The sequence below is a fragment of the Gossypium raimondii genome, chromosome 10, assembly GCF_025698545.1.
Source record: "Gossypium raimondii isolate GPD5lz chromosome 10, ASM2569854v1, whole genome shotgun sequence".
Lineage (NCBI taxonomy): Eukaryota > Viridiplantae > Streptophyta > Magnoliopsida > Malvales > Malvaceae > Gossypium > Gossypium raimondii.
The window spans coordinates 18,721,519-18,793,607 of record NC_068574.1 but is presented as its reverse complement, the minus strand read 5'-3'; the positions used below and the strand labels follow the sequence as shown (position 1 = coordinate 18,793,607).

The following is a 72,089-nucleotide window of genomic DNA, read 5'->3' as shown; positions in this document are numbered from 1 at the left end:
CATGTACTTTTTATTTCATCATGTAATGGGCAACTTCCTTTATTTTGCACACCCACAATATATAATTAGGTTAGTTTTAGGCATAATTGTTCTTTTTTCTTCTTCCTTTTTTGGGTAAAACATATATGTATTTGTATTCATTTGGGTAAAATAAATATACAACTTCAGTTGTTATTGAGCAAATCAAAGATTTTCTTTTTTCAGAATTTTATTTTGGTATAAGCAAGCAAATTACATTACAATGGAAAAGGGGAATAAATTCACAAATACAGAGATTAAACCCTGGACCTTATGCTAATCAGCTTAAAACCCAAGCAAGTTTGCTACTAAACCATGTCACCCAAGCAAGTTTTGCCACTAACCCAGTGACACAGTTGACTAACCATGTCACAGTTGGTGTTAGGAAGAATAACCAAGTTATAGTGGTTTTTACTATGATTTAAAGAGTCCTTTTACTACCTTATCTAAAAGACAATAAAGGGTACTAATTAATTAGATATGTTTTTTACTACTGACCATTTTATGAAAGATTTAACTATATACTTGATTATAACATAAATAACGAAGGTAAATGCAACGCGAACCCTTAGTTGAAGTTAAAAAAAGGGAAAGAGAAGAGACTTGCCTCGAGTTGATGTCCAAAGGTGAGAATAAGGGTGTCAGGAGCAACATCAAAAGTTAAAAGTCGAGGCCCAGTTTTGAGAGAAAATTGGCAGTGCTTGGTTGGAAGGTGGAGGCTTAATGTATAATCACAACAATGGCCGTTTTCTTCTTCGTTTACGTTTGGATCTTGGTCAGCCAACTTATCCTCATTACTATTATTATTGTACTTGTATATGCTCACAACCGACTCTCCTCTTCGAAATCCCTTCCTGCCAACCTGCCTTGCATTTTCTACCAATATCTTCCCCAATTCTTCCGCTACTTCCTCCAGTTTACTTGCTACTTTCTCTACTTTTTCACTATTTCAAACCAAACAACCCACTTTTCACCATATTTACATACATACAGTAATACTGTATCAACTCACATTGCTATAATGTATATCTATTTTCACACATTTTTATCTCTATCAATATTTAACAATTCCACTTCTAAATCAAATAATTTAGTCATGTTATCATGCATGTAAGGTTTCGAAGTAAAATTTATATAAAGTAAATGAATTATTCCATGGAAGATCAAGTTTCATGATGGCCAACAAGCTACTGGTCTAGTGACAACTTGTATGTGTGGATTCAAGTGTTAGCAGGCTATCTAGGGTTCTTTCCTCATGAAACTCCCTCCCTATCCCTTAGGTTTTTCTGTACTGCATGTAAATTTTTTTATATAAAATTAATGAATTATTCCATAGAAGATCAACTCTCATAATTGTGACATTTTCCCCTATTATTTGGCTTATTTTGATGTTTTATAAACCAAAGAAAAAAAACACTTAATCAATATATATAGATAATAAGCATATCAAATTAGTTTAAATTAGATACAGATAAATCTAAAATTTACACCAAAACTTGGATTTTATACATGCAATTCAAATTTCATTTACCTACCACATCTACATATCATTATTTTGTATGTATATAACGGACACAACTATTTATATTTACCTAACATAAACACTTATAGATTTATGTGGCTTTTTTTTTTAAATGTATCAATGTTTTCGAAGGCTAAATTTTTATAGTAATGCTTCATCTTGTTTTAAAATAAAATTTTAATTTACAAAATAAAAACATTTAGTCATAATTGTATTTTAATTCACTTAAGTGTTTAATATGCATACTAAGCATGTATAAACGTGCATGCACGTTACACATTAAGCTATAATTTCGAAATATATCTCAATTATATATACACAAGTGATCAAGTATATTGTTAAACTGGAGGGTTAACAAAAATATTATTTTACGTTAATTTCAATTTTAACCTCTGGCCCAAGCTAAAAGAGTATAAAACTAGGTACGCAAAAATCAAAATTAGGTAGTGAATAGGGCCCAAAAAGCCCAAGGAATTTAAAGAAATTTACTCATATTTCTGTGGAAGGTGGCGGGAGGGAAGGTTAGAATACCTGAAGCTGTGATACAAGTGAACGCCGATATATTGGCGAGCCCACTCCATCCTCTCGTCTTTGCAATCAACCCACACAATCTCCTCCCTCTTTCCCACCGAATTCCTCCTGTATCCCGTATCTCTCTCTTCCAACACCCCGAACACTCTCGCCGCCTCTTTCACCGTCGCCCTCACCTCCTCCCCCGCATCGATCCCATGCCGCCCTATCGCCACCACTCCATACTTCCGTGCCGATCGCATAAACCGCTCCACCGACCCCACCTCCCTTAAACCAAGGGATTGGAAATCGACCTTATCGGGTAGGCCGTGGTGGCGGAGTGTCTGGCACTCGGGTAGCGTTAGGTCGGGGATCTGTAACGACTTCTCGAGAAAGTCGGTTAAGATCTCGTTGGCAGCGGATCGTGAGCCGGTGGCGGTTGGGATGGGTGATGGAGGTGGGGCCTTGATGTTAAGCTTGCTCATACAGCGCATTACAGGTACAGCCATGGAGTCGTACAACAAGAAAGAAAGGAGAAAGGAGGGTTCGGTTGAGAGGGGTATTAAAAAAGGAGTAGACTTGATCATCTTCCTTTCGCTTTGCTTTCTCTTCTGCTCTTCTGTCCTATCGCCACCTGTAACTCTGTGACTTCAAACCCTGGATCCAAATGCACTAGATTTCGCCACGTCGTTCAATAAAAAGGCCCTACCTGGGCCCCAATATTAGTTGGGACTTGTAATCTGTGTTCTTTAGGAATTTAAAAAATAAAATAAAATAGCTATTAAAATGAAAAAAGGACAACAAATTGTTGAATGGATTTATAAACCAGAAAAAGGAAAAGCAAGAATTCCTTTTCCAGTAATAAAAATTAAAAGTCTAAGTCTATTTCCTAAGCAATTTTAAAAATTAATAAGTATTTTTAAAATATTTATTTTTTAATATTTTTTATATTTTAATAGGGTACTTGTCAACCTTATTTATACTAAAAACTTCACTAATAATATGTCAAGTAAATTTTCAAAATTTATTAGTCGAAAAATTACAAGGAAATTCTTGGTTGGTTTTCCTTTGTATGATTAATATTTTAATGGTTCTATCCTCATATTTCAATCATATAGATCATGCATGTCATATTTGATGGAAATTAAAATCTTTTAATTATTTTTTATATTAAAAAACTTTCAATCATTCAATAAATATTAATATATATACTTTATAAGATCAATATGATAGAGATATCGATAGGTTCAATTTATTGCAAGTACAATGATATCGATAAATTTAACGGTTGGATCTTTAACATTTTCAATCTCTCCTTATAATCTTTTATGAGTTAATTGCACTAAGCACCCTAAACTATGACTATCATTTTAAATCGGTTCACAAACTTCAAAACATTCTAATTACATCTCAAACTTCAAAGCATTCTAATTGCATCTCAAACTTAAAAGTTATATCGATCAAGTCTTTTCGTTATTATAAACATTAAATGACACGTCAAATCTTATGTAGCTAAATTTGAAATGAAAACTTTTTTGAAAAATAAAATGAAAACTTTTTAAAAATAAGATGTTGCAATATTACTTTTAAAAGTAAAAACTAAAAATAAAGTACAACTAAAAAGAAGAGATTGGACGATTAAACATACGTAAAAGCTTGAAAACATTAAAAAATTAAGAATTTTCAACATCCATTTAACAATATGATTTTTCTTCTTAAAATTTACATTTTGCTTATACCGTATAAGATTTGAGGTATCATTTAACATTAAATTAACGATTTCAGTAACAAAAGGACTAAATTAATACAACATATGTAATTTAAGGATGTAATGAGAATTATTTAAAGTTTAAGACTAATTTAAAATAAAGGTCATAGTATAAGGACGTTTGGTGCAATTAATCTTTTAATTTATAATTTAATTAGTCAAAATTCAAAAGAAAGACGAAAAGTTTGAGCTTTCTCTTTCATAAATTTCTTTTGGTCAAATAAATCAAAAGTATTATGAATAAAGCTAATTGGTTTTAGAAATGAAGGTGATTATGAATACCCTTATTTTTATTATTGATTAGTATGGTCCTCGGCTTATTTCGTGTTAGATCGATTATTTATTTGTATTTGGTTATAAAGTAAAACGTTGAATATTAAAATATATTCTAAGTATATATATTTCGTACATTTAGAATTTAGTTTATCTATATTTATTTTAGGAATTTAATCCTTACATTTATCGGATTTAAAATTGTTACCACCGTTAAATTTCTTCTATTAAAATTTTTAGTGTGACATTTTGAAATTAAAAAAATCAATTGGTAGTCATGTAACAATAAAAATAATGTTGAAATACTTATTAGGATTTTTTCTTAAAAACACCTATTTGAATTCTTCATGATAAAAATAACTTTTTATATTGAAATAGTGCTCTTAAGAAAATTTGACGCCAACATTTTGATTGAAATAGTTAACAATACTAACAATTTAAACTAACTAATGTCATTATATAAGTAGAGAGACCACGTTATGTTAAAATTTTAAAATAATAGATTTAAGCTCAATATTCAACATAGTTTAAGAGCCAAAATTGAAATTTGACCATTGTCTTATAATGTCAAAAAAAATGCAAACTTAAAAAGATATGTGACATGTCGATCTCTAATACTCATAAGGCATTCAAATTATATATAACCCGTAAATTTTAAATTGAAAAGTTAATGGTACTAACTATTTGGATTAATTAATAATATTATAAAAAATAGAAATTATATTATATTAAAATGAACTTAATTTTAGGTATAGTAGAAGTACTAAACTAATGTTCAACCACTTTTTAAATTGTAAAAAGGGCAAGTGTGCCCACGTGACAATAAAGGTAGGTCCTTTATATAGAGTTTATAGATAGGGTAAACTACATGAAGAGTAACTCAACTATTAGTAAATCTTTTGTTAGGTCATTCAATTTTAAAAATTACAAAATGATTACTTGAATTATCATTTTGTTTTATTTAGTTCATTTTCGTTAAATCACTTAGACCTTGCTGATGTGGCTGTTAAAATGATCACATGAATTTTGAAATTTAAAATTTTTTGACACATAAATTTTATGTCATTTTGGGAATACAAATTAAACAAAATAAAAAGCAACTGATTAATAAAAAAAGAAAATCTCACAGTTACTTTAAAACCTTAAACATAAATGCTAAATTTCATATTCTTACATTGAAAAGAAAAGATCATGAAGTGAAGAGAGAAAGAAGCGAAGGTGAAAAATTGAAGAAACAATAAATTGCAATCGAACAATGGAGGTTCCAAGTGTCATTCGTATATGCTATTGTAGATTCCCAACTGATCTAAAAACTTGATGGTGAAATGAAAATCCAGATGCCCTCTCTTTCGAAGCGTGCATGCATCCATCCCTAAACACTTCAAAATTCCAGTTGTAATGTGGGTGAAATCCCAAAAGTTTTCACTAAACTCAACTCAAATAAAACCCTAAAGCTATCCAAATCTCTTGCATCTATTTTCATGATAACCGATCAACTTTCACCAAACCCTTAACCCGATCGCACACTAATTCCCCTTTTCTCTCAATCACAAAAATTTAAAGTAAATAATTATTGTTTAATTAATTTATATTGATTAATTAAATTTTCATTAAAAAGTTAGAAACCCTAGCGTAAGTGTTACGGGCTAGACTTTCAGTCTCGCAATCCATGTGGCCTTAGGCGATTTCTTCGCTTCAAACACACCTAAGTTAGTCTAACTCTCGCAAAGTGAGGATTCTTGTAGAATTCCTCCAATGCACCAAATTATAGCGGAAGAAAACTCATAACAAAAGAAAGCACAAAAGAGCATAATAGCAATAGAAAAACAACGCATGATAGGTGTTTGAATAAATGTTCTCAATTTAGTATTCACTACTAAAGAATGGAATACAATAGGTGATTTACAACTGAGGGGGAGGCTCTCTATTTATAGTTGAGCTCCCCCAAAATCGACGGTATAGATCGAATTACATTGACAGATGAGATCGAAGTAAATCTACAATTAAAGGACTTATACAATCTCTAAGGTTACAAAATCAAATCTTATCAGATTACATATCTTCTAAGATTACTTTCCCTATTTACCAGGGTAGCCCTAATTTCCTATAATTGCCTCACTGGGCCACCAAGGCTTCAAAGAGATAAGCTTTATCCCTTGTTCGTCGAATCGAGCTACCTCTCGTAGGTTAAATGAGCCCCATTTAATATGTAAACCTTCATAGGACGCTTTTGTTGCAATGGTCATGGGCTTCGAACTGTGACCTGTGACATTCTACCCCACCCATTCTTGCAACACCCTTGTTGCATCCTCGGGATGACACTAGTTTGATTCGCCCCAAAACTTTCTTGATGTCTTGGCCCTTTCCCAACTAGTCTCACTATCGGGTAGTCCCACCCCATGAAACTTTTGCCTCGACTTCTGTCATCTCCTAACTCAAACTGTTTCACTCATTGGTACATCTCGTTCGCAAGAGCTCATCATTCTTACTTGCACCAATTCTAACTTGCCTCGGTCGAGATCCCCTTGATCTATTCACATCAGATTTGGCATACCCTCATTGAATACCGAATTAACCTTGAGTCTCGCTACTAACTCTAGTTTGTAAGCCCATTGGCTAACCTGCTTTAGAACTCTGAAAGGGCCCTTGTGTCTTTGCAAAGTCAAGTTAGTCAAAATGAAAAACACTACCAAAGTGGGTAAGATGTACCTTCCTCACAACATTTACTCATTCCAACTGTATATTTTGCATTACCACTTTACCCCAAAAGTCTGATGCACAACCTACCTCTCTCATGGGTCGTAATTCCACTAATATCTTGATAGGTTTCATATCAGTTTCATGCCCCACTAGCATTTTCAAAGGGGTTTCCTTGGCATTTCGGTCTACCAAGTCAATATTCCTCCTATATGGAACATCCTCGGCTAGCTAGATCGTCGACAACACCTTGGTCCCCACTTTCACATCTCGACTCACCGGTACAATGCATCGTGGTTGTCGAGGATCCAAAATATACATGCAATTGGAAAAAGAAGCCAAAACAACATTAATCTGATCAAGGAAGCTTAAGCCAAGCACAAAATCATAATCATCCAAATAGATTACCTTGAAATCTTCCTTGCCCTTCCACTCGCCAATTTGTAGCTCACCTCATTGTGCTACTCCTACAGTTGGGACCTCCTTAGAATTCACGTCTTAATTGTCTTGGTTAATTTCCTAACTGAAAGACCAAGCTTACCCATAGCTTTCTCCGATATGAACAATTATGATGCTCTAGTGTCAACAAGAGCACTCTTTCTTTGGGTTGCGATTTTGATGTCTACAAACATCAACCCTACCTGCTCGTGATTTCTCTTTGTAGGAATAAGTATCATTAATCCAAGCTTCAATAGTCTATCCACATTAGGCTTCACTCTATCTTTTCCATTTATCGCAACTAGCTTAGATCGCTTTGAATAGTTTCACAACCAATGCGGCCCACAACACAAGAAGCACCCCACTGGCTTATTCTCGCTCTCTTTAGCCCACTTGGCTTCGACTCCACTCACGATCAAACCAAGCTTCAAGGGCACTTCTTCTAGCTCATCTCTTTTGATAACCGAAAACAAATATATCTTTGGGCAGTTCCTTACTACATGTGGTCCTTTGCAAAGGAAGCATTTTATCTCACTCTCCTTCTATTTCAGGTTTTTAGGTCTCTGCTTCCATTTCGTGGTTTTCCATTGCTACTGTTGCCATCGTGGCTATGTCCCTCTTCATCCTCATCATAGTATCTCCCACCATTTCCCTTCCTATTGGGCTTGGAAGACTCGAACTTGTCTTTCCTCGGAACAAGTTTAATTAAGGACTCCGCTACTGTCAAGGCTTTGGTAAGCTTCTAGACTCCTCGATGTTGCAACTTTTGCTTTGCCCACGACTTCAACCCAATCATAAAGGAGAAAAACGCCTTTTTCCCGCTCAAATGGAAATCTAGAGCATGAGTTCATTAAACTCCTACACATACTCTTTAACTGTGCCTCATTGCGTAAACCGCCACTGTTGGAACGCTGGCACCCCTAAGGCGCAGTAAAAAAATAAAACACACGGCAATCCTAACCATGGATCCATGTATGAGAAACGAATCGGGGTGAAAAAGGGTTTCAAAATTACCGACTAGTGATTCTGAGTAGATAGCGACGCCTCGGTAATGAGTAATCTGATCTACTATCGAACCAAGCCGCAATCTTTGATGACTCCGACCTCTACGTAATCCACCCAATTCACTATGAACAGAAGGAATCCCCAAACAGTTTTGGAGAAGACTTTGCTTTGATGGTTGCTAGACTCACCAAACAAAGAAAAACGAGATTTTATATCTTATTTTCTTTAGGGTTTCTCAAAATTAAATAAATATAATAATATTTAAAAAAACCAAAAATTATAATTACATTAATTATAATAAAGATTTCGGTAAACTATATTTATTTATATACAAACCAAAATCATATTATCATTATGTGTACAACAACCTTGTACATATAATGTGTTCGATATTTGATTACCCAATTAAATTAATCATGCAACAGCCAAACAAAATATCAATTATGTTTTTATTCCGTTCATTTCAACTATAGGGTGTGACCCTGTAGGTTCTTGTAATGTTAACAGTAATGTTAGAATGATTCCAATGTTACAAACAATGAGTGGCACCTAGCAATGCATCATTGCTACCTAAGTCACAAGGAATCATGATTCGACATAACCTTTATATGATTAATCTTTTCATGCACTAATCCTTAAGTCCTTTATCTCTGGATTGAACACAAGTCATGGAATAGTCACACTTGTATAGTCCATTCCATGTTCCTTGATATCTTAAGTAGACTATGATATACAAATAAGTATGACATCTCATATCAGCTTATTTGAGCATGGCCATGCATTTCTAGTCTCACTCAATCAAGTGGCCTAAGATATTACTCCGATTATGTAGGAGGGACTTATCCTATATCAATCAACCATATCCCTTTACATAGATTGTGGTATATCTAACATCAGCCTTTATAGAACAACTAGTTACGGTGTACGTTTGACTGTATCAAAATATACAACTCACGATGTTGGGATTATGATGATCTCAAGTCTGAGGATCATATATATATTAATCACTATGAGTAATGTCGTGACAATTACATAATAATCCAAAAAACATACTCATAACGGGTCAGTCCAATATGTTGTTCTCTAACACACATATTCATGCATCGATTCTGACACTCCATATCAATGACAACTCTTTATCATCAATCAACTACATGTTAGTCTTAATGCATTATCGTTGTCCTATCCAACAATAATACTTGACTAATGACCTTTTAAGAATAATCATATTATTCTCAGGACATTATTATAAAACAGTTTATTTATACACATAGAAAAGAAACTGAAATAATAATGGTAACGCCTTATATTAATAAACATGATAAATCAAGTATGTTATTACAATCATCTCATGATTGATCTTTGGGCATACTCTAACAATCTCCCACTAGCACTAAGACCAATCACTTATATATCTAATACCAAACGACTTAGTGTGAGGATCATGCTTCTATTGTGTCAGAGGCTTGGTTAGGGGATCAGCAATGTTATCAAATTTAGGTACTCTGCATATCTCTACATCCCTTCGATCGATAATCTCTCGAATAAGATGGTAGCGCCTAAGTATATGTTTGGATCGCTGGTGAGATCTAGGTTCTTTAGCTTGTGCAATGGCTCCATTGTTATCACATCGAAGTCCTATAGCATCTGATATACTAGGCACAACCCCTAGTTCAGTAATGAACTTGATCTAAACCGCTTCTTTTGCTGCCTTACTGGCTGCAATATACTCGGCCTCTATTGTAGAATCAGCTACTGTACTTTGCTTTGAACTCTTTCAGCTCATAGCACCACCATTAAGGCAAAACACAAAAACTGATTGTGATCGATGATCATTCTTATTGGTTTGGAAGCCGGCATTAGTGTAACCTTTTACACTTAACTCTTCCTCACCTCCATATATTAGGAATGTATCATTAGTTCTTCTTAAGTACTTAAGGATATTCTTGACTGTGGTCCAGTGACCTTCACCAGGATCTACTTGGTATCTGCTCGTCATACTTAAGGCATATGAAACATCTGGACGGGCACATAACATGGCATACATGATAGATCCAATAGCGGAAGCATATGGAATTTTACTCATGCGTTCTCTCTCTTGTGGAGTTGAAAGACACATTTCCTTCGAGGGTGAAATACCACGTCTCATAGGTAGGAATCCTCTTTTAGATTCTTCCATATTGAACCTTTTTAGTACTTTATCTATGTATGTACTTTGGCTTAGACCTAGTAGCCGTCTTGATCTATCTCTATAGATCTTTACTACTAAGATGTAAGTGGCTTCGCCCAAGTCCTTCATAGAAAAACAACTTCCTAACCAAGTCTTAATAGACTGCAAGGTAGGTATGTCATTTCCTATGATAAGTATGTCATCCACATACAGTACCAAGAATGTTATAGTGCTCCCACTAACTTTCTTGTAAACACATGGCTCATCTTCATTTTTGATAAAACCAAACTCTTTGATTGCATGGTTAAAATGAAGATTCCAACTTTGAGAAGCTTGCTTTAATCTATAAATGGATCTTTGTAGCTTACATACCTTTCTAGCATCTTTTGGATTGACAAAACCTTTAGGTTGTGTCATGTACACATCCTCTTCATGTTTCCTGTTAAGGAAAGTTGTTTTGACGTCCATCTGCCAGATTTCATAGTCATGAAATGCAACTATAGCGAACAAGATCCTGATGGATTTAAACATAGCTACATGAGAAATGTTTCATCATAGTCAACACCATGACCTTGGTGAAAACCTTTAGCAACTAATCGCCTCTTGTATGTTTGTACATTACCATCCATGTCAATTTTTTTTTGAAAACCCACTTGCACCCTATGGGTTTAACCCCTTCGTGTGGATCAACCAAAGTCTATACTTGGTTTTCATACATGGAATCCATCTCAGATCTCATGGCCTCAAGCCATTTCTCAGAGTCTGGGCTCGTCACTGCTTCTTGATAAGTCCTAGGCTCATCTTAATCTATAAGTAGAACGTCACCAAGCATTGTAATGAGAAATCTATATCTCTCAGATGTTTGGCATTCTCTTAAAGATCTACGCGGTGGTTGTGTTTCTACAGCAGTTACTTGTTCCTCAATTCCTTGTGGAACTTGCTGTTGTTCTATCTCTGGTTCAATGGTATTTTGTGATTCTCGAAGTTCTTCAAGTTTAATCTTTTTCCCACGTCCTTTTCTAGAAACAAATTCTTTCTCTAAGAAGATACCAGTCCAAGCAACAAGTATTTTGTTCTCAGTGGGATTAAAGAAATAATATCATTTGGTTTCTTTTGGATACCCCACAAAAACACACTTTTCAAATTTAGGTTCAAGCTTAGTATACGTCTAACGTTTAACATAAGCTTCGCAACCCTAAATTTTCATAAAAGACATACTGGGACGTTTCCCAGTCCACATCTCATATGGCATCTTTTGAACCGATTTAGATGGAACACGATTTAGTGTAAAAGCAGCTGTCTCAAGTGCATGTCCCCAAAAGAAAGTCGATAGATCAGCATGACTCATCATGGATCGAACCATGTCTAACAAAGTTCGATTTCTTCTCTCAGAAACTCCATTCCATTGAGGAGTACCAGGAGGAGTAAGTTGTGAGATAATCCCACATTGCTTCAAAAGATCATCAAACTCTAAGCTTAAATACTCCCCACCTCGATCAGATCGAAGTGTCTTGATAGTTTTGCCTAGTTGATTTTGTACTTCATTTTTGAATTTCTTGAACTTTTGGATTCAGCCTTATGGTGCATGAGATGGACATACCCATATCTACTGAAATCATCAGTGAAAGTAATGAAGTAGTGAAATCCTTCTCTAGCCTGTGTATTTATTGGCCCACATACATCAGAATGTATTAGGCCCAATAAATCACTAGCTCATTCACTTTTACCAGTAAAAGGATATTTAGTCATTTTTCCCAATAAGCAAGATTCACAGACTTCAAATTGTTCAAAAATAAATGAATCCAAGAAACCATCTTTATGGAGCTTGGATATGCGTTCCTCACTTATGTAGCCCAAACTACAATGCCATAGATAAGTTTAATTTGAGTCATTTATTTTTGATCTTTTAGTATTTATGTTGTAAATGAGATTTATTTAATCTCAAATATAGAGGCCATTAATCAATTGTGCCTAACCATAGAAAACATTATTGAGATAAAAAAGAACAACAATTATTCTTAATAATTATCTCAAAACCAATTTTGTCTAAACAAGAAATTGAAATAATGTTTTTAGTCAAACTGGGCACATAATAACAATCCTTTAAACATAAACCAAGTCCACTAGGAAAAGATAAATTATATGTTCCCACAACTAATGCAGCAACTTTTGCTCCATTTCCAACTCGTAGGTCCACATCTCCTCTAGCCAAAGTCCTACTCCTTTGCAGTCCCTGTACAAAAGTACAAATGTGAGAACCACAACCAGTATCTAATACCCATGAAGTAGTAGTTGATAAATTAATATCAATAACATAAATACCTGAAACAGACATTTCGCTTATTTTGGCCTTCTTGACTTCCTCAAGATATTACTCCCATTATGTAAGAGGGACTTATCCTATATTAATCAACCATATCCCTCTACATAGATTGTGGTATATCCAACATCAGCCTTTATAGAACAACCAGTTACAGTGTACGTTTGACTGTATCAAAATATACAACTCACAATGTTAGGATTATGATGATCTCAAGTCTGAGGATCATATACATATTAATCACTATGAGTAATGTCGTGACAATTACATAATAATCTAAAAAACATACTCATAACGGGTCAGTCCAATATGTTGTTCTCTAACACACATATTCATGCATCGATTCTAACACTCCATATCAATGACAACTCTTTATCATCAATCAACTACATGTTAGTCTTAATGCATTATCGTTGTCCTATCCAACAATAATATTTGACTAACGACCTTTTAAGAATAATCATATTATTCTCAGGATATTATTATAAAACAGTTTATTTATACACACAAAAGAAACTGAAATAATAATGGTAACGTCTTATATTAATAAACATGATAAATCAAGTATGTTATTACAATCATCTCATGATTGATCTTTGGGCATACTCTAAAAGTCACAACTTTTCTCGAGCCCCATCCTTGGCATATTTTGGGTAAAACTATGCCTTGAATTCTTTTTGGATCTCCACTCAAGTTCCAAATTTAGTCCTACCATGTATCACATCTGTCCATGATGCCTTTGGCACGAAAGCATTGCTCCATTCTACACAAGAAATTTTCTACATCACTTATTGACCTTGTCCCCGCAAACTCTTTTGGTTTGGGAACATCTATTATTTATTGATTCAACCCCAAAGCCAACATCTCATTACTTAAAGAAACCTTGTAAATTGTGAGCTCCCCCTAAGCTATGTGATCTCTCCCTTCAAGACTGACACTATAGCCTCAAGAGTACCATCCCTTCTCGTCAGCTTGTTCTTAGTGGAACCGAGAGAATTCAACACATATTCCATGAGTTGCTCCTTCATTGATTTCAGCCCATCAATTAGTTCCTCCATTGACTTCCTCAAGTGTCTACCTCGCATCCCCCATGGGCTCCTCGAGATTGACCACTCGTCCTTTCAATGTCAACATGTCCCTTGATCGACTTGCTTTCCTAGCCCATTAACTAGTTTCTATTGGCTCAATCTGATCAACAACTTCTTTCGACATCTCGAATGGTACCTTCTCAATGCTAGCTTTGATACCAACTATCACGAGGCTAGAATTTCAGTCTCGCAATCCGTGTGACCTTAGATAATTTTTTTGCTCCAAATGTACCTAAGTCGATCTAACTCTCGCAAAGTGAAAATTCTCACAGAATTCTTTCGAGGCACCAAATTATAACAGAAGTAAAATCACAACAAAAGAAAGCACAAAAGAGCAGAATAACCACAGAAAAATAATGCACGAGAGGTGTTTGAGTAAATGCTCTCAATTTATTATTCATTACTAAAGAATGGAATACAATGAGCGATTTACAACTGAGGGAAGGGCTCTTTATTTATTGTTGAGCTCCTCGAAAACCGATCGTATAGATTGAATTACATCGATGAACGAGATCAAAGCATATCTACAATTAAGGGATTTACACAATCTCTAATATTACAAAATCAAATCTTATCAGATTACATGTCTTTAATATTACTTTCCCTATTTACCAAGGTAGCCTTAATTTCCTATAATTGTCTCACTGGGCCACCAAGGCTTCAAGTTTATAGGCTTCGTTGCTTGTTCTTCGAATCGGGTCAACTCTTGTGGGTCAAATGATCCCCATTTAATATGTAGATCTCCATAGGACACTTTTGTTGCAATAGTCACGAGCTTCGAACTGTGGCCCGTGACATAAGTAGGAATTTCATTCTATTAAAGTAGGTTGAATTTAGAGATGATAAGAACTAAAGTTGAAATATAAAAATACCATTGTTGCTTCCTCTAAAAAAGAAAAACAACATTTTTTTCCTAAACTCTTTTTCTCCCACAATTAATTAGTTGTGTTATTTGTTTTAAAACTAAAAGGATGTCGAGCCTTTGGGCTTTTCTACTATCTTGTCTCTAGCTCATTTGGGTGGCTAGTAGGCATGAGTCAGACCTGTTTTGACTTTTCCCCTTTCAATCTCACACCAATGTGTTAAGTTTCAACAACTGGAGCTGAAATTTTCAACCGCAACTTTTAAAGGCTCCTGGGTAGACTGATGGCAAAATGGACAAAGTTGACCTATTCCTCCTTCCATATACTTTTACACCATGTTTGGTTGGAGGAAACGGAATAGCATTCCCCCCTTATTCATTGAATGGTAAATCATTCATTTGTTTAGTTGAACGTAATATTAATTCAATGGAATAACTATTACTTCCCTATTACTTGTCCATCCATAATAGCTATTCTTTGGTATCACCAAAGAAGGACTATTCCATGCAACCTTAAATAACAAAACAAGATTAATTTTTCAGATTAGTTCTTTAAAACTTGATTCAGAAAATATAAAAATAATATATTTGAAATAATTTAATATAAAAATATTAATTTAATTTAATATAATATATTTTATTTCAAAATATATATTAAGAATGTTATTGAATTATATATTATTATTATTTTTAAATTATATTTAATAATAATCTTATTAAAATTTAATAATAATAACAATAATCATCTACAAAAAATTTCTACTAAGAGTACTCTCGTTAGTTTAGTTTTTTCTTCATGCTATTACAACATCTATTCCATTCAACCAAACACAAGAATACTATTACGTTCTATTCCATTTCATTCAACCAAACAATTGAATTACTGATTACAACTCTATTTCATTATAACTCTTTTCTATTACAAATGTATTTCATTATAACCCTATTCAATTCCAATAAACCAAACGTACTATTAAAGTTAAAAATAATCCTCATCCAAATACATACTTTAAAATTTTATCCAACTATGAAACAATATTTATAAAGAACTTAATTAATTATAAGAAATAATTAAAATTATTTATCATTTATTGTAATAAATAATTCAAAATATTTGTAAAACAAATTATAAAAATATTATCATACATATTATTATTTTATTAATTAAAATTATAATTTCACATCTTCTCAATATTTTTATACAAATAAAATAAGATAAAACTTCTATTATATATCACTTTTAATCTAATGTCGTTGATAGTCAATCTCATATCTCATCTTATCGCTACAGATACGTTTGAATTCAAAAAATACATCCATCGTTAATTTTAATTTCACTGCTTTAGTATTTAATCTCACCATTATAGTGGTTAGTTTTATCATCACCGTTATTTTTAATCTCAACCAAGAAAATCTCATCACCCATTTAAAGGAGCTTTAATTTCATACCCTTTTCATAGCCATGTGGTACAATGACAAATGTCTCCTTTTATTTATTTTCATTGTTTTTTTTATGTATTCTTTTCAACTATAAAATCATAATATTACTATTTAATTTTAAATGCGATAGAATCAAATTTTAATTTAAATATATTTTAAATATTTTAAATTTAACTAAATAAATATATCAGTTTATTTTATTGAAAATAAATAACTATTATATAAGAATCAATATATCAAATTACATGCTTGTTAATAATAACTTAGATTTTGTTAATAAAAAATATAACTGTAAAATTTTAAAAAATAAATTTTATTTTTTAAAGTTTAATTACAAAGTTGGCCCTAAATTATATCAATTTTCTCATTTAAGTACTTAAAGTTTTATTGTCAAAAATAGTACCTAAACTATCATAATCAATTTTGTCTTACTTTACCAAAAAGTATATAATGTTTAGGGTAAATTAAAACGATTTTTTTGTTCAAAGTCGAAATTAAATAATTCAGGTACCACTTTTGAAAAAAATAAAATTTAAGCATCAAAGTAGTAAAAGCAGCATAATTCAAGAACCAATTTTGCATTTAAACCTTTATTTAGTGGAGATAATTTTGAAATTTACCATCAAATTACTTTCTCACCATTTTAATTAATTTTTTTTTACATATACAAACATTAATATTCACTCTTAAAATCACATTGTATTGGAAATTGGAATCTTTTCAAGAGAAAGGACCTAATGCCACCATCCACCTTGAATGATAATTCCACCTTTAGCTTCTTTTTTCTTACAAAGTAGATTGTAGTAGTTTTGGCTAAAAGAAGAGGCTATAAATGTTGAAATTCAGATATCAAATCAATCTATTGACATAATACCACTTCAGGTGATCGCTTGAACCCTTTTTTTAGAGCAAAGAAAGAGGCAATTATAACTGATTTATGTAGCCAAAAACAAGGTTGAAAGCAATCTGTATATTTCATGTATCCAGTAAAAGATTCATATGCAGATTGCAGGCGCATCATATACATACAAGCATAGTAGTCCTACTACAACAACAATAAAGTTTTCTCAATCCATAAATGTGGTGATGTTTTAGGGAATACTTTGTTCATAGTCTTCAACATATCTGCAACCTGTGTTAGTTATTACACTATACCAGATTGAGGACTCAGATTTTGTACACCATCACAACTGAAAGTCTAAAAGCATATTAACACAGAGATTAATGGGACCTTTACCACCTAAATCTCCCGTGAAATCTTCGTCATGATCTTCAAATCCTTCCGTTTCCTACATATTCAAGATATCTTGCCTGAAACTTCTCCCAGCTCTTGATATCCAATGTTCTCCACTGCTCCAACGGTCTTGAATAAGCGCCTCTTGTTTATCTCTGCCATTACCATTTGGTGCAGCAATTTGCTGCGTACGTCCACAAGTGAACGAACCTTTGTTAGCTTCTGATGGCCATTTAAGTGAGAAGACCTCCATGAATCAAGTTGTGCATCGCACTGTTCGTAGCTGTGAGCAGTCATGCTCTCTGATGGACAAAATCGTGTAGATTTAAGAGCCTTTGGAATGCAGGGGTGCTCCCCTTGATATAGACTCGAATCAAAGTCTTCATAATTCATTGTAGAGTACTGGAAGGAGTTCATAGAGCAACTGGAACTTGCATCATCATTGCTGAATAAATCTGCAAAAATGAACAAATCTTGTCAAATGTAGGACAGCCTATAGATACATATATGCATGCAATATTTTCTAACAAAGATTATATGTACCTTGTGGCCAATTGCACTTAGAAGTCACACTTTTCCCGTGAGAAAATTGTGCTTCGTAGGAAGAATGGGAGAAGGTGGCATAGAAAGGGTGGCAGATTTCATTTTGGGCATTATCTTCGTCGTCATCTTTGTACTTAAAGCTGTGCTGATGGTGGACTTGAGAGGAGCCCCAGTCTTTCCAAGTTGGGACAAGAGAAGATATTTCCTCTTCTATCATATCAGCAATCTCCAATGGCTCCCAGTCATTGATATCCAGTTCTTTTACCATCTCCAAGGCAACATCAATTGCAGTGTCATTCACTATGTCAAAAGGAAAATAGATATTCCGAGCTTGACCTAGAAGAAGGGAAATTATTGATTAAGAATGTTGAAGGCACATTGAATATGAAATTTTGCAGGCTGTTACTGGAAATTGATCCATGTTTTAATGGAAGAAGGCTATTTTTCAATATTTCAGTCGCTTAGGATTGATGAACTTCTTCAGCGTCTATGCAATAGTACCCCAATATAATTACAAGAAGCTTAAGAAGTACCTTCCTTGTCTGTAATCTGTACTTTGAGAAAAATTGTGTCATCTTCAGGATCCATTGTGCCAGTTATTGACATATCAGTACTCCTTGTCAGATCAGCCTGCAAAGAAGGCGCTAGCTCTGCAACTGGGCCGTTTTGAGTTAGCTTTTGGCTCAGGACTCTAGGGACAGACAGCAGATTGCCTTCATTAGAGGCTAAAAATGGATCAAGCAAGAGTTCGTGAGCAGGCAACCTCTTGGAAACGTTCTCCAGGCACTTTCCGATAAACCTCCGGGCTTCCTCATCTTGAATCCTATAGAATGCCTCTGGCAACTTTCCCTAAAGAGTTAAGAAGGAACATAGAACAGACATGTCTTAGATTAATTCAACTGTTGACTGTTGGAATTAATGAACCTGGATATAACTCACGGAAGTCACTTTCTTGTAGATTTGAGCAGGATTGGAACACTCGCTATACGGGTATTCAGAGGTAAGCATCTCTAATACACACATTCCAAAGGAGTATATATCCACTAGCTCATTGTAATCCTCTTCATATAGTTCTGGTGCCATAAATTCAGGGGTCCCTAGTGTCGTGTGCAAGTTAGAAGAAATTAACATACAAAGATATAAATGGTTACCTAGACTATATAAAACTTGAGCAGATGATAGCAATTTAGAGCATACCTATGACACTATGGGCTTGTTGTGAGCCACGAAGGATGGCAGCTAGTCCAAGATCGCCGATCTTGACCTGTCCAAGGTGGCCATTGACAAAGATGTTGTCACACTTAAGATCTCTATGGATCACCGGAGGGTCATGACCATGTAGATAAGCTAGACCCTGCAGAATTTGGCGAGCCCAGCTCTTAACCGCTCGCATGTCGACGCGTGGGTACTTCTGTCTATACCTATATTACATCAAACATGTTAAAATTTACACCTAAAACAACAGGAATGTAACTTTTGCAATAGATAGTAAAGTCTTATATGGTTACTCTCGAAGTGTGCCAGATGTGAACATCTCAGTGATGAAGTTGAAAGTTCTACGATTGATATCAACCCAAGATGTGTAGAATCGAATAATGGAATCGTGTTTAAGATTCTTGAGAAGGTGGACCTCGGAATAAAGACGCTGCAATTCCTCCGGTGAACGGAAGACATCGTTAAGCTTCACTTGATTCCAGGCCACCTCCATTCCAAGGGCCTCATCGAATGCCCTATACACTGTCTTCATAGCTCCTTTACCAAGAATCTCTCTGAACTGCAGACAAAATTCCCATGTACAGTCATAGTTTCAATCATTTTAAAGCCTAAACAATGCATATAAATATTTGATATGATCATCAAAACCTATTTCCCAGATTTTCCAGGAAATTTGAAAGAATCTCCATATGACTATATTGAAAGGCCGTTGACCAAAGGAATGGATCAAACAAAGTTCCATTTTATAAATAATCTTATAGAATATCTTTAATCATATACTATATATACATACAGTATCAAATAAAATTCTGCGATCTCCGACTATTCATCCCAACATAACATCAAAGAATTACCAAAACCCCACATCTCAAAAAGAAAAGTCAACATGGCATGCAATTATCCATTATCATTGCAAAAGATATTAGAGTTATTCCTACTGAAAGTTTGATATTGGAATTCATGCATCAATGAAAAGGTAAAAAGGATTTTAAGGTGAATGAAGAAAAGCTTACACGTCCGTACCGACCAGAGGGATCGGTTTCAACGTATCCAAGCTGGGATTTAACTCCATCAACACATCCCCCTAGACGTGTTTGGTACATGGTCTGAGAAATCAGGTTCCGTCGAAACCTCTCGGGGGATTATACTAATATCTATATATATATATTGAGAACACAAATACTAAACTTTATCTAGCTACTATAGAATAACTCAAGAACAAGGCAGCAAATAGAATTAACGGGGAGTGGAAAAAAACAAAGAAAATTTATGGTGTGCTAGATGATCCGAGGCTTTCCTTCATGATTTTCGTAGGAGAAAACACCAAATAATAACCAAAAGAGCCTTGAGTAATCGACGCTAAGCATAATCCAAGCCATTTCCACAACTGCATGTGAGAAGTCGTAGTAGTCCTTGGAAACCATTTAGTCTTTTGGAGAGAGAAACACGAGATTCAATAATATATATAAGTCTAGAAATACTGTCGAAGAAGATTTTTAGAGCAAAAAGAAAAGAACCCAAAGCCAAAAACAATGGTTCGGATAGATAGAGAGGGGGAAAAGAGAGAATATTTGGAATCAGCCAATACAGTGAATTAAAAAAAGAAAGAAAGAAAGAAAGAAAAGGCTTTTGATTATGCAAATGGTGTCGAATCCTGAGTTAAGTGGATGAACAAAGATTCTAAAACCGGAGAAGATTTTGGTAAGTGGGAGTTAGATTTCGGGAAGAAACTAGACTTCTAAACTTGAAAAACCTATGGCTACGCTTTGACATCACCATTTGTGGTGGAGAAACCTATCCCAAGAATATAAATTAGGGGTTTAGATAAACTGAAAGATCAAAAGACAGAGTTGCAGAAGAAGAAGAAGAAGAAAACAAGTATGGTGATGAAGGAAGGGTTGGTGGCGAAACTGAAACAACACAAAAAAAGAGGATGAGAAGCTGATTTGATGACAGTTTGTATTTGGTACAGTGCCCTGCTGCCCTCTTAGCAAAGCACAGCTGACGCAATTTGACAAAGTCTAATTAATGACCCTTAATAATGCTTACATTATAATTAAACCAGACGTAACAAAATAAAAATAAAAATAGTTTCATTCTTGCATTGCTTAAATTTATTATATTTAAACAATGTTACACCGGTTCAAACAGTATAATCCTGTATAAAAAAATATTTAACAAATTTATAAATAATATAAAATTTTGAGAAATATTGCGTTCAAATATATATATGTTATATTAAAATAATTTTAAACAGTATTAAAATATCATTACAAAAAGATATCATCATATTTATTAAAAGTACACAGTAATTATATATTTGTTTCTTATATGATTTATATTTCATTTTAAAATTATTAATAAAGATAGGCTTTTTAATTTTGTTTTTAAAATAAATTTTAATTTTAATTTTTTAAAAGCAATGTTTTGATTTTAAAAATTTATATATAAAACAAAATGAAATAAAATCATTTTAATAGATGATGAATAGAGAACTTATTATTATTATTGAAAGCAATTATAGAAATATTTTTTTATTTTTATCTAAAACAATTATTAGTATTGTTAAATAGTTTTAATGTTATCGTAATTGGAAAATGTTGTAAATTTTAACAATTTCAATAAGGAATTTTAATATTTTAAAACAATTTTACAACTGAAACTATTTTTATAAAAATATGTATTTATCAAGTTTTTAAAGATTTTAATTTAATTATGACTTGAAATTTATTTTTAACAGTTTAAATTTTTTTAAAAATTGTTATCATATATATATAATAAGGTTATGAAGTTTTAATGTGTTTACAATATTCTATAAAAAAATGTGTTTACATTATAAAAATTTGACAAATAGCAAAGAAAGAAAGTAAGCATTAGTGGAGGAGAAAATTGCAACAAAACCTCTCCGCCCTGTTTTATATCATTTTTAATGGTGCTTTGTAAGTTGTGTTTTATAATAATTCCTTCCAATTTGCCTATATGCAATATTTCAATTTAAAACTATTTAAAAAAGTCATTTTAAATTTATAACTATTTTTACAAATTAGAACACTATTGAAATTGAAATAGATATTTAAAAATATAAACAATGTTACAATAAATTATTTAATGATCAAAATATTTAAATTAATAATAATCTATGCTAAATTAGAAACTATAAATAAAAATAAAATTTCACATAATTTACTATTACAATATTTATATTTTAAAAATAATTTCACAATATTTTTATTTAAATTCAATCTAATATTAATTATTATGTTTTTAAAATTAAACTAATATATTATTAAATTTTACTTGCTTAAACATATTATTAACGAATCATCACAAAATTTATGAGGAATTTTGAAAAATAATCAAATCCAATTTAATTAATACCAAGTAAAGAAAACTAATTTAAATATATTTTAAAATAAAAATAACATTATATTTTAAATATTTTAATAAATTGGGTCCGCATATTTTAGTAATAATAAAATGATGATTTTATGCTTTCACATAATATTTTTTATTAATTTATTTTTTATCATCATTGTTTTGTTGGGATAAACCCGTAAAAGCAACGAAAAAGTAAAATAACGAAGAAACTGAAAAGATTGAAGACAAATATTTTACGTCAAAAATTCCTCTGAAGAGGATAAAAAAATCACAAAAAAAATAATTTCACTAAAAGACCAAAATTAAGAGTACAAAATATGGAGATAAAACTAAACCCTGAAACCCGAAATAATAACCCTCAAAACATAAACACAAGATTCTCTGAAAGCTTGTAAAATCTAATACCTAAATGTGTAATGGGTTATTTTTCAAAAGGTCTATTTGTAGGCTAAATTTGTAGGTTAAAGAATATTAAAATAACCTATACCGATAAGAGTTTAAGTGAGAAACTAATATTAAAATAACTTACACTAATCAGAGTTTAAGTGGTAAACTAAAAATAGAGTTTAGCTAGGAGAAGAAAAGCTGAAAAATACGAGGCATAACTTCACAAATCTCCATCTTGACTCGTATTTTCATAACGCCTTCTTTGCCAAAGCCCACCACAAGCTTATCTCGAATATGCAGGATATTAACTGAGTTGAAGTTGTGCTTAGAAGCTAGAAGACTTCTAGTCTTAGACTTGTGCACTGCCAAATCAAAATTCACTCGATTCTGATTTCCACGAATATAATGCCCTATCTTTTCAAAACATACATCCAAAAGAGAATATTTCTTATACAAAATGGTTATACCTTTTTCCCTCTTATGACCAAGTGGCCTTCGCTTCAAACGAGTCGACTTCGACTCCTTAACGGACAAGGGACATCCGATTTCATCAGTTACCATTGATCCTTCTAGAGCATAAAGACTGCCAATAGTTTTACCTTTTATCAAAATGAGAACCCCAGGGGGATACATTAATGATGTTTGACTCGATGTTAATTCTACAACCCTTCGAGTCCAAAATTCCCAAGTAGATGAGATTTTTATTTAAGTCAGGCACATGCCTGATATCTGATAGTGTCCTAATTGTCCCGTCGTGAATCCTAATTTGAACAGTACCAATACCATTAACCTTACTAGGTGAACCAATTTGTAACATCCCAAAAACCGGGTTAAAAGAAATTGAGATGTGAAACCAAGAGTGATCGTCTCTCAATTTTGAGTTATGATTTTGAAAAGTTTGCAAGAAATTTATTTTGGTTCAGTGGTTAAATGTTGTGCTTATAGCTGTGAGGTTTTGGGTTTAAATCCTACCTCTTAAAATTTTGCCATTTGATAAAACCCCTATCTTGGGCAATTTGGGTTATAAGTTATTTTCAATCAATTGATGACAAGAATGAGCTTGTTGGTTCAATGGTTAAGCTTCTGTATACCTTTTGGTATTGTGTTTGAATCTCTATGAAAGTAATGGAAATGTGTTTTTCTTTTCTTTTTATCTGCCTTAAGAGGTAGTTTTATTTCCTTTTAAATTAACTAAACTCCCCTAGAAAACATCCTGAGTTCTTCACATTTTATTTTATTTTTTATTTTTTATTTCTATGCCTCTATTTTCTCTCTTTGTTTTGAATTCCTTCTCTTCAAATCGTCTTTCTGTTTGTTATTTTACGTTAAATTGGTTCTGTACGGGGTCTGACTTTTCCTTTTGGGTTTAATTTGTTTGCTGGTAAGTTTTGATTTGAGGTTTTTGGGTCGAAAGTTCTTCGACGGAACTTCAATTTTGGGGATGATGTTATTTTAACAATTTGATTGCAAAATAATCGTTGTTTGGACAATTGATTATTGTTTTAGGTTTTAGAATCATCTGTGTTGCTTCTGTTTCGAAATCGTATCAAGTGTGTAACGAAAACTCGATTTTCTGTGATTTTTGAACACCAAAAACCATGGTTGTCGATGTCACACGGCCTTGTGCCAAGTTGTATGGTGGGTCGTGTCAGCCACATAGTCATGTGTCAGGTCGTGTAACTTGCTGTTTTGGAAATAAGATCACACGGGCTAGAGACACCGGTGTGTGTTTAGGTCGTGTGAGAGATATTTTAGGTTTTGGGTCATACGAGCATATGTTAGGCCTGTGAGATGTTAAGAAGGCCACACAGGTGTGTGCTAGGCCATGTGGACCACATGGGCCAAACACTCAGGCCGTGTGAATCCAAACGGGCGTGTGGGCCAAAAATCTAAAATTTTTCCTAGGGCCGTATTCGTCTTTCGAATCGAACGCAGGCCTATCATAGGGTCCGTATAATCTTAATTAGGCTATTTAACTAGATATCTAATGATCTGGTAATGAATAACCTGTTATCTGTAGGTATGTCTGATGTGTTTTAACCCAAGTAAGTATGATCTGTTAGTGCGTAATGTACTCTTGTTTAAGGTAAGCGATTTATCCAGGTATGATCCGTATTCTATTAAGTTTGATGGTGCGCATCTACGTTATTCTATTGATTAAGAGTATGTGATATCTGAATATGTTGAATTGTTGGGTATTGATTTTGATTTATAACCATGCATGTGACTTCATGGAAAATCCAGTATGGTCTGTTGAGGTTTGATAAATCTGTAGTACAAAGCATGGACTCCCATGCCTTTTGATTATGTTATTGTATGATAGCATGATCTACATGTTTATCACTCTGGTTCTATATTTGCATGCCATGAAATATTGCATGGGGTTTGGGATAATGTGAAAGGAGGTAGTTTTGGCAGTTTAATGATGTATACTATCTGGTGGGTTATCCACAATATCTATTATGGCAGCTCGGCTGCAACATAGTGGCTTGACCACATTTGTATCTAATTTGGCAGTTTAACTACAATGTGATACACCATCGTTGCCAGGCAACCCAGGGTGGCAGGTCATCTTTGTCAGGCAACCTTGGGTGATCTATTTGGTGTGTTTTGGTTGGATGAGTTCAGGGGAAATTTTACTTTGGTGTTTAGAGGAGTTGAGTAGGATATTTTCTGAAAAATTTGTATTCTATTTTTCTGAAGAATACTATATTGGCATACTCATACATCATCTATTATTTTATACAATTGTTATGGAAATCTCTATAATCTTCTATTTTGTTTTACTCTGGTTATATGATCGTTATGAATTCCTTGCGTCACTCGGATTTGTATATTGTGTTTTGTTTGGTTTTCAATTAATTTGGGTTATTCATTGAGCGTTATAACTCACCCTTCTGTTTGTTCTCGATTGTTCAGGTAACCCTCTGACTTAGGTCCGGAGGCATGTGAGAGCTCAGATTTTTGTAGGTATGAAAATGCGATGATTTTCGTAATTATTTTGTTTTAAACTTTGGGTTTGTAATATGTTTCTGAACTTATTTTTGGGTTGTTATTAACTCACTGGTAACAAATACTCTCAACTATGAAACTGCAAAACCACTCAAGTCAACAAAATGGATTTTGGTTTTCAAAAATTAAACTCTAAAAAGATTTTCCGCTACTAATCAAGTAATCTTTTGAAGGTTTTCTAAATACTTACTGAAACCAGTTTTTCAATGTACTGGTGTAACACCTCTACATTCGGTCTCAACTTCTAGGCTAGGTTTAGGGTGTTACACATTCCCTATGCACACAACTCAACCTTCAATTGAACTATATATGGAAAACCAGTTATTGTTCGGACACATGTGGAAAGAATGCCTCGAATCTAAAATCCACTCGAACGTAAGCTTGGAGTTTTCACTTGTTGACATCTGTAACACCTTAAACCCGACCTAAACGTTATAGCTAAATCCGAGAGTGTTACGAAGAAGGATTTTGAAACTGATGATACTTCATAAATCATTTATATATTCATTACCAAAACTGTTACATGTTGTCCTTCAAAGTTAACCAAATATCTCGCAACGAAAGTTTGAAAATCATTTAAATCAAAACTACGCTCGTGTTTTCAAAAATATTTGTTCACGTAAAATCGAAATCTTGTCAAACATCATAGTTTTAAAAAAATCATAAATGCAACCAAACCAAAAATCTAAAATGAATAGTCCCAAAAGTCCGGAGAGTCCAAAAATTACAAAACTCTCTCAAAAACCAAAAATTAAATAAAACCGGTAAAAATGATAAAAAAATAACATTTTTTCGACAAGTAGACACCACTGAGCCTCCATCATACCAACCCCTCTATGTCTGAGGGTTACCTAAATAGAACAAACAAACAGATGTGAGCTTTCATAAACTTAGTGTATAACCCAACAGAGATACTCATGCAACATGCACAAAATCTCATATGCAGACAGATACAGATTTGGACCTAAGTCCTTAATAGATACATATATCATAATCAGATAAACAGAATAGATGTATAGAGTTTTACCCCTATCCTCTACACACCATCTCCGACCATCCCATCACACCATGTGGGGTTAAAAACACCCACCCATCCCTACACACCATATAATGTCGATGCGACACATAACAGAATAATGTGCAGTCAAGTTGCCAAAATATAGGCGAAAGGTCACTTTAAAGATCACTTTCTCCCCATATACAAATCCCACCCCAAGCACAAATTCAGAATATAGATATAGAAATAACATATTTAACATACTTAACATGCTCGTATACAGATAACAAACATACTTAAACAGTATAGTCAGACATACATATCAATTTTCTATTCAGATCAGGCTATCAGAATATCAGATCACATAAATAAGGGTTTGATTAGCCCTTACCGACCCTACGACAGTCCCACAGTCGATCAGAATGACCTGTGCGACCTTAAGGAAAATTTCAAAATTTTAGGCCCACAGCCCAAATTGGCCTTGCCTGTGTGGCCCACATGGCCTGGCCCAAAATCCACACACTCATGTGGTATGCCCATGTGGGCCCACACGCCCAATCTAATTTAGTCCGTGTGGCCCACACGGCCACACAATCACCGTTACACGGCCATGTCTCGTACACGGCCTCACCTTCGATAGTCACACAATCGTGTGGAGTCGACAGTCCCCTTTTTTGACTTTCACTGAACCTCGATTTCTCGTGTTATCTTTACACACCTCGTCAATTTTGATGCTACAACAATCCCGAGACCACAAGAACCTAAAAATAGAATTACCATAACTAATTATCAACCAATTAAAAATTTAACAACATAAAACTGAATCGTAAAAACACACTTACTACCGATAAATTGTGGTTTATGCTGTTAAAGTGAAATCCGTAAGTCCATCGACTACTCCTGCGCAATACATACACAAAGAATCAATCTTCCTTACTTCACACCCCTTTAGAAATTCAAACGGAAAGAACAAATCCAATAGCTTACAGAAATCGAAACCTACAGACAAGTGAAATCCTTACTTACCCAACTGCACGTAAAACACCGAAATTTTGGATTACAACGAGGAGAATACAAAAGAGGCGAACAAAATTGAAGGAGAAACAAAAAAAAATCAAAATCTGCATAGAAGGGGAAAAGAGGAAAAAGTCAAGCAGAGGAGGAAAACAGAATTGATGTCATAAAATATTAGGGAAGAGAGAGAAATTAAGATTAAATTTGTTAACTCCTCACTCCATCCACTAATAACATTATGCCCCCAAAGTCCTACCCACTAACTATATCCAACCACCACAGACTTCTAACTCTACCCAAACTCTCACTCTCTCTCAGACAACCGAAATAAAAATATCATCTACACTCACGGGGATTCAAACACGAGACCACAGGGTAAGCTAACACCTTACCAGTCGAACCAGTAGACTCATTCTGATATGAGTTTACTAAAAATAGAATATAACTCAACCCACAAAAGATAAGGCTAGAATCAAAATAATATAATTCTTCAAAGTGTGAGACTTGAACCCAAGACCTTAAGCACATATTCAAATAACTTAACCACTGAAGCAGATACTCATTTATGTTAGAACTCACAGAAATAAAGTTAAATTATTCAGGGCGTTACAACTCCACCTCCTAAAAGAAATTTTAACTTCGAAAATTACCTGATTCGAACAGATAAGGATACTTCTGATGTATTGAGTCCTCAAGTTCCCACGTGGCTTTCTCAATGCCATGATTCTGATACAGAACCTTTACCAACAGTGTGGACTTCTTTCTCAGAACCGTAATATCTCAATCCAAAATCTGAATCGACTCTTCCTCAAATGTCAAGTTCGGTTTAACCTCAATCACCTCATCGGAGATAATGTGAGATGGATCAGACCGATACCACCTCAACCTCGAGACTTGAAACGTATTATAGATATGGTCTAACTCTAGTGGTAGCTCTAACTAATAAGTAACTGGTCCCACATGCTTCAGAATCTGATACGGCCCAATAAATCTAGGGCTTAACTTGCTCTTACGACCGAACCGTAGAAATTTCTTCCACGGAGATACCTTAAGGAATAAGAAATCACCCATAAAGTACTTGATATCCCTCCTTTTCAGATTCACATAAGACTTCTGTCTATCAGAAGTCACCTTCAGACAATCCCAAATTAGTCTACCCTTATCTTCAGTCTTGAAAACCAACTCAGGACCCAAAACTCGTTGTTCACTTAACTCAGTCAAACATAGCTGAGTACGACACTTATGACCACACAGAGCCTCGTAAGGAGTCATCTGGATACTAGACTGGAAACTATTATTGTAGGCGAACTCAGCTAACGGTAGAAAATACTCTCAACTACCTTGAAAGTCAATCACACAGCTCTGAAGCATATCCTCCAATATCTGAATCACCCTATCAGGTTGACCATCTGTTTAAGGATAGAATGCAGTACTGAAGTCCAATCTCGAACTGAGAGCTTAGTGAAGTTTCTTCTAGAACCGAGAAGTAAAGCAAGAATCCCTATCAGAGACTATCGAAACTAAAACCCCATGCAGCCTTACAATCTTAAAAATGTAAAGCTTTACTAACTTTTGCAGAGAGTAGTCCGTCCGAACCAGAATAAAATGGGCAGACTTGGTTAATCGATCCACGATAACCCATACAAAATCTTTCTTAGTGGGTTTTAAAGGCAATCTGCTAACGAAGTCCATCGTCTCAAGTTTCTATTTCCATAAGAGAATTTTAACAGGTTGGAGCAAACCCGAAGGCAATTAGTACTCAGCCTTAACTTTCTGGCACGTCAGACAACGAGAAATGAAATCAGTTACCTCATGTTTCAAACTCAGCCATCAGTACAGTTCACGAAGATCTCGATACATCTTATTACCATCGGGATGCATAGCATAAGTGCTACTATGCACTTCCTTTAAAATAGACTGTCTCAAATCAGAATCGTTCGGTACACAAACCCGTCCTCAGAAACATAAAACTTCATTTTTATTCAATCCAAAATTAGATGTACTACCACTTTCAACCTGATGAAACCACAAACTCAGAGACTCATCTCCTAATTGCTTTTCCTGAATCTGTTCAATTCAAGTCAGCTTAACTTGCAACTCGGCTAACAAACCCCTATCTTCAAAAAAACTGAGACGAGCGAACATCGCCCTCAAATTAGACATTTCTCTTCAACTGAAAGCATCAGCCACCACATTGGCCTTACCGAGATGATATTCTATCATGCAGTCATAATCCTTTAGCAGCTCAATCCATTGACGCTGCTTAAGATTCAACTCCTTTTTGAGTAAGAAGGTACTTGAGGCTCTTGTTGTTGGTGTAGATGATAGACCTCTCACCATACAGATAGTGTTTTCAGATCTTTAAGGCAAAAACCACGACAGCTAACTCGAGATCCTGTATTGGATAAATTTTCTTGTGTGACTTAAGCTATTGGGAAGCATAAGCCACAACCTCACCATCTTGTATCGATACACATCCTAAACTAACGTGTGATGCATCACTATACAACACAAACTCCTTACCATATTCAGGATGTATAAGAATAGGAGCCAGAGTCAGAACAAACTTGAGCTTCTTGAAGCTCGATTGTTGCGCATCAGTCCAGACAAAAGGAATCTTCTTGCGTAGAAGCTTAGTTAGAAGAGCTGCAATCAATTAGAACCCCTCAACAAACCTTCGATAATAACCCGCAAGTCCTAGAAAACTACAAATCTCAGAAATGTTCTTGGGCTGTTTTCAATCATACACAGCCTCAATCTTCTTAGGATCAACTCGAATCCCCTCAGTAGAAACTATGTGCCCTAGAAATCGTACTTCCCGTAACTAGAATTCATATATTCTCAAATTAGCGTAAAGCTGCTTCTCTTAGAGTATCTAAAGCACTACTTTAAGATGTTCATCATGTTCATCCTCAGTCTTAGAGTACACCAAAACATCGTCGATGAAGACTGCAATGAACCGATCTAGATACGGCTGAAAAACTCAATTCATCAGATCTATGAATGTAGCCAGAGCATTCGTCAAACCAAAGGGCATAACTAGGAACTCGTACTGCCCATAACGAGTCCTAAAAGTTGTCCTATGAATATCAACTTCCTTAACCCTAAGTTGGTGATACCTAGAACGAAGATCTATTTTCGAGAATATTGAAGCCCCTCGAAACTGATCAAACAGGTCATCAATCTTCAGAAGTTGGTATTTGTTCTTCACAGTCAACTTATTCAGTTACCGATAGTCGATGCACATCCTCATGATACCATCCTTTTTTCTTTATAAACAAAATCAGTGCCTCCCACGGAGATACACTAGGACGGGTGAAACTACGATCCAGAAGCTCTTGCAGTTGAGCCTTAAGCTCTGTAAGCTCTTTCAGTGTCATACGGTATAGAGCGATGGACACCGAAGCTGTACCTAGTAGAAGCTCAATGCCGAACTCAACTTCTTGATTTAGAGGTAAACCCAGTAACTCCTTAGGAAAAATATCTGAAAATCCCCTCACTATTCTAATATCCCCGACAGAAGAGTCCCAAGAGACTGAAACACTAACGTAGGACAAATATGTCTCACATCCTTTCCGAACCAATTTCTCGACCACTAGAGTGGAGATCACATTAGATAGGTAATCTTGACATTCGCTAATCACAACAATTTCTTTATCGTCCTTAGTTCTCAAAACGACCCTCTTAGTTGTGCAGTCTAAACTAACTCGGTGATCTACTAACCAGCTCATGCCCAGAATTAAGTCGAACTCTTCAAACGGTAGCTCCATCAGATTTGTCGAAAATATAGCCCATTGTACTTCTAACGGACATTCCTATAAAGTCTATTTACCCGAACAGATTTCCCTAACAGACTCAGTACAATAATCTTACCAGAAGTACACTCAACAATAATCCCCAAGTTTTCAAAAACAGTACTAGTTACGTAGGAGTGTGTAGAACCTATGTCTATCGAAGCAGTATATGGGGCATCAAAATATAGAACATACCCGTGATCATACCAAGAGTGTCTTTGTCTTCGCGGCGTCTAGTATAAACCAGTGCAGGCTACCTCGTCTCAGTCTGATTAGCACCTCTATCCGGTGTTCCTGTCCTCAACCCATAGCATTACCACCCCTAGCCGGTCCATGGTCCCTAAGTGGCTGCTATACTGCCCTCTGAGACTGAACAAAACCCAGTCTCATAGCTTGTATCTTATCAGCACAATATGAACAATCTCTAGTCCAATGCTTTACTACCCACATCGCATACAAGCCCCTAATCTCCTCCAACACTCACCCGGTTAGCGTCTACCACAGTCACTGCACGGCTAAACTCTAGTAAGAGTAATTGGAACTCCCACTCTAGAAGGCCCGTCAAGTCTGACCCATTTTTATACCTCTGAATAAAAATAGAAGGCTGAATCCCTCTTATTCTTGCCTCTCTCTCGGTCTCTATTCTGGCGCTTCACTCGCTTAACCTCTTCGGTGATCTTTGCCTTATCGACCAGAATAGTAAATTCTTGCTCCCTCTGTGGAGCTATCAATACCCTCAAACTGTCCCTCAAGCCGTCCTTAAAGCGGACACATTTCTCATACTTGGATGCCACCATGCTTTGAGTGTAGCGACTCAGTCTAAGAAATTCGACCTCGTACTCGGCCACAGTCCTATCACCTTGCATGAGATTCATGAACTTACGCCTGCGACCATCAACATAGCTCGTACCTACATACTTTCTCTAAAAAGTAGTCTTAAAATAATCTCAATTTAGACGATCTGGTTATGTACCCTCCTCAACCGATAACCACCACTGATATGCCTCGTCGCGAAGCAAAGAAACTGCGACTCCAGTGACGCCTTTAAATTGCTCAGCTCCATTGGATCAGAGCGTTCAGTTACTGGCCCACAACCCTCAGATCTAGAATGAGGTCCAACGACCCTCTCTAAAACTCTTAACATGGCTTAAGATAGTACGTCGCCCCAAGCTGAGCGGCTTTAAGATCCAGTCTCAGTAGCAGGTGAAACCAGTGTCTTGTTGTTTCCAGATTCAGTATACTACCCAGAGAGGAAGACTCAGCTCGAGTCCCCCTACGACACCTGTCGTGCCCATGAGTACCTCGACCACATGTACCATGTGCGTTTATCGTAGTTTCAGTTTTATCTATATTATAAAATTTTATGCATCAGTTTCTGTGTTTATTAGCAGATGTCTTATGTTTCAAATATCAGAAGTTCAAAAATTTTAATCTCTAACTAACTCAGTACAGTTTTAGAGAATTCTATATATAATATTTTCTAAGTCCAAAAGTACTTACAGGATCGACGCTTAAGACTCATGAACCACTTACTTATCTTGAAAAGGAACAATATTTGTTTAAAGAAAATCATTCTTTTATAAATGAAAATTTGGAACCCAAATTTCACAGCCCCAGTTTTGTAACTTGGCTCCAATACCACTAAATGTAACAGTCTAAACTCGGCCTAGACGTTATAGCTGAATTAGGAAGCATTACGAAGAAAGGTTTTGAAACCAATGATACTTCATAAATCATTTATATATTCATTACCAAAAATGTTACATGTTGTCCTTTAAAGTTAACCAAATATCTCACAACAGAAGTTTTAAATCGTTTAAATCAAAACCGCGCTCATGTTTTCAAAAACATTTGTTCACATAAAATCAAAATCTTGTCAATCATCATAGTTTAAAAAAATCATAAACGCAACCAAAAAAAATCCAAAATGAATTGTCCTAAAAGTTTGGAGAGTCTAAAAATTACAAAACTCTCTCAAAAACCAAAAATTAAGTAAAACCGGTAAATAAGGATAAGAAAAATAACAGTTTTTCGACAAGTGGACATCGTTGAGCCTCTGTTGCACCGACCTGTCTATGTCTAAGGGTTACCTGAATAGAACAGACAAACAGATGTGAGCTTTCGTAAACTCAGTGTGTAACCCAACAGAGATAGTCATGCAACATACACAGAATCTCATATGCAGATAGATACAGATTTAGACCTAGGTCCTTAACAAATACAAATATCAAAATTAGATAAACAAAATCGATGTACAGAATTCTACCCCCATCCTCTACACACTATCTCTGACCTTCCCATCACACCATGTAGGGTTAAAAACACCCACCCATCCCTACACACCATATAATGTCGATGCAACACATAACAGAATAATGTGTAGTCAAGTTGCCAGAATATAGGCGAAAGGTCACCGTACAGATCACTTTCTTCGCATATACAAATCCCTCCCCAAGCACATATTTAGAATACAGATACAAAAATAACAGATTTAACATGCTCGTATATAGATAACATACATACTTAAACAGTACAGTCAGACATACATATTAATTTTCTATTTAGATCAGACTATCAAACTATCAGATCACATGAATAAGGGTTTGATTAGCCCTTACCCTCCCTACGACAGGCCCATAGTCGGTCAGATCGACCCTTGCGACCCTAGAAAAATTTTTAAAATTTTGGGCCCACACGCTCAAATTGGCCTTGCCCGTATGACCCGTACGGCCTGGCCCAAAATCCACACTCTTGTGTGGTATGCCCGTGTGGGCCTACACATCCATGTAGCTCACACACCCAATCTGGCCTAGCCTATGTGGCCCACATGGTAACATAACTGCCGTCACACGGCCTCACATTCGATAGTCACATGGCTGTGTGTCGCACATGGCTAGCCACACGACCGGTCACACGCTCGTGTGGAGTCGATAATCCCTTTTTTTAGCTTTCGTTGAACTTTGATTTCTCATGTTATCGTTACACACCTGGTTCATTTTTTATGCTACAACAATCCCGAGACCACCAGAACCTAGAAATGGCATTACCACAGCTATTTAACAACTAATTATGAATTTAACGTGAAACTGAATCACGCAAACACACTTACCACCGATAAGAACAACCCAAATTACGGTTTATGCTGTTGGAGCAAAATCCGTAAGTTCACCGACTACTCCTACACAATACATTCACAGAGAATCAATATCCCTTACTTCACACCCCTTTAGAAATTCAAACAGAAAGAATAAATCCAACAGCTTACAGAAATAGAAACCTACAGACAAGTGAAATCCTTACTTACCCAACTGCACGTAAAACACTAAAATTCCAGATTACAACGAGGAGAATACAAAAGAGGTGAACAAAATTGAAGGAGAAACGATAAAATCGAAAAAAAATAGAGAAGGAGAAAAGAGGAAAAATGTCAGACAGAGGAGGAAAATAGAATTGATGTCAGAAAATATTTAGGAAGAGAGAGAAATTAAGATTAATTTTGTTAACTCCCCACTCCATCCACTAACAACCTTATCCCCCAAAAATCCTACCCACTAAACACATCCAACTACCACAGACTTCTAACTCCATCCAAACTTTCTCTCTCAAACAACCGAAACAAGAATATCATCCACGCTCATGAGGATTCGAATACAAGACCACAGGGTAAGCTAATACCTTACCACTCAAACCAGCAGGCTCATTCTAATATGAGTTTACTAAAAATAAAATATAACCCAACCCACCAAAGATAAGGCTAGAATCAAAATAATAGAATACTCTAAAAAGTGGGACTTGAACCCAAGACCTCAGGCACACACTCAAATCACTTAACCACTGAAGCAAATACTCATTTATATCAGAACTCACAGAAACAAAGTTAAATTATTCAAGGCGTTACAACACTAACAAGAAATCATCACCCTTGTCATTGACCAAATTAGTAGCAGCTAAATCTTCCTCGTTGTTTTTAGCAGCCCTTGTATTTTGTAATTTGTAACAATCTACCTTGATGTGACCTAACTTTTTACAATAACGATATCTCTTGTCTTGCTTCCTTGATGCTACCAAAACTGAGGCTTGCCTATATGAATTGCTATTCGAACCAAACTCATTGTCGAGTTTGTCTTTACTTAACAAATGACCTTTCACATCCTCGAATGAGAGATTATCTTTGTCATAAATCAGGGTTTCTCTGCAAGAGTTGTATAAATGGGGTGAAGAGCACAATAATAGCATAGCCTAATCTTCATCGTTAATTCGAACCTCAACTTTCTTTAAATCATCCAAAAGAGTAATAAATTGACTGATGTGATCTCTAAGGTGCTCACCTTCGTTCATGCGGAACATGTATAATCGCTATTTTAGCATTAATCAGTTAGCCAGAGACTTTGTCGTGTAAAGGATTTCTAACCCTTTCTATAAGGTGAATGTCATTTTCTCCATCAAAACCTCCCGCAACACATTATTTGCTAGACATAATTGAATTGTGGATGAAACTTTTTTATTTAATCTATCCCATTTTGATTTATCCATGACTGCGGGCTTCTTCTCTGTATGGACCTTCTCAAGATCGTCCTGAATCAAAATTATCGTCATCTGAACTTGCCATAGATTGAAATTTGTGATGTCATCAAACTTATCGGTATTAAACCTTGTTGCTGCCATATCTGAACGGGTTAATTGCGAAAATCAAGCTAGCTCTTGATACTAGTTTGTTGGGGATAAACCCGGTTAAGTAACGAACAAGTAAATTAACGAAGAAATTGAAAGGATCAAACACAAATATTTTACGTGGAAAAACCCTTTTGAAAAAGATAAAAAACCACGGGAAAAAATAATTTCACTAAAACGGAAAAACGAAGAGTACAAAAGATGGAGATAAAACTAAACCTCGAAACCTGAAATAAGAACACCCAAAACATAAACACAAAATTATCTGAAAACTTGTGAAAGCTAATACCTAAATGTGTAATGAGTTATTTTTCTAGGATAGAAAAAGAGCCTATTTATAAGCTAAATTTGTAGGTCAAATAATATTAAAATAATCTACACTAATCAAAGTTGAGAAACTAAAAACAGAGTTTAACTGAGAGAAAAAAAAGCCGAAAGATACGAGACATAACTCCTCAATTTGGTACGTACCTTCCTATATATAATATACTAGTTGCTTTATCTGTCCATGTATTAATATAATTATATTTATTTGCTAAAAATTAGTACAAATTTTAAATATATTAAAAAATTAAAAGATAAATAATAATTGTATAAGTTAAGAATGTGTAAATTATATATATATATAAATTTATATATTAATTATGTCAAAAATATATATTAATTTTATTCAACAAAATATTTTTAATTAAAATTTACCTTTTAATACAAATTTAAATGTAAAAATTAAACATTAACTATAACTAAGACTATAAACAAGAAAAGACAGGATATAACAATTTTAAATATTTAAATTTAAAATATTTCAATAATTTTATAATAATTAAACTATTATTTCTTTAATATTCAAAATCAAACATTAACATATTTTAAAATTAAAAAAGTTAGTATTTTAAAATAATTTATTTGCTAAAATATTTAAATTTATTTAAGGTTTAAAAGAATGTCTTACATTTTATAATTAAAATGCGTATTGCATTTTATAATTAAAAATATCTATTACCAATTTCAAAAAAAGTATTACTTTTTTTTTCAATGTTGTTTAGTATTTAATCTCGTGTAATGTTTTTTCTATAAATATTATCATAAAATTATCAACGAATTTGATAAGAATTTTGTATGGTTCTAATATCAGTTAATAATTAAAAATTTGTTTATAACATTTATCATCATAAAAATAGTTTTATTCAAATTAGAGGTCCTATATTAGTTTAATACATAAACGTTAATGTGTCAAATAAATACAGTAGCCACTTTTCATCGTTTTAAATATGTCACTTAAGGTTATTTTTAAAGACATTGTAATATAATTTATATTTAAATAATATTTGATGCATTTGTCGATACATAAGTCTCATACACTATTAATAAATAATAGCATATTATTAAAGTAAATAAGAATATGGAAAACTTGTAAATAAATACTAATAAATTTATTTAAACATGATTAAACAATAATCATAACTATTATAAATAAATATTAATAACTCTCATATTTAGAATTTGAGTTTAGAGTTTTGACATTTATTTATAATTAATTATTATTTAATTATGCTTAAATAAATTTATTAGTGTTTATTATATGCGTTCACTATTTTTTATTTTGTTGAATGATAAGATATTATGCTATTATCTATCAATGATGTATAAAATTTATGCATTCACGATATATTAAATATTCTAGAATATGATATGATGTGAAATTGAAATTTAGAGTTTTTTTCATAAAACCGATCATTGAATCTTCTTAATATTATGCAATACAAGGTTGAGATGACCAATTTTTTTATTGGTTGCTTTCAATGTCTATACTTTTTTTAAAATTTTGATATTTAGTTCAATAGTTTAATTTATCTATTTTAAAAAATAAAATTAAAGTTTAATTAATAATATTGATAATTAGATTTTAATTTTAAGTTAAATCTTTGAATATTAGAATCACAAATATTTAAATTTTAAAATTCATTAATAAAATTTTAAGGATATTGATTGAATTTTAATTTTTACATCAAACCAATAAAATTACTAAAATTTTAAAATTAAAAGTATAATAATTAAATTTAAAAATTTTTAAAAGAGGGTAGAATTAAAGTTTTTATTTTGATATTATTATCAAATTAGATGCTGATAAAATAAAAGTAGGTAGGATTATTTTATTTTATTATTTAAAATATGGTTTTTTTTAAAAAAGAGGACTCAATTATTAAAGAGAATCTGGGTTTCTTTAAACTTAAAACCAGAAATCAGTACTTTTGATTAGGCAGTTCTGAGTAGGGACATTAGCTTTGTCATAGATGCTTTTATTAATGATGCCACTACATATAGGTTAAATTGAAATTTAAAGAGAAAAAATTATAATTGGTAAATTACTTTTAGTAATTATTAACCATAATTATCAGGAAACAATATAGACTTGAATAGGATGAAAAATTATTAAAGTAGGTGGATGATATTGCAATGGTTGACTTTCATATAAGTGGTCCAGAAAGGCATGCCAGGAACATCCACAATATACTTATCATGATGATCAAATCTTAAATAATTCATTAGTCTTTAGATACATGGCTTGAAACCTCATGAAATTAAAATAAAATAAATGCAGATATATGTTTTCTATCTAGGTAGAGATTTTGAATTTCTTTTCTATCATACATAATAAAGTGGTAAATCAATATATTTTGATTTGAATGGAGTTGTAGTTAAAACTCTTATTAAACACTAATTTAATACGGATTTATAATATATTACTCTAACTTATTTTTAATATTATATAAAATATGTTTAAATGTATATTCTTTTTAATTTAAGAATTTAAGAGTTATGAAAATTGATAAAATTAATATAAAGAAATCGAGTGAAGAGTTGACAAAATTACAACCTTCCTTTCCTTTTCATTTCGTTCATATTGTAAAGCTTTATCAAAAGAGTCCCATCGTCCCACCACCAATTTTTTACACTTTTATCTTTTGTATTTTTCAAATTATTCTTTTATAATAATAGTATAATAAGCATAACGTCCCAATATGTGCACAACTGTATTGTGGAGGGGTTGACCAAACGTGTGCCCATTAGGTGTCCTCTAAAGTTGTAATAATAAATTTGTGGAATTTCTTATTTATATAGTGTGGATGAAATTGACTACAATCTTGTTTTTCCTTTCAAATTTTCATGAATTTCTACAAAATTATAAATATAAACTTTGATATATTGATAATATTTAAGATATCATATATATATAAATATAAAATTTGATATATATAATTTTAATTTTGTTATAAATATTTTATTATTAAGTGGATGTCCATCAAGATCAAAATAAATTTGATATACATTAGGATTTTAATATTTATTAGAGGTAGAATTTCATGTTATGTATACTTCTTATATTTATAAATATAGATTATGAAAAATATTGTAAACATCCCATTGGTTAAAAGAAAAATACAAACTTCTCTTTGCTCTCCTATTTTTCTTGTTCTTTTACTTTCTTTATTCAACTTTTTTTTTCACATTTCTTTTTTAATCCTCGTCCTATTCCAAATTCCAAGCAAAAGGGCAAAAGGAAAAAAATGGGCTCAAACTCTAGCTACTTATATTAATAAATCTTCCTTACCTGTTTACCCAATAGTTTTGCATTTAGGATTCAAAAATGACATTGAGGAAAATAAGCTCCTAATGGGAGTCAAACCCACACCTTGATGCTTTAAGCATCCTTACCACTGAACCACCCACATACGCGTCAAGAAAACTATAAAAATAAGGGAAAAATATAAGATTGGTACTTGAACTTGTTCACTTCTCTCAGATTGGTACCTATAGTTTTTTTTGTCCCAGATTAATACCTAAACTTTTTTTCGCCCATTGGTTTAGTACCTGAGCCTAACGCCGTTTAAATTTTCCTGATGTGGCAGTGCTGGCCAATTGTGCGCCGCCACATGTCGTAATCTGGGAACCCTATTTGACCATTTTTTTTCATCTGTTGACCCGACCACTTTGAAAAAAAAATTAAAGACAACATTAATTAAAATTTGAAAAAAAAATAAGAAAGAATTAAAATTTTAGCATCAGGCTTTGAATCGTTTGGGAAAAAATCTATTGATTTTTCTTCTGAATGATTTTTCATTTGAAAGAAAACTATTAGGTTTTTTTGTTGAAGATCAAAAGCCAGATAATAGTTATTAACAATCACATATTTAACATTGATTTCTCATCTGAGAAATTGTTTCGATTCAATTTGTTTGAAACCTTCCACAATCTCAGATACCCTTTCGATTACCCACCCACCTGTCTAGAAAAAAACCCTTGTTTCATCATCGACTAGTCATCCCTTTTGATTACCCAACTATTTGTTGTAAGATTTAAATCGTAGGTATTTCACACAATTTTTGTGGGTTATTTTTCGTCATTGAATTAAGATTGTCATATTCTTAGCATACAAAGCTTTTAATCTTCAATGGGGTTTTTATTTTTATTTTTATTTTTTTTAAAATTAAACACTTTTGTCTAGACTCATTCTAACAAACTGATTCTTTTTGCACGTATTATGTGGTATATATTGTTATGTGTATGACAGTTTATTAATGTTTATGTATGTATATATGTATGTATGTATGTATGTATGTATGTATGTATGTATGTATGTATGTATGTATGTTTAGTACTGTTAAAAATTTGTATGTATATCATGTATGTATATTATAGTTTATATTATGCATGTGAAGTTTGTTATAATGTCTTGAGATAAATGTATGGTGCATATGCATTTGGGTGCAAATTTTGTTACAAACCCATGTGCATCCTATGTTGGAAGGGAAGTGCTGCAATGGGATTTTGACCCTGATTTTTTGTTTTATTACATGTGTGTAAGGTGGTAGTGGAAACTAGGTATAAAGCTATGAGAAAATTTGTATATTGTGAGAGTGGGTAGATTTTAGTAAGGGACTATGTGTTTGCTATGATAATTCATCATTCATTGCAATGATTAACCATATTAGACAAAGAGGGTCCATGCCTGTATATGTTGAACATAAGGTAGACACACCCGATGTTGTTGATGATACCATGTTGTTGCCTGACAGTATGGAAAATGATGTAAATAGTGGTGTTAGGGCTGGGAAACAAAATTGTAATAAAGAATTAAATTGTAATGAGAGAGTTAATGATAGGGTTGGGGAAATATTTATAGAGTTAGGTGGGGAATCTAATGTGGGACCAAACTTCAGTGAGAGTATTGATGCATGTGTTGAGGATGAGGAAAGTACTGAAAGTAGTGGGGCCAGTGATACAGACAACTCATCAGGCAGTGAAGGGGCTTTAGAGGCAGAATTTGAGGATGAGGATGAGGATGAAGAGGTGAGAAATATAAAAGCTTGGTATAGAAATATAAAGGAAAAAAATAGAGAATGAGCAAAGGTAGGTGAAAGTGGTGAAAGGGGATAGAAAAATTGTGAGGTTTCATCTGATGAGGGAGCTGAATACATTAATTCATTGGATATGGGGTCTTATGGTAGTGATTGAGATGGTGAGGTAGTTTGTAGAAGAAGCAGGCATGTAGGTTTCAATCCTAATAACCTAATACCACATTTGGAGCTTTGTATAGTGTTTAGAGAACTAGATGAATTTAAGACATCATTAGCAAAGTATGCAGTAAAAAAAAGGTTTGATATTGTTTATCTTAGGAATGAGAAGGGCAGGACTAGGGTTAAATGTAGGGTAGATGGATGTCCATTTAGAATATATGTTGGTGTAGTTAATAGTGATGGGTGTTACAAGATAAAAACTTTCATAGAAACCCATGGGTGTTTTATTACTTTTAAGAACAAAAGGACATCTTACGAGTTTGTTGGGGAGCATTTCTTAAGTAAGATTAGACTTAATCCAAAGCTGAAGTTAACTGAGATGTAGAAACTAGCCAAGGAAGAGTTGAAGTTTGAGCTGAGTAGTGGTACATGCAGCAGAGCTAGGAAATGGGCACTGGAGAAAATAAATGGAAGTGTTTGCTATGAGTTTAATAGACTATAAGACTATGCAAATGCACTTAAAAAAGTAGATCCGGAAGGCAATATAAAGGTGATGGTGGAAATACCAACTCCTCCTGAAGTTCCCAAGTTTAGGAGATTTTATGTAGGGTTTAGTGCTTTGAGAAAAGTGTTTCTAGAGTGTTGTAGACTTTTTATTTGTTTGGATGGATGCTTTTTGAAGGGGAGGCTCAAGGGGGAACTTTTGTGTGCTATGGGGAGAGATGGTAATGACCAAATATACCTTATCTCATGAGCAGCTGTGGAGAATGAAAGCAGAGAAACATGAATATGGTTTCTTAATAATCTTATTTCAAATTTAGTATTTGGTGATGGTTCTGGATTCACTTTTATGACTAACAAACAGAAGATATGTTTACTTAAATAATTCTTTGATATTATGATTACTTTATTAAACCAACTATATAATATTATTATTTTTGTTTGCATTTAGAGATTGATGGAAAATATTTCTGAGTTGTTGCCAAGGGTTGAGCACAAAGTCTATATAAGGCATCTATATGCCAATTGGAGGAAAGAAAATTTTGGAAGAGACCTACAACAAGCATTTTAGGGAGCCTGCGAATCATACATAACTGCTGACTTTGAAGAGCACATTGAAAAAATTGACCATATCAAACATAGTGTCAAGGTATGTTTACTTAGGATTGACCCTGAGCAATGGTCAAATGCTTTTTTTTTTCTGGTAGGTCTATATATGATGCAACTGACAATAATTTTTCCGAGTAATTTAATGCAACAATTTTAGGAGCTAGGTCAATATTTATAATTTCTATATTAGAAGAAACCAGATAGTATGTTATGGGTAGGATTGTAAAGAATTTGGCCAAAACTAAAAACTAGAATGATCAATTCTGTCATAAGATATGTAAGAAGTTACACAATAGTATCCAAATGAGTTCATACTGTCATGTTAAATGGAATGGAACAGAAGGGTTTGAAGTGGCCAACTTTGGTGATGTTGTAGTTGTTGACTTATTTTAGTAGTCATGTAGTTGTAAGAGATGGGATCTCACTGGCATCCCATGTCCACATGCTGTTGCAACAATTTTGTGGAAAAAAAGTTGATATTTCTGATTTTGTTTATAAGGGGTTTAAAAAATATGTTTATAAAAAATTGTAAGGCTTTATATTGCCTGCTGTCCCAAGTGAGAAATTCTAGTTAAAAACCGACATGGGACCAATTGACCCTCCTATTTCAAGAAAATGGCCGAGGGAAAAAATAGATTCAGAGAAGAGAGAGAGATGAGTGGGAGTAAATTGTCTAGAAGAGGGAGGAAGATAAAATGCAACAAGTGTTTCATGGTTGGACACAACTCTAGAAGCTATCAAACATCAACTACTATAAATGTTATTAACTTATAAGAATTTTAATGCAAAACATGTTTAATTTGGGAACTACTAACATGTTTAATTTGTAAATTACACCTTTACTAGTTGGAGTACATTCAACAGCTCCTGCTCCACCAGCTCCTTCTTAAATTGTTGCATCCGAAACATCTGCATCATCACTACCAGCTCCTTCAACACAACTAACTCCTCCCACCATGCCAACCTCTTCAACACAGAAAATACTTACAAGACTTCGTAGTAGGGAAAATAAGTTGTGTAAGGGATTGGGTTATACACCGATGAGATGATAGGGATGCAAATTTTAAATGTAGTAGCCAACCTTTAAGCTGTTTATTGTATTTTGATGACATATTTTTTAATTATGTATTTTATGCATTGTAGCCTAGTATGAGAGGGGAAACCATGGTGACTGCCCTTACCAAATGCACCAATAAAAGGAAGGACAAGGAAACTGCTAGTAGGACTCAAGAAACTAGGAACACAAAAAAGGCTAAGTCCAAAGACCCACTTAAGCACAATCATAAACCATGAAGATAGTTGATGTTAATCCATGTTTAATTTGATGGTCCTATTTTGTTAACATATGATGGATGGTTTTATTTTGTTGGATGTATTTCGATGATGGACAATTTAATTAATGGTTGTATTTTGATGGGCACTTTATTGATGTTTGTATTTTGATGGATGATTCAATTTTGTTTGTAATGGATGGTTCAATTTATGGACAAAAAATAATAATAATTTTCATTCCATTCAATTCATTCATTCTTAACAACTAATGAAAATACATGAACAACATTTCACCATCCAAAAGCAAAATAACCAAAAAAATCATTCATGATACAATTAACAATAACTTATAAGCAATTATTAATTTGTTGTCTCTGGACATTTTATCCTTGTACAATTTATCTTCTTTTCCAAACAAGTTACTTTCGATCGCATTCTTCACATTTCGTCAATATTGAGCTCATCGTTTGATAGCTTGTTTATTTTGCATATTTTACGTGCTCAACTCGACTTGTTCTTGAATTAATTCCTGCGAATTGGTGAATTTTATGTTTAAATATTATAAGGTACGAAATTTGGATGTTGTAAATAAAAAAAAGCAAAAAGGGGATTAAATTGAAGCATAGGAAATAGAAGAGGGGCCAAATTGTAAATTTGAGACATTTAAGGGGTTGGCAAGATTTTTGACCTTGTAAAAGCCAAATTTAGAAAATAAAATCTAATATTGTTTCATATAATTAGTGGGTAGGTGGAACTAGCCTAATTTTAGTATATGATTTATGTATAAATAGGTGGTATGATACACTTGAAAAATCACACCTTGATTTGGTTGACAATTAAATAGAAAATTTATTTCCTTTCTTATTTTGTGTGAAAGAAGTGTAGGTATTCTGGCAACTTTTGTTTACATTTCAATTTTTGAATTAATTGTTTCCCAAGCCCCCCCTTTCGTCTATCACAATTTCCTTTTAAATCCACTTCCATAACCAACCAAAGCATTACTAAATTCATGCTTCACTAAATTCAAATTAATTTTAGGTCAGTATTCTTTCCAGTCAAGAATCGTGAGGAATTGTATCCGTACTAAAAATCTTTCAAATCAGTATTTACCATCTCTTTGAAATATCAGGATTGACATATTCATCTCTTAAAGTTAACTCAATTTCAATTCAAAAAGCGCGTTGGGTTGCAGTCGCTTTGGCATACAGTTGGGAAGACGAGTTGGACGTGCTGAATTCGAATTTTAGCGAAAAAGTTAAGGGAGATTGTGATCAGATTTAAACGTCCAACACGGTTGAGGCCGTTAATCCGAGTTAGGTTCTTCAGAAAACAAGGTTGTTGGGGTCTTGAATTGTGAACATGTATATCACGGTTAGACAACTGATAAGGGTTGGCTTGCAGGGCGTACCGGGATCAACTATGAGAGGAAGAATTAGTGGTTAGGACGTTCTTAGTCTCTATAACTAGCTTACTGTTTGGAGGAGAAAACTAATTTTTGAGGATCGATTCAAAAATCGAAATCCATCGAGTCTAGGGCTAAGGCTTTATAACTCTGTTTACAAAATCCAAATTTATTTCCCAATTTAATTTAATTTTTGATTTATTTAATTGTTTATTTCTTCTATTTCATTTATTTAATTTCTATTCATTTTGAAACTCCCTTAATTTATTTATTTTTCAGCAGGTCGTTGAGAGTCATGGGCACGTCTATTGCCACGATTATCGGCACGACAAAAATTCTGTTCACGAGAAAAACACAAAAGTTTATCATAATCATCAATACCTGTGGAATTGATCCTAATACTCTTTACCACTATTTAGAGTTATTTTATTGTAGGAATTATTTTTATTTGGTGGTTTCGATGCTCATCATCATTCTCAAGTCTTAATATATTGTTCTCTATTAATAACATCTTATTTTCTAGCATTATTCTATCGATTATGCATCCTTCTTCTTTTACAGTTGAGTTTGTCCCTTCACTGTCACCTTCAACCCACTGAAAAAAGTCACATCCCCCGGTCTTCATTTTACACATACAACAAAAAACAAACATGATATTAAAAAATGGCAGTACACAACAATTCTCTGCAAATTGCAATGGCGGATCAAAACCCTAAATCCTGATTTACCTATTTGAACTTTGAACACCCAAAGAATTTTCTCCCTTTGTTCTTTAGAGTATTCGCGTTGCAAACGGGTGCCCTTAAACCGCATTGGCAGTACACAATACTTTTCTATGCACTTGATTTTCTGTTCGCAGAAGAAGACATGGTGAAGACTTGAAGGAAATGGAAAACGAAGAAGAGGAAAGAAAAAAAGAGAAAAGAAAGAGGGGAAAATTTAAGAGATGACCAAAGCTGGAAAAAAAAGAGAGATGCAAGATGCAAGATGCATGATGCATGATGCATGATGCAAGATGCAAGATGTTGAAAATTGTTGAAAAAAGAAAAGAAAAGAAAATGGTAGAGTAGACGATACAAAGAGAAAATAAAAGAAAAAGAAATGGTGAAGAACATGGTGAAAAATGATGGAAAATTAATGAAATATAACTTTAAAGGAAAAAATATTCAGCAGAATAAAAAAATGGGTCAAATGGGGTTTCCAGATTGCGACACATGGCGGCGTGCGATTGACCAACGCTTCCACGTCAGTAAAATTTAAACGACGTTGGGCTCAGGTACTAAACCAATGGACGGAAAAAAAGTTCTTGTACCAATCTGGGACAAAAAATCATAGGTACCAATCTGGGAGAAGTGGACAAGCTCAGGTGCTAATCTTATATTTTTCCCTAAAAACAATTACAACCGGAGAGTTTATTCATTCACGAATTGCATTTATTCATTCGCGATCAAAGATCTGATTTATTCTTCGAAGTCTTAAACGCGAGATGTAAAGATTTCTAGGAAGTTTTTATTTAATATTTTATATTTAGATTAATTTTAATTCATGATATATTATGATTGATTCGATCAACTTATTTTTTTTCTGGTTTTTTAAGGATGATGAAAGATTTGATCATAGCATTGATTTTGATTCTTAATCTTTGATTTATTGGGCAAATTTTAAATTGGTAAGGAACTTCAACAATTTTTAATTGAGGTATGATTTTTTTATTTGTTTTAAATATGATCGAATTATTAAATTAAATATTTCAATACTAATGGGTTCATAAGGTTTATTAATGAACCTTGAAATATCTTATTTTCAAATGATTTTATAATATCTTATAATATTTAAAAATGTCGTATAGTGATATTCTTTTAATATTTTAAAAGCATGGGTTAGGGTATATATATATTAATATTATGTTGTTTTATATTTGAGTATATATGTTATTTTTGTTTGGATTATCACAAAAATCTTTGGTTGTTTAAAATATATATTGGTTGTTGACTCAAACATAAGTTTTTGAAATATTGGTCCCCTTTAAAGAAAAAGAATTATGGGGATGTTTAGAAGTCCATCCTATTAGATTTCTTGCATTCCTCGAAGTGAATGCAAGCATAAAAAAAATTAAGGATATAATAATGGATGTGACAAGTGACATAATAATTGTTAGAAATATACTACTGCAAAATAAAACAATTAGCGTTCACAAGAAACCAAACATAGTGAAAATAAATAAAGAAATCAATGTACCGTGGAAGAACCATTGCCTTAGAAGCAAATTCGCCTTGATTGGTGTAATCATATAGTGGACGTCGCCCCCAAGGTTAACACAATACTTCAATATTCGTACACTCGAATAAAGAAGGTGGAACACAACTGGTATGTTTCTTCTCGAAAGGAATCAAAACTGAAGAAACTAGCAAAACCATACTAGGTTTAATTCCCAAGAAAGATTAGAGGGGTCATAGATGGTCTCGCTTAAATCTTAATCTCCTAGATAGAATTTCCCTCTCGAGTAATTTCGTAGAACACTAGTTAAAGAACAGAAGGATGAGAGAAGTTATTTTTCTCTTATTGTGTTCTATGAAAAATGAGGAGAATGACCTCCTATTTATATTGTTTTTTGAAGGGGTAAAATGGTAAATTTGCAAAGTTAGCTTCCTAAAAAATCTTAACAGTCAAATTCTAATTCTGTCAAATCGTATCTGTTTAATTTTTTTTCAATTTCTTTGCATTACCAACATTCCCCCACTAATGCAAAGTAATTTTTGTAAACATGAAAAAAAAGGTAAAATGTGAAAAGAGCAACAACGAAATTAGTCGCTTAAGCACTATGATCTTGTGGATTTGAACTAGTATGTAATGAAACGAGTGATTCTTCTCTTTAACAAGTGAATGAATCTTGAACTTGTTAAGATAGGGGTTAACTCATGACACACGACTAATCTCAAATCCAATTGATGTTTTTCGATAGATCAACAAGTTTTAGCTAATACACTTCAGGATGCTGGTAAGTGCTCTAAAAAGACTATCCAATGTCTTTCATAGAAGGTGGCTAGTCATTTACACTTACGTAGGTGATTTCATCAAGTCTATCTCAATATAGACCACCCGAATTAGGACTCTGAAATCATTAAGAGCATTTGTTAAGCTCATCCTCTCAAATTTAAATTCGGTGAATTCATCAAGTCCGTCTCAATTAGACCACCCAAACTTTAGAATATGAGCTCATTAAGAGTAATAAACTCAACCTCACACGTCAGTGAATTCATCAAGTCTGTCTCAATAGGATCACCCAAACTTTGGGATATGAGTTCATTAAGAGTAAGAAACTCAACCTTACATGTCGGTGAATTCATCAAGTCTGTCTCAATAGGACTACCCAAACTTTGGGCTATGAATTCATTAAGAATAATAACTCAATCTTATGCATGTACATTATTTGCCATAGGGATAGGTAAAATGTACATTATAAGTCTTTCCATGGTTTTGTTTGACCACATTGAAGTTAGGAAACTAAGTTGGGTATCCATTATGAATTCCTTAACCACTAGGCTTAAGACCCATCACCCTCGACGAATCAAGAACCATTTTATACTTAACCCTTTGGTTAGTAGATCAACTAGGTTCCTTTCAAACCTCACGTACTTTAAAGCAATTATTCCTTTCTCTCATAAAGGATTCTTTGCAAGTAAATTCCTAAGCCACTCTGCCTCTTGCTTAGTCAAGAGTTATAAACTCTGATTCCATCGTGGAGTGAGTAATACATTGTTTAACAGACTTCCAAGAAATAACTGTTCCACCCAAAGTAAAGATATACCCACTTGTAAAGCTAACTTTATCAGCTACCCAATTTGCATCACAACATCCCTCTAGGACTGCAGGGTATCTGAAAAATTCCAACTTCTAAGTTATTGTACTTTAATTTCACTCAAGACCATAGGGAAAAACTCAACCTTGATTACTAGCATAGTAAATTGCATACCATGAGACTCCCCCACTTACTATGTTGATGCCCTCATCAACATGAAGCCACAGTTTTAGTAACCTTGCTACATCAAGTTGACATTTAAGTCTCAAGTCTCAAGTCCATCTTACCCCTTCAAGACCAAAGGTTATGATCCATTCAACGCGCATTGAACATAGACTTGAACTTGGTCTTATCTTAATCATTAATGTAGTCTTTTCTAAGCCCATTCCTCCACTGAACACTCAAATTCAATACCACAACACATAATCATTATGTTACAACCTTGAAGAACCCTTAATGGTATGACCCTTTTTTTTTACTTAATATTGCCATGTCTTTGATACTAAAGAAGCATCCATTTGGATGTGGCACCAACTGCACTCTTGCGACATCCCATTGGATGCGTCCCTCTAGACGTGGTTTATGCCAATCGCCCCTTGTGACACAAACATAAAAGTTTTCGACATGGGAAATTCAGACACATTGGCCATCCCTAACTTAGGCCCTCTCAACCCTTCCATGGTCACCCTATTGGTTGTGGCCATCTTGGCCGATCGTAACACATGCGATACCGTCGAACTAGGTCAATCTCAATCTCAATTTTGAACTTTAATGCTCAATCACACAAACTCTAGCACACCGCACATTTCTCCGCACAATCTCATAGGTTGCCTGAATAAAATATACCCCACTAGTTCTCTTGTTCAAGCTCTCGGACTTAATAATCCTTCAGTCTACTTTGGTTAAAAACTCAGTGATGTTTAGACTAGCTCCACAAATCTCATGTATTAGTAGCTTACTATGGATAAGGCCATCATAAACACTATCCCAAACACAAGGATCCATCAATCTGCTCATGCTCCTCTGACCAACTCAAACTCAATGAATCTCTAACCAAATCAAACTCAAGGGTCCTCAGACTCACCCAAACTCAAGGGACCTTCAACCCATCTTGGCTTAATCTCGTTAGGCCTTCCAAGCCCATCTTGATTACAATAGCCCACTAGCCAACACAGATGGAGCTTGCAACCGCTCCAACACTACTTAGGCACACTCTTGTACTACTCAGGTGCCTTCAAACTGATTATTTTAGTAGGATACTTCACTTGCTCCAATAATCCTCAAGTGTACTTTAGCTTGTTGTCTGTAGGAGCCTTTAAAGGTTCTAGTAGCGGGAAACAAGAACGATTAAGTATAGACTGAATTGGGAAGTTTTGCGTAGTTTAAAGGTTGAGAATCTATCGTAGGTGAATAATTAGATGAACAAAATTAATTTTAAGCGAAAAGATTAAGTATAGATCGAGATATTTGGAATTTAAGTTTTCTATGTCGAAGGTTTTGATTACTTGAGAACTTAGCTTAGACTTATGCTTTTAATTGCTTGAGGTGAGTCATTAGCTGATTGTTGGTTGTATTGCTTTTGTGATTTATTGTGTTGAAGCTTCAGATTCTTTAGGATCTTCTACGAGCAAAAGAAAGGATAGTTGAAGCTTTTGGTGTCTAGGAAAAAGTAGTTGGTGAGTGTTTGGAATCGCTGTTTGTAGACGCGATTCATTGCGTTAATTGGGAATTTAGAAGCAGCTTAAATCCCTACTCTGAATTTTGAGTGTAAGCTTTCTTATACTCATGATTTTATATGTGAAAATATGTTGTGAAATTATGGATTAAAATGTTATATTGTGATAAGTGTAATAAGCTTATGATGACTATTGTGAAAGATTTGTTTGTGGACATATTATACGTGCCATGTGGTAGTGAATGTGTTGTGATTATAATGTGATTATGCAGTGAAAAGTGTAGCAAACTGTAAGTAATATGTATGTTTAATAACGAATATTTAGGCCTTGTGAACCTTGAGATTATTGGATATAGTTGGCATGCCATAAGATTGTTAGTACTCACCTGTATGTATTATGTTTTTGGGCATTGAGGCCCTGGGACAGGTTGGAAAGATAAGGGAATGTGAGCTAAGCTCCATTCAATGAGACATGTTTGGTGTGTTGGAGAGTGTTAGCTTTATGTTTCACTTTTTGGGATATGTTTGACTTTATGAGTCTTTTGGTGTTTTAGAAATCTGTGTATCTGATGAGTGGTGATAGAGCCCATTTTTACGTTTCATAGCTCAAGTGTAAAATTATCTATAAACATATTTACAAAGATTGTGGTATATGCTTAAATGTTATGTGATTATTATGTAACGAAATCAATAGATAATCATGGACAAATAACACGACACTAAAGTTGAAATGTTGTAATTGCCGTGTGACTCATACGGCTAAAATACACGCCCGTATCTCAGGCCGTGTAACCTTCGAATTAGGGACACACGATTGTGTCTCAGCTCGTGTACTTACCCGTGTAACTCTTTAAGTAGGGTCACATGGTCGTTTCACACACCCATGTGTCAGATCGTGTAACTCTCGAAATAGCCCCACACGCCCATGTTTCCGGCCGTGTGCTAGGCCGTGTAACTCACTGACATGCATACAAAGAAATTCTCAAATGACACACAGTCGTGTCGCCAGGTCGTATGCCACACACGGTTGAGACACACGCCTGTGTCTCAGGCCGTGTGGACCCAAAATGAACTTTAAATAACAAGTTTACCATTTCAAGCTTACTTTTAACCTAAGTAAACCATTTTCCAACCAAAAGACCTATTTAAAGTGACCAAAATCAAGCCAAAAACATTCTAAATCATCCATCTAACATTCAACCAAAATGCCACTCATAGGCACCTCAAACTCATACAAATAATGCTTACTTAAACATGCCAAAGACCTACCACAAATTCAAGCATCATATCTCATTCCATACTAAGGGCTCCTTTGGATGCCAACGCAGTACAGTGCGTTGAATTTTTTCCCCTTTATTATCAATCTCACTGCGCTGGACTGGACTCTGGACAGCCTTTGGATGTGTTGGTTTCCAGCATAGTGAGGAGTTTCTGCTGCACTGGACAACCTTAAGCTGACTGGTGATAAAAGCTCCAGTTAGGTGTAGCTGGGGCAGTAGACATTTTTAGAAGACAATAATACCCTTACTTTAATTTATTAATTTACCATTTTATCCTCAGATGTTCAACTAATTTCTTTCCCAATCTTATTTGTTTTGATTTGGGAACAAAACAATGATTTCTCCCTCGTTCTTCTTGGTTTCTCCTTGTTCTTCTTGGTTTGTCCCTCGTTTTGCTGGTTTCTCCTTCTTTTTGCTTTGTTCTTGGTGTGGGAGCTTAGGATATTCTGTTTCTTCAATCAAACTAACAAGTTAGAGATATCTTGTGTTTTTTCCCTCTATTTTCTCATGCTCAACATTTACCCTTTTTCTCAATTAACAGGGGAAGTCTACATTAATTAGTGCACTCTCAGATAGTAATCTGTATAGTGATGCAAGGTATATTTATTATTTAGAATAGTTTTTTATTTAAAATAGTTTTCCCTCGAAGCTAAATTCTTTATTAAAAGTAAAAGGATGGATGTTTTTATCTAATTGTAGGCAATGGCTTTGTGCAGATTGTTTGCAACATTGGAGGTTGGTTAAAAACTGTTGTTCTTCCTTCAGGGTGAGATGGTTTGCTGTCACTCACTGTTATTATTGTTGTTATTGTTATTGCTTTTCTTTGGAGTAGTCTGGTTCTAAATGATATATTGACCTTATCCCATAGGCAGCAACATTTTATCTTTTGATCTTTAGACCTATAATTTAGCATGCTTTACACACTATTTAGTAATATTATTACTAACTATAATTTTAAGTCATACACAATGAAATTACCTAAACATCTAAACTCAAAAACATTATAACTTAAAGCTTGTAGGGAACAAACTGAATTTCCAAGGCTTTTAACACTTGCTTAAGCAAAGAAAAAACACAAACAAATGCATGTAATTATTCCCAATAACGATCAAATTATACAATAGATTCAAAGTTAGAACAGAAAAAAAGTGAAAGGAACTCGAAAATAGTACCTCAAAGGAACTAGGATAGGAGTCAAATGGAGTCTCCCCTACTTCAATAACATCAGTCCCCATTCAATATATTTATATATCCCTGACTATATATAAACAAAGAACACTAGTCAAGTAATTAAACAGATCAAAAACTGCAAACAAGCTATAAATGATCAAAATTGCAAACCAATCAATCTAGGAAGAAGGAGATTTAATTCATTGACTTGAAATCCTGCTGTCTTCTCAAAGGTAGTAATCTTATGCACAAATCCAAAAGCTAAAAAATACCTGCATTATTAAGTCCTTTAGAAAGATGAATGGAAAATAAATCAAGTAAAAGGACTACAAAAGTCATTACAACCTATAATTTCCACTAACAAATCGCGAGAAAATAAGGAATGGAGATAACTTCAACATACCGTGTCTTAAGCATCGAGACGAAATAATAGAACATATTAACAGAATACACCTTAACAATTGCGTTGATGCATTTGATTTTCTAATGATGTTAACAAAATTATAGAACATGTAAAATCTATGAGTTTGCCGAAGTACTAGAATGAAGTAAAGCATAAAAAGAAAAAGGATGAAAAAATTGACCTATATGTGCTAAGAATCCTCAAATCTTAAAAAAAAAACAAAAGCTAACAAAGGTATAAAAGATTTTACCCGAGCATAGAAGTAAACCACCATGGCACAAGTAATTCTAAAAAATTCAGGAAATAAATGATACCATACCAAGCAGCAAAATGAGCCAACATAGCATCTTAATCCATGAAATTTTTAATATGACATAAGAAAAGAAATGTTGAAGAAACAAAGTGGCTGACAAATGTACTAAGGAACATAAAGTCATGGTAAAATAGTATGAGAAAAGAATTGTGGAAATTATTTTAAAAGAAAGAGGAAAAAAACAAAACAAGAAAAAAACAGAACCATGGTATGAGGCCAAAGTTGATCAGGAGACACATGCATTGTGCAACCTTCTTTACCCGATTCCCACTCCACAACAAAGCAAGCTAAGACACCTGATCCAAAGCAAAACCACAAACTCAACAATCCTACTGCCTCAATTCTGAAAGACCTCCTCATATGTTCTAATAACTTATTGACAATTTTGATCAAACTATTTGCTGTAATACCTCATATTGCTCCATGTTAAAGATGTGTTTGATTTCCTTTTCTGGTTTTCACCAAGTAATAAAGTCAGGGCAATCAATATTCATTTATCATTCACAAAAGGTAGAGATGCAAAAGAATATACAGTAATGTCTAACAAATGGAAGATGTACTATCTTTCTAGATGTTAAAATTCTGAGCAAAGAATCTCGGTAAATTATAAGACAAAAGCATCATTGAAAGAACCAAACTTCATCATACCACAATTTATGATTAAAATGTAAATCAAAATTGAACATATTATAACACTGAAAAAGTTGGAGTGCCGTTTGCACAAGAATACAGGTAGAAAGAGAGCTAATCTAAAATATGTTAGGAGCAATTGTAAGACAACAACGTTGAAAAAGCTTAAAATACATAAATTTCATGTCAGCATCTTGTATAAAAGCCTTGTTTTAGGCACCATCAAGCTAAATTATTTACTCCAATCCTGAATGGCAGCTCAGCACAGAAGCCATTTTCATTTGCATTAAGGTTAATTGGCTGATGTGAGCTTTCTAAGAAAACATCAAAAGCAGTTGAACAAGAAAAAAAGATGAAGAGAACATTGAGAAAAAAGAAAGAAAGGAAGTATCTGAGTGAAGTAGAAGTGATAATTTATGCACCATAAAGTTATCAACTTAAAATCAAGATTTTATTCACTTAGAAAAAACAAAACAAAATAAAAATAAAAACTGCAATAATAGCCTAAGAAAGAACCAAAAATCAGTAACCAAGTCAGAGATAATGTACATTATAAGTAATCTTCCTCCCAACTTAACAGCACCCAGAAAAAATAAAATAAAGGAATAACAATTGCAATCCCTCATCAAGAAGCCAACTTTCTTGATAAAAAAAATCAAGAAAGCACAGAGCTTGGAAAAGGGAAAATGCAACTTTTATGCATGAAGGGAGAAAAACCCAATGAAAAGTAAAGAAAGAAGTAAGGAAATCTACAGATTCAGGGAAAAAAGAGGACTGTTCAATGTACCTGAGTGTAGTAGTGATAAAGGGTGTGGAAGTTATTGATCCAAAGAGATCACAAGGTGAATGTGGACTTACACATTTGAGCAAAAGCTAAAAAAAAAGGGTTTGGGACTTTGATCGGTGGAAGAGGGGAATCAATGGAAGAGGGGAAATGAGAATGGGAAATGGGAGGAGGGCACGGTTGAAGAGGGGAATCGATGGAAGAGGGGAGATGGGAATGGAGAAATTGCATTGTATTTGTGTATTTTAAAAATAAAAAAATATATGTAGTGTATTTTAAAAATAAAAAAATATATGTAGTGTATTTTAAAAATAAAAAATATATGTAGTGTATTTTAAAAATAAAAATATATGTAGTGTATTTTAAAATAAAAATATATGTAGTGTATTTTAAAAATAAAAAAATATATGTAGTGTATTTTAAAATAAAGAAATATATGTAGTGTATTTTAAAAATAAAAATATATGTAGTGTATTTTAAAAATAAAAATATATGTAGTGTATTTTAAAAATAAAAAAATATATGTAGTTTATTTTAAAAATAAAAATATATGTAGTGTATTTTAAAAATAAAAAAATATATGTAGTGTATTTTAAAAATAAAAAATATATGTACTGTATTTTAAAAATAAAAAATATATGTAGTGTATTTTAAAAATAAAATATATGTAGTGTATTTTAAAATAAAAAATATATGTAGTGTATTTTAAAATAAAAAATATATGTAGTGTATTTTAAAAATAAAAATATATATGTAGTGTATTTTAAAAATAAAAATATATGTAGTGTATTCGGTTTATTCAATTACTTGAAGCATGAAGATCCAATATTTTTCTTGAAAGATACTAATTTTGAACTTAAATCATGATAATAAAAAATTATGGGATTTGTTAAACAAATTAGGGGATTACCTTTCTTGTGAAGATATAGAACAACCCCAAATGTGCAGAGAACTTGAACCAATTGAATCAAAGACTTTATTTTTAAGCAAAAAATAAAAAATAAACACAACCAAATTTAAACAAAAAAATTACAAAGAAGAGAATTTCAAGCCAAAAAAAGTAAAATTCTTGCTGCTCTACCATAGATGACTAAAGTGAAAAGAAAACAATAGTTCAAGTAAAGCTTTAAAGATGAACAAAGAAAACAATAGTTCAAGTAAAGTTTTAAAGATGAACAAATCGATTGCATAATCTTCTTGCTTACAAAAAAAAAAAAAAAAGCTTTTCATATCCTCGTTATTGTTTAGAGCTCTTCAAAGATAAGGCAAACAAGAAAACCAAAAACCCAACAAAAAAACCAAAATGTCTTTATTCATTTTGAATAGATAGTCATAATCAATTATCCTTTTTATATCCTCGTTATTGTTTACCATGGATCTTTGAGAATTTTTTCTTTAGTGTTCATCTTATGGCTTTCATCCATTCGAAATGTATTATTCTTATTTTTTTATGAAAGTATATTATTATATCTAATTATATATTTATGGTTTTATGTCGGTTGACATTTAAAATCAAAATAATAATAGATGGTAAAGACACGAAATTTTGTGCAGGGAGATAGTACCTTAGTAACAAAAGCTGTTTGGGATGATGAGCTGACGTTGATAGTTTGTGAGCTTTGTGTGAATGAAGTCAATGCTGGTAATAGACCAACAACTCATCTAAACTCAAAAGGATGGGAAAATGTCATTGCTCTTTTTCAAGCAAAAACACAAAAAAATTATGGAAAACCTCAATTGAAAAATAAGTGGGATACATTAAAAAAGGAATGGAGGTTATGGAGGGAGTTGCTTAAGGAATCTACAGGTATTGGATGGTGTCCATCTAAAAAGACGGTTGATGCTATCGAAGAATGGTGACTAGCAAAAATACAAGTTAGTGTTAACTTTATCATTATTTTAATGTATAAAGTTTATTGAAATTAATAGTTTACAATTATAAAAATCTTAGTATAACATTTAACATTTAACACGTTATGTAGGAAAATCCCGATTTTAAAACATTTAAGAAGAAAGGAATTGATCCACGATTGAATGAGTTAATGTGGCAAATGTTTGCTGGCATTGTAGCCACTGGAGAGAACGCATGGGCACCTTCGTCTGGTGTTCTTCCAAGTGGGGTTCCTATGGGAGATGATGCACCTAATGAGGGTTTTGGTGATTCAGATGAACATAGTAACGAGAATGAAGGTATTCCTCCTGATGAGGTACCATCAAACCCTTCTCATGAAATTCCTAATCGAAGAAAGCAAACACTTGGGGCTGTACACAGTAAGGGAAAAAAATCAAGTTCAAGTAGAAAATCATCAAGAAATACATTAACTACTCAAATTGAGAAATTGTGTGAGAGTATGGCTAGTCCAAGGAAGTCAGTGAATGAAATTATTTTTCCTCACTCTTAATATACTATTTCAAATGCAATGGATGCTTTGCGTGCTTTGGGAGATGAAATTCCAAAAAAAGATGAATTGTACTATTTTGCCACCAAAATGTTCCAAATACCGGTGAAACGAGAAGTGTTTTTGAACTTAGATCTAAATGATAGGGTTTGGTGGCTTCGACGTGAGTATGCTGAACAAAATCCAATTGCATCATTTTCGTCTTTGGTAGCAACATCCTCATTTCCCTTCCAACCATACCATCAACCACCTCCACCATAAGCTCCTTAGAATTATTATTGTAATATAACTATACTACTTTTTTATATGTAAAACTAATGTATAATACTTTTTATATTTGATATTTTTATGCTATGCTTTTAATCAAGTTTCTGTGTTGTATAGAATGTCACGAAATATTAATTTATTTTCATTTGATTACTTTTTCAGGTTATGGATGAATTTAACAATATGTATAATAGTTTTGATATGAATTATGATACCTCTGAATTAAGTGAAGAAGCTCAACGAAGAATAGCCACAATTGTTACCCAAGTTGAGCACAACAATTATCATGAAGAGGAAGAATATGTGTTAAGCAGTGTATTAGTACACCATGAAACTTATTTCACTATGCAACCGCGTATGGATTCAAATTATGCAGGTCAAATGTGGGTGGATGAAGTATTAAATGGGCATGATGATCGTTGCATGATTAGTTTTAGGATGCTAAAAAAAAATATATTTCACAGCTTGTTGCATGATTTGCAAACAAATTATGGCTTAAAGAATGGGAAAGTATCAGCGATGGAGAAGTTAGCATTATCATTGTACATTCTTGGAAATAGAGAATCAAATTCAAATGCAACAGAGCGATTTCAACGATCTGGGGAAACTGTTAGTCAAATTTTTACTGATATGTTGCATATATTTGCTCGAATGGGAATAGACAAGATTAAACCCATTGAAGGTCAATTCGAGGAAGTACCGAACCATATTCAACATGATACAAGATATTGGCCTCACTTTAAGGTAAAATTTACACAATCTTTATATTTTTAAAACATAAATTATTTCTAACTTTTATCTCATTACTTGTATTTATTTTAAAGGATTGTATTGGTGCCACAGATGGAACACACATAAAAGCATGCATTTTGCCTTCTTATCAAATACCTTATATCGGACGGAAAGACGAACCGACTCAAAATATTATGGCAGTTTGTGACTTCAACATGTGCTTTATTTTTGCATTTCCTGGTTGGGAAGGAACAACACATGATAGTAGAATTTTTTTTGCAAGCACTTAGAAAGCAAGAGTTGAAGTTTCCACACCCTCCACCAGGTTGAACTTTAATTTTTTAATTACTTTTTACATAAAAATATTAAAATTTTTAATTTATTTTTAAACTTGATATTATGTTTTACTTTTTTGTAGGAAAATATTATCTTGTGGATTCAGGATATCCACAAATGGTAGGTTTTCTAGGTCCATATAGGGGGGAACGAAATCATTTACCTGATTTTTGTCGAGGTAATCATTAAGTATCTGGAAAAAAAAGAAATCTTTAATCATGCCCATTCTTCATTACGCTCTGTGATTAAACGAACATTTGGAGTGTGGAAAAAAATGGCCAATATTAAGAGATATTCCAAGTTATTCATTCGACAAGCAAATTTTAATAGTTATTGCAACAATGGTTTTGCATAATTACATTCGAAGACATGCTTGGTCAAATGATGAGGATTTTCGAGAATTTGAGAATATACCCGACATGTCAGTCTCTTCAAGCCAGTTTGACAGAGGTGAATCGAGTTCTTTTAACAGAGAAAGTGACCTTGAAATCATGATGTTAAGGGAAACCATTGCAACTAGTTTAATGAATCCATATTTGTAAAAACATTTTGTATCATAACCTAATTTCTAGTAATAATGAAACTTGTTATGTCTTATGTTACTATTTTTTTATTATTAAAAATCATCCGTTTAGATACTTCAAAATTTGATCCAAGTATAATGTTACTATTTGTGAAAATAATATTTATCATTGTTATAAAAAATATTTAACTATAAAAATTAAAAATAATTATCATTTTATCTAATAAATAATTTAAATTAATTATATAATTCATTAAAATATTAGAAGATACATTTTAATATTTTATTAAATAAATTTATAAATTCACATATTTTAATAATTTTTAAAAAGTAAAATAATTTAAAAAACTTCTATTATATATCAATTCTAATATGATGTCCTTAATAGTCTTTTTTTATTCTCACCTCACCGCTACAGCTGCGTTTGAATCCAAACACACACTCCACCATTGTTTCTAATCTCACTGCTACAGTATCCAATCTCACCGCTACAGTAACTAATCTCACCGCCACCGCTGTTTTTAACCTTACCGGAGGTAAACACACCGCTCATCCAAACTAGCCCTAAGTTTAAAAACACAACACTGTTGAAACATTCTTACTCCAAAACTTTGCACCAAAATGCTTTATACATCTACTAAATAAAAGTGTTCCAAAAGGACCTATCTAGTCTTGCAACAAAAGTCCAATACCATTCATTAACAACAAGCATAAACATACCAACTTTTAACATTTACATATTCACCAAAACATCATAATACCAAGGACCTCTCCTAATACATACCACTTTAACCAACTACAACAATTACCAAAATGACTACCGAGATGATGATGATAGTGTGTGAGCTTCCGAGTCGATCCAATCAAAGCAATGATTCCAAAAGTCCTATAAAAACAAATCAAACTAATAATCACAACGGAGCTTAATAAGTTCGATAAATAAACTCATTTGCTATCAACTACCAAATTTTCGAAGGATGTTAACTTTTAATACACTGGTAATAAGCCTGCTAGGCACTAAGCCTAAATAACACCGACACTAAGCCTACTAGGCATAAATTCTGAATAACACCGCCACTAAGCTTGCTAGGCAAAAAGCCTGAATAACATCGGCACTAAGCCTGCTAGGCACAAAGCTCGAATAACACCGGCACAAAGCTTGCTAGGCACAAAGCTTGAATAACAATATAATTCAACATTTAAACATCATTACATAATATACTTTAAAGATTTAATCACTAACAAGGTATTTAATTCAACTAAAAATAAACATAAAACAAACTTACAGGACTAGATTGTAGTAATTGCAAAGCACATAAACTACTCTGAAATCTTTCCTTTTCCAAGATCGTCAACTTGTTCGTGATCTAAAACAATAGTTTCATTCAATTGAGTACTTCTAAACATCAATTTAATCCATAATTCATATTATGCAAAACTACCATTTTACCCCGAACATTTTAACTTTTTACAATTTAGTCCTTAATCTCATAGATTGAAATCTAAGCATTTTAACCCCTCATTCAAGCTAACCAAATTTATTAGGAACTTATATCAACCCAAATAAACCATTATTTCATGAATTTAATATGAATTTTACTTTTTTTACAAATCGATCCCTAAATGCAAGTTTCATAAAAGATCACTTTACAAAACTTATTTATTTATCAACAAAGATTCATAATATAGCATTAAAAATCAAGAATAATACAAGAAAATTCATGGCATAACCCTAAATCTTTAACATTTTTACAAATTAATCCCTAGGCTAGCTAGATTAAGCTACAACGATATCAAAAACATAAAAATAATTAAAAACGGGGCTTGGAAACTCACCATGCAACTAAACAAAGCTTGACTGAACCAAGCATTCATCCATGGTGTTTTTTCTCTTCCAAATAGGTTTTTAGGTGAAAAAAATAAAGATGATACACCTTATTTCTTTTCTTTTGATTTTAGTTTAATTACCTAATTACCATATTAACCTTTAAAAACTAACAAAATTGCAATATTACCATGCCATGCACATCCAATAACCTTATGAATGGTATAATTACCATTCAAATCCATTAAATTCCATTTCCGTAGTCATTTAGCCTTTTTAACTATTAGAACTCAACTTTTATAGTTTTTATAATTTAGTCCTTTTTACTTAATTAATCATGCAAACACCAAAATTTCTTAATAAAATTTTAATACGACCCTAATAAAATATTTTAGACACCATTTAAATAATAAAATAAAAATTTACTCGTCGAATTTATGGTCCCAAAACTACTGTTTCGGTTTTACTAAAAACAGGCTGTTACATCCTGATATTCGGGCTTGGCGACCGGGCTGGGTATAAGGTGTTACACTACTACATTAGTGGAGAGGATTTATTGATTTCAATGTATGAAGACATAATTTAAACCTTAGGATTGTTGCTTAACATTAATTGAGGGAAACTAAAATTGATTGGGAAGAACTAAGTGCACATTCATTCGGAAAAAGCATTGAGTTCATAATTTTGAATAGTAATTTAATGCTTGAGAAAATCTAAATAAATCACCTTCATGGTGTACTCGGAGTGGATCACCTTTGTGGCGTACTCTGAGTGGGTCTCCTTGGTGGAAAATCTGTATGATTGCATGTATGGCGTGCTCTGTTAGGCCTATGTGGCGAGAAATATTAAAAATGTATGGTACGATTTGAATCTGAATGCTTGTCTCTATGGTAAGAAAAGAGTAAATTCTTTTGGTTCTGTAATAAGTATGGTTAAGATGAGGTATTGATATGTTCTAGGTTAAGAGGGAATAAGTCTTAAGGGTTTCCATGAAAAAGAGATGTGTAATTGTATATTAAGAAGGGTATCTGTTATGATGATCTGTAAATATAGAAAGTGAGGGGTACTGTATCTTTTTCTGGAATTATTCTAAATTTGAGTTAGTGTTATCTTGAGTTATAGGGTTCTGATATAATACGATATGGAATTCATTTGAATGGTCTAAGCAATACTCTTCAGCATGAGTATGTGTAGCGTTGAACCAGGATATGTCTGAAGATGAAATTGATGGTATCTAGTTCTACATATATATTCACCAAACATTTATGTATCCGCCCGTGATAAATGTCAATGAACAACTGTTTGAAATAAGAGTTGTGTTAAGGCATGGTTGTTGCAAATAGACTCGTACGATATGTCTGCAAAGAATTTATTATGTGATGAGAGATGTATAGAATGTTTGGGAAGGATTCCTCAGTTAACTAGATAAGGAAGATTGAATATGACAAGAGCATGATAACTGGCAGATAGGAATATGATATAATTGTACTGTTATTCGTCGAAATAAATGATGCAGAATACTGGCTGACACAATAGTTCTTCTAAGATTGCAAAGTATCCATCAAGGTATTGTTGTGAGAAGCTCACTAAATACTCATGTACTTACAAGATTTGTTATTGCTTTTCAGGGACTTGAAATGAGACTTCGCCTAAAGGGACAACGGCAGGAGTATGCCAAGGTGGTGACGGAGTGGGCTATTATGCATACAGTGGATATGTGGCGTAGTCTTGGAACACGCCTTTTGAGTTTGTGTGAAATAAACTTCCATTTTTTATAGATAGTTGTACCCAGCTTGATTAACAACTTATTTTAAGATACTTCCTTTGTTTTCAAATAGTAAAATTTTCAATTAACATGTTAAATAAAATAATTAGAGAAATGAGAAATTGTAAACTGTATTGTTAAAATGTTAAGTATATTGTGTGGTAACACTCGAAATCTGGACTCGACGAATCGGGTCAGGTTTGGGGCGTCACAGAATTGCCGTTGTTTATTCCATGTTACACTTTCATTTATTTTAAGCATAGTCAATAATTTTATTTAGGGTAATTAGTTAACTCAACTCTTTCTTAATTATTTTTGTCACCAACTTGTCATTTAATAAATTTCACAGTATTTGCCTTAGTTAAACATCCTCTGTGGAGACGACACTCTTAACTCAATACTTTATTACTTGCTGACGATTGTGTATACTTGCACATCATTCGATAATCACACGGCAATTATCAATCATTTATGCAAATTGTTTACTAATAATTTTAACAAAAATCTATGTCAGTTAAAAACTAATTATAAGTTAACATATTTTTTAATTTTAAAATATGCAACTTAATAAATTAGTCCATTAAATATCATATTATAAAACTTTAAAGTATAATTACTATTTAATTTATAAAAAATGGTATGTAATCAATAATTTATTTCTATGCTATCATTCATTACTATTATATCATCTTTTCACAAAGTTTTGGTTACTATTCTGTTATTTAACATTTATTATCATTTATTGGTAACTTATTATATTATTCACCATATATTATTTTTTGTAGTTATTTATCTTTTAATTATGAAAGCTACCATATATTGTGAATAAATTATAAATTTAAATTTATTTATCATTAAATTATTTGAGAGGTTTGAATTTGATCATTCAATTATTAAAATTATAGATTTAAACATCAATATTAAAGACATTAAAATATGGGTTAACTAATATAAGAGATTAACAATTAGATGGCATGGCAAGGCTAAACACATGTCAGAAAACACGTGGAATAACCACATTATCCAACGTATCATGTAGAATTGTTCACGCAGTTTTATATTTTTTAAATTAAAATATGGTAAATTATAATTGACCACTAACTTTCTTGAAAATTATATTTTGAGTTGATAAACTTTGAAATTCATAATATGGTGACCAATTTTTTGTGTAGGAGGTTGTGGGGGTTGAAATTAAATCGTAATTTTTATAATAGTAAAATGTAATTTTATCATTTTAATGGCCTATAACTTTATAATTTTAAAGGATTAAATCAAATTTTATCATTTTTTATGGGTCAAAGTACAATTTTATCTTTATTAATTTAAAATTTTTAAAATTTTAAAAGGGTTAAAATTTTACGGAGGATTGGGCCTTCTCAGCCCCTAACTACACCCCTGTTTTTGTGTTTTTCAAATTTACTTTATTAATATTTGTTCTTTAGTATTAATATTTTGTTCTCAATAAGAATTTTATAAGGGTAAACTATTAAAATAATCACTTTTATTTCCTTCAGGTTACATTTTAGCTATTTATGTTTGAAATGTTACGTTTTAACTATTTATGTTAACGTGTTGTAACATTTTAGTCACTGAGCCGTTAATTGCCGTTAATGGTGTAACGGTAAGTTGACGTAGCATGTTAAATCATCATTTCAAAGAAAAATTTTAGGTTAAATTATACAATTCCCCATATTTTTTCGTTTTAAGCAATTTAATTTTTTTTCTTTTATGTTATTTTAATTTTTTCCCTTTATTTTCTTAGCCACATTGATCTGTCTCATTCTTATAGGTATGGCTGCCCGATTCCTTGCAGTCATTGCGAGCCATTTTCCCTCTTCGGTTGGATATTTCCCTTCAACCTGACCATTATTCGGTATGCTTGCTTGTACATACTGTTGGAACATTTTCAAATATTTATAGTATCCCAATAACTATAAATGAATGGGTGTAATTAATCAAAAGATAAATCTTTTGGTCATTGGTCAAAAGTTATATCATTTGATTTTTTAAAAAAGAATTATAATTATTCAAAAATATTATTTGAATAGTTACAAAATTAAATGAATAATTATTATTATATATTTATTCATAAAGACACCTATTGAAAGATGTCTCTATGAAGAGACAAAAAATTCCTATAAATATGAATGGGTTTTCATTTGGAAATATATCAACAAATTCTAATATTATTTCTTCTCTTCCTTCATTTTCTAATATTATTAGATTATTCTATAAAGTATTACTGCAGAAATCCTTTGTAGAAATTGAGTTTTGTTACACATTACTCGATGCATAGTGGACTATTCTCGCAATGCAAAACGCAAATAGTCATTGGCTTCATTGTATCCTCGAGGTTAATTTGCTTGGAACTCATTTGCACACTGAAGATAAGTGGGGGCAAATATAACCTTAAAGATAGTGGCTTGATACACGCCTTGGAGCCTTGTCCTATTTCTTCTTTTTCTTTTCGAGTTCCGATCGTGTGTTCGAGATTTTCCTTACCGGAGTTTTGTAATAACAATTTTAAGGTTATTTTATGATGACTACCACAACACATGAAAGTGGAACACTAAGGGAGTTGGCTTCCAACTTTGTTAAACTTGATCGTTTTGATGGTGGCAATTTTCGACGATGGCAGAAAAAGATGCACTTTTTGTTATCAACTTTGAAGATTGCTTATGTTTTGGATACTCCAAGACCTGAAGAGAATGAAAATGAATCTGTTGCTGCAACCCGTGAAAGACAAAAATGGGACAATGCTGATTACATGTGCATGGGCCACATATTGAATGGTTTATCTGATGGTTTGTTCGACACCTACCAAAACGATGTCACCGCTAAAGAATTATGGGACAAATTGGAAGCAAGATACATGACCGAAGATGTTACAAGTAAGAAATTTCTTGTCAGTCGTTTCAATAATTATCAAATGGTTGATGGTCGTTCTGTTATGGAACAATTTCGTGATATTGAAAAGATGTTGAATCAATTTAAGCAATATGATATGAAAATGGATGAAATGATTGTGGTATCCTCTATAATAGACAAACTTCCTCCATCTTGGAAAGACTTTAAAAGAAGTCTAAAACATAAGAAAGAGGAAATATCTCTTGAGGCTTTGGCAAATCATCTTCGTATTGAAGAAGAGTATCGAAAACAAGATCAGAACCTAAATTCTGAAAATGCCAAAGTACATTTTACGGAGGAAGTACAGAATACTAAACCATTCAAAAGAAAGTTCAATCAGGCTGATAGAGCACCTAAGTTCAAAAAGAAACAAAAGGGCTCATGCTATCATTGTGGAAAGCCGGGACATTTCAAGAATGATTGTCGATTTTTAAAGAAGAAATCATCTTCTAAGGCTGATAATAACGAAAAGTTCGTTGCAATGATATCTGAAATTAATATGGCACAAGATGATAATACATGGTGGATTAATACCGGAGCAACCAAACATGTGTGCAAAGACAAAAGCATGTTCACAAAGTTCACACAATATGAAAATGACAATGTCTTGTACATGTGAAATTCTTCCACCGCAACAATTAAAGACAAAGGGTCTGTTGAACTACAATTCACTTCTGGAAAGGTTTTAACCTTAAATGATATATATTATGTACCAGAAGTTAGGAAAAATTTAGTGTTTGGAAGTCTGTTGAATAAGTTTGGTTTCAAACTTGTTTTTGAGGCAGATAAGTTTATTTTGTCTAAGGGAGGAATTTTTGTGGGAAAAGGGTATATGTATGAAAGCATGTTCAAACTTAATATTATTAATAAGAATAAAAATACTATTTCGCTTATATGGTTGAATCATTTTGTTTGTGGCATTATAGAAAATTGAATGACATGTATAAATTAGATTTAATTCCTGTTTTTAATAATAATATTGAAAAATGCAATACCTGTATGTTGACTAAAATTACAAGAAATCCTTTCCCTAAGGTTAAAAGGAAAACAAAATTGCTTGATTTGATACATAGTGATTTATGTGACTTGCATAATACTCCTACATTAGGTGGAAAGAAATATTTTGTTACTTTTATTGATGATTGTTCTAGATATTGTTATGTATATTTATTGCATTCAAAAGATGAAGCGCTTGATAAATTTAAAGTTTATAAATCTGAAGTTGAACTTCAGTGTGAATCATTTATCAAGTGCTTAAGATCGGATAGAGGTGGAGAATACTATAATCCAAGTTATTTTGAACTCACTGGAATTGTCCATCAAGTTTCAGCCCCTTACACACCACAACAAAATGGTGTAGCTGAAAGAAAAAATAGAGTCTTGACTGAAATGGTAAATTCAATGTTATCATATTCAGGTCTTGGACAAGGTTTTTGGGGAGAAGCTGTTCTAACAGCTTGTCACATATTGAATAGAGTTCCTAATAAGGAAACTAAAATAACCCCCTATGAACAATGGAAGAAAAGGAAACCAAACCTTAATTATTTGAAGGTTTGGGGTTGTAGAAACTATTGTAAAGTTTCAACACCTAAACGTAAAAGTTAGGTGAAAGAGGAATTGAATGCATATTTATAGGTTATGCACATAATAGCAAGGCATATAGGTTCATGGTAATTGAACCAAATGATTCAATTTCAATTAATACTGTTATTGAATCAAAAGATGCTATTTTGATGAAAATAGATTTAATTCTATATCAAGACAATTACAACCACAACAATTGATTCATTCTTCAAATGAGAATGAGATTCCATTGAAACAAATTGATAATAAGGATGAATCTTGTCAAGAATTAAGAAGAAGTAAGAGGATTAAAAGGTAAAAGATTTTGGACCAGATTTCATTATGTTTCTTGTAGAAGGAAAAGGTGAAAGTATATGCAATAAGATACCTTATTGTTATAATACCGAATCGATCCTATTACATTTGAAGAGGCGTGAAATCTCAAGACTCGCTTTTGGAAAGAAGCAATAAATGATGAGATGGATTCAATAATGGGAAATCAAAGTTGGATCTTAGTTGATCTTCCACCGTGTTCCAAACCAATAGGTTGTAAATGGATCTTCAAAAGAAAATGAAGGTCGATGGAACCATTGATAAATTTAAAGCAAGGTTGGTAGCAAAAGGTTTTACACAAAGACAAGGTATTGATTACTTTGATACCTATGCTCCAAAGAGCAAGAATTGCTACAGTTAGACTATTAATATCACTTACCTCTATATATAATTTGGGTGTTCACCAAATGGATGTTAAAACTGCATTTTAAATGGTGAATTGGAAGAGGAAGTGTACATGGAGCAACCTAAGGATTTGTTGTTCGGGACAAGAGCATAAGGTATGTAAGCTTGTTAAATCTTTATATGGGCTTAAACAAGCACCAAAACAATGGCAACAAAAGTTTGACAAAGTTGTTTTAGCTAATGGCTATAAAATAAATGAATCCGATAAGTGCATATATAGCAAATTTGATAATGGAAAGGGTGTCATAATTTGCTTATATGTAGATGACATGCTCATTTTTGGCACGGATTTGGAACAAATAGAAAACACAAAGAAATTCTTGTCAAACAACTTTGCTATGAAGGATATGGGTGTAGCAGATGTTATTCTTGGGATTAAAATAACCCGAGATGAAAGCATTATAGCTTTATCACAATTACATTACATTGAAAATGTGCTTAAAAGTTTGATCTCTTCAATCGATACCAAAGATCTACACCCATGGATCCTCAATTAAAATTAGTATCTAATCTTTGGTAGGAAAATTGATCAATTGAAATATGCAAGTCTAATTGGTTGTCTTATGTATATAATGACTTGTACAAGACCAGATATTGCATATCTTTGTTGGAAAATTGAGTAGGTACACAAGTAATCCAAGTAGTTTGCATTGGCAAGCTTTGAATAGAGTACTTAGGTACTTAAAGAAAACTATTAACTATGGATTGTGTTATAATGGATATCCTCCAGTTTTAGAAGGGTATTCGGATGCTAGTTGGATTACAAGGTTGGAAGATCATGCATCTACTAGTGGATGGATCTTCACTCTTAGTGGAGGAGTCATTTCTTGGGGTTCCAAGAAACAAACATGTATTACTGATTCCACCATGGCAGCAAAATTTATTGCATTAGCCGCTGCATCTAAAGAAGCAGAATGGTTAAGAAATTTTCTTTATGATATACCTTTATGGCCTAAGCCAATTTCACCTATTTCTATCCGTTGTGATAGTGAGGCTACTCTAGCAAAGGCATATAGCCAAGTATATAATGGAAAGTCTAGACACATTGGATTAAGACATAGTTATGTCTGACAATTAATCTCTGATGGAGTGATCACTATTAATTATGTGAGGTCAAGTGAAAATTTGGCAGATCCTTTGACAAAAAGTCTTGCTAGAGATGCAGTAAAAAGGACCTCAAAAGGGATGGGACTCAAGCCTATTAATTAGAGTCACCCATGATGGAAACTCGACTCAACGCTTGGTATAACGTCAAGTCTTGAGTTCAATGAGACAAAGTACATCATTAGTATGTGACTGTTAGCACTATAAATAAATTCATCCTAAGATTAAAGTGTTAGGTACCCGTAATGATAAGGGAAGGATGAGTAATATACTCTTAATAGACCCATAACATAAATATGTTAGAGTGTTATAATTACGGGAACACTTTTGATGGGATCTACCTATGTGAGTGGAAGTGTGGCCGCTTCTAGGAGCTTAAGGGCTTGGCTTTGACAGCACTCATGAAAAGAGGACATAGACACATGGCCATAATAGTGTCCCTAGATACTAAGCATTGACTGATGTTGAAATCACTGTGTGAGATGTGTTCAGTTAATCAAATGGAATAGTTGGTTCAAAGCTTAGTCTACCATGCAATTTCGATTAACTTTAACATGTTTTTCACTAAGTGAAGGTTCAATCGTAAGACACCTTTATTTATGCAAATTGATTTCCAAGAATATCAAAATCTAAATATTTTGAAAATGGGGAGATTGTTGGAACATTTTCAAATATTTATAGTATCCCAATAACTATAAATGAATGGGTGTAATTAATCAAAAGATAAATCTTTTGGTCATTGGTCAAAAGTTATATCATTTGATTTTTAAAAAGAATTATAATTATTCAAAAATATTATTTGAATAGTTACAAAATTAAATGAATAATTATTATTATATATTTATTCATAAAGACACCTATTGAAAGATGTCTCTATGAAGAGACAAAAAATTCCTATAAATAGGAATGGGTTTTCATTTGGAAATATATCAACAAATTCTAATATTATTTCTTCTCTTCCTTCATTTTCTAATATTATTAGATTATTCTATAAAGTATTACTGCAGAAATCCTTTGTAGAAATTGAGTTTTGTTACACATTACTCAAAGCATAGTGGACTATTCTCAAATCGATGCAAAACGCAAATAGTCATTGGCTTCATTGTATCCTCGAGGTTAATTTGCTTGGAACTCATTTGCACACTGAAGATAAGTGGGAGCGAATATAACCTTAAAGATAGTGGCTTGATACACGCCTTGGAGCCTTGTCCTATTTCTTCTTTTTCTTTTCAAGTTCCGATCATGTGTTCGAGATTTTCCTTACCGGAGTTTTGTAATAACACATACTGAGCATTGCATTGTCATCTTTGTTATCCTTGTGAATACTAGCTATTACAATCAGTCTTCGGACAATGAGAGCCACATCCTGGTAGTTTGGAGAGGGGAAGAAAGAAAGCCTGAGAGGCACTCGCTGAGGGCAAAGGTTGCTACTTCAGCATTGAACCTTGGACCTTGCGAGGCATTCAGGCCAATTTGAAATAGATATTGAGGACTGCAAGTCTTTGTGCCAGCAAAGTTCTTCATGGCATGATGTTTGGACTCTAAATTATTCAGTCTTCCATGCATATCATAGGCACTGAGCACGTATATAAAATGGATATCACCTTCAATGTTCCCCACTGATAGTGAAGTAAGTATCTGCATGCATGCATCCAATTGAAGAATTATATGGAAAAAAAGCTTCAAGAGAAGAAATATTAGAAATACGGTTGCTGCTGCTCAAGCATTTGCAACCTGAAAAAATAGAGGGAGAAGCAGAAAAGAATGAAAAAAAAGTTAAAAGAACATAAAAGAAAAAAAATTAAATTGCTCAAAACAAAAGAAATAAAACCAATTGTATAATTTAACCTAAAATTTTTGTTTGAAATAATGATTTAATGTGCCATGTCAGCTTGCCGTTACACCGTTAATGACAATTAACAGCTCAGTGACTAAAATGTTATAGCACGTTAACGTAAGTGATTAAAATGTAACATTTCAAATATAAGTGACTAAAATGTAACCTGAAGTAAACAAACGTAACTATTTTGATAGCTTACCCATTTTATAATGATTTATTCATAAGAAAAAAGTAATAGAAGTTGCAAGGATTGTATAAGTCAAGTAGGATTTCCTATTACAATATATTGTTATTTAACTTATATATAATACATTTATTGCAAACAATTTCAATTTCGTTAACATCTTATAATTTCATCTAAAAGTTTTCTATCATCT

At 33.0% G+C, this 72,089-nt stretch overlaps 2 protein-coding genes and 2 long non-coding RNA genes across 9 annotated transcripts in view; all 4 read right to left on the bottom strand.

Moving 5' to 3' along the window:
* LOC105778203 (hypothetical protein) overlaps window positions 1–2,769 on the bottom strand; it is a 3,177-nt gene extending 408 nt beyond the window's left edge. The window contains exons 1-2 of one of the 2 annotated variants that reach the window (XM_012601863.2): window positions 2,072–2,703; window positions 626–962 (exon numbers count right to left, since the gene is read on the bottom strand). In XM_012601863.2, coding sequence (XP_012457317.1) covers window positions 626–962; window positions 2,072–2,637 — 903 coding nt within the window. In that variant the 5' untranslated portion in view covers window positions 2,638–2,703. Of the gene's footprint in view, window positions 1–625; window positions 963–2,071 lie in introns of both variants that reach the window. The other variant, XM_052621670.1, reaches the window with a different exon arrangement.
* A 14,297-nt stretch (window positions 2,770–17,066) lies between these two features.
* Window positions 17,067–21,087, bottom strand: LOC105777124 (probable serine/threonine-protein kinase WNK5). Its single transcript, XM_012600191.2, has 7 exons — window positions 20,117–21,087; window positions 19,397–19,662; window positions 19,086–19,309; window positions 18,828–18,985; window positions 18,422–18,737; window positions 17,889–18,224; window positions 17,067–17,800 (listed from the first exon to the last, which is right to left on the bottom strand). Exons 1-7 carry the CDS (start codon window positions 20,204–20,206, stop codon window positions 17,409–17,411), a joined length of 1,782 nt encoding a protein of 593 aa, XP_012455645.1. The 5' UTR covers window positions 20,207–21,087; the 3' UTR covers window positions 17,067–17,408.
* Window positions 21,088–33,545: 12,458 nt separating this feature from the next.
* On the bottom strand, window positions 33,546–55,945 carry LOC105778714 (uncharacterized). Of its 5 annotated transcripts, XR_008189768.1 has the most exons (7): window positions 55,717–55,945; window positions 54,710–54,750; window positions 54,504–54,595; window positions 53,755–53,855; window positions 53,586–53,671; window positions 46,388–46,508; window positions 45,367–46,278 (listed from the first exon to the last, which is right to left on the bottom strand). It is a non-coding gene; the product is annotated as an uncharacterized LOC105778714 (long non-coding RNA). The 5 variants fall into 5 exon arrangements; XR_008189772.1 differs by lacking the exons at window positions 45,367–46,278; window positions 46,388–46,508 and adding an exon at window positions 33,546–33,775; XR_008189771.1 differs by lacking the exons at window positions 45,367–46,278; window positions 46,388–46,508 and adding an exon at window positions 43,723–44,786.
* Window positions 52,220–52,746, bottom strand: LOC128033743 (uncharacterized). The gene is made up of 2 exons (XR_008189773.1): window positions 52,680–52,746; window positions 52,220–52,591 (listed from the first exon to the last, which is right to left on the bottom strand). It is a non-coding gene; the product is annotated as an uncharacterized LOC128033743 (long non-coding RNA).
* Window positions 55,946–72,089: the final 16,144 nt, after the last annotated feature.

Excerpts from the sequence above, each read along its gene's own strand:
- LOC105777124 (XM_012600191.2), bottom strand. The coding sequence starts at position 20,206 with ATGTACCAAACACGTCTAGGGGGATGTGTTGATGGAGTTAAATCCCAG. Across the intron at positions 18,225-18,421 it reads ACAGATTACAGACAAGGAAG|GTCAAGCTCGGAATATCTAT; the intron begins GTACTTCTTAAG and ends CCCTTCTTCTAG. Across the intron at positions 17,801-17,888 it reads TAAGTGCAATTGGCCACAAG|ATTTATTCAGCAATGATGAT; the intron begins GTACATATAATC and ends TCATTTTTGCAG.